Consider the following 72,089-nt stretch of genomic DNA (forward strand, 5'->3'; position numbering starts at 1 on the left):
AATATGTGAAAACGCGATTCTGTGTGAAATAATGCTTCGCAATATCTTTCTTTTGAAAAAAAAACATGATAAAAAATTGCACAGGTCTGTTGATATGTGGGATGAGTATACCTGAATGAACACAATTTTATGCAATTATATATAATTATGTACATTGTACATGCAACTGACCTGTACTTTTCCTTATAATTCATAAAACATAAAACTATCTAATTCCTTTGAAGCCGCCCCCCCCCCCCCCGGTCTTGATTAATATTTGGAGATGTTAGTGCAGCTAGGCATTTGAATTATATAATCGTTTTAGATTTAAATCTGGAACATGTGGTTATAAATACATTTACATGTATACAGAATTTCATATTCTATAATGGTAGATTTGTCATTATGATACTGAAATGTTCAATTTACATGTCTGAGAGAGAGAGAGGAAGAGAGAGAGAGAGAGAGAGAGAGAGAGAGAGAGAGAGATTCCCTCTTAATCCCGATCCTCCTTTCCATTTACATAGACCAAAAATTAGTTCTATATCAGTGACACCCATTCTTTATTAAATGTTTTTTGATTTCATAGTCAGTCATGGTCACATCCTGTATATTTTTCTGCTTAAAAAATATTACACGAAGTGCACGTGTGTTGACCTGTCCATCAAAATAACCTGACGCTGTATGCACTGCAAAAAAGTAGCCTGAGTTCGAAATGATCTTGAAGTATGATCTTTAAGTACATCTGATGCAACAAACTTGTGAAAAAATAAAATAAAATAAAATATCGCGGTATAATAAACTTCGATTGTGGGACGCGGAGACCGGTCCTTTGGATGAGATCGTATAAATCGAGGTCCCTTGTCGCAGAAGGTGCTGGCACAAAAAAGATTATTCACTGCTCAATGGTGATAATAGCCAAAGTATAAGTATACTCCGGCGAGCGGTGGCGTCTCCATGTGAGTGAAAACTTCTCGACAGGGACGTAAACAACATATAATAAATCAATCAATTAATCGATTGCTTAATAATTACTGTTATTGAATAATCTTTCTTATAGGTATGCTGTCAAATCTTGATAGCTGATAGTACGGTGTTCGTTCGTCTGTTTGTCTTAGAAATGATTGCAAACAATTTTTTTAAATTGCTAATCATCCTTGCTCTATGATATACGTATATCTCTCATAGGTGCCAAATGCATTATACAAGATTGATCATGAAAATCAAAGTACCATAAGTACTGAAAGGACTTTTTTCCAGTTATTTTTTCTTTCACAGTTAATATGATATGTATGTTTTTGACACAGAAAAAAGCAAATTCTTACAGATTTAGAAGAACGGAAGACTTTTTTGTTGCCATGGCAACAAGAGTCTAGTTATTATTATTATTATTATTCCTCCCAAATTTTGTGAGCGCGATTACTCAGATTTGGTTGGATAGATTTTCACAATTTTTCACATGATAGTAGGCTGATATATGAAGTTTATATAAAATTCCGTTTTTTGAAAAATTCACTTCCGGTCCGAAGTTACGGCCGAATTTCCAATTTTTAAATGGACTTTTGTCCGGAATTTTTCTCGGAAACGGTTTGAGGTAAAGATGTGAAATTTACAGGGATATTAGATCATGACATTCTCTTTGTTTCGAAGTTGTTTTCGTGTGTTTCCGGTACTTCCTGTCCGAACCGGAAGTGAACTTGTGTTTGGTCAATTTTCAACTTTTTTGTTTTTTAATATTTTTTCAAGATATTATTATGTTTAACAGAGGTTATTCTACAAATACCAAATATATAATTTGTTTTGAAATCAGATTCCACATTTTGCAGATTTTCGGTACCCTCATTTTCCCTATTTACCTAGTGTGTAGACAATGGGCAAAGAAAGATAACTCTGACTTGTAAGTGAGAATAGAACTTTCGAGATAAAGGCGGAAATAGTATCGATGACGTCAGAGACATATACACTCTCCATATCGAAATATTTAGACGTTCTATATTCACTCTTCAAAATTTAAGAGTACGTTGGTTACCGCTTCCAGTGCATGTAAAGTTTGAAGTTGCCAGTGTAGTGTAAGTCTGTATTGACAGTTAATTGATTTACACATGAATATATCTAAAAAAATTAATATATATGCTAGGTAGCTAATTCAAGTAAATATATTATAAGCACTGAATATACATTTATAGTGATGGACAGGCATGCAATTTTATCTATCTCGTATATTAAGTTCAGAATACGATAGTTATAAGCCTTCTATAATGTAGACTATTTATTATTCTCTATGATTTGAATGCGAAATTATCCCGATATCCGAGTTTTAATTTCGATATTAAAAAATATTACATACACTCAAAAAGGAATTGGGCGACAGGAAATTGTAATATGATCTATACTCTATATACCCAAGAAATTATAAAAGATGTGAAAAGACGATTCTTGGATTCTTGTGAAATACTCAAAGAGTTAAAAAAAATATGTGAAAACGCGATTCTGTGTGAAATAATGCTACGCTATATGTTTCTTTTGAAAAAAAACCATGATAAAAAAAATTGCACAGGTCTCTTGATATGTGGGATAAGTATACCTGAATGAACACAATTTTATGTAATGATATATAATTATGTACATGCAACTGACGTCCGTACTTTTCCTTATAATTCATAAAACATAAAACTATCTAATTCCTTTGAAGCCTCCTCCCCCCCCCCCCCCGTCTTGATTAATATTTGGAGACGTTCGTACAGCTAGGCATTTGAATTATATATTCGGTTTAGATTTAAATCTGGAACATGTGAACATAATTACCATTTACATGTATACAGAATTTCATATTCTATAATGGTAGATTTGTCATTATGAAATGTTCAATTAGCGTCTGAGAGAGAGAGAGAGAGAGAGGAGAGAGAGAGAGATTCTCTCTTAATCCCGATCCTCCTATCCATTTACATAGACCAAAAATTAGTTCTATATCGGTCACACCCATTCTTTATTAAATGTTTTCTGATTTCATAGTCATGGTCACATTCTGTATATTTTTCAGCTTAAAAAGTATCACACGAAGTGCACCTGTGTTGACCTGTCAATCAAAATCACTTGACGCTGTATGCACTGCAATTAAGTAGCCTGAGTTTGAAATGATCTTGAAGTATGATCTTTAAGTAAATCTGCTGCAACAAACTTGTGAAAAAAATAGAATAAAATAAAAAATAAAATATCTCGGTATTATGAACTTCGATTGTGGGACGTGGAGACCAGTCCTTTGGATGAGATCGTATAAATCGAGGTCCCTTGTCGCAGAAGGTGCTGGCATAAAAAAAGATTCCCCTCTGCTCAATTGCGATAAGTGCCAAAGTATAGGACAAAAATTTGCAGTCTCCACCGCAGAGTGGTGTCGTCTCCATGTAAGTGAAAAATTCTGGAGAGGGACGTTAAACAACATACGTATAATCAATCAATCGATTGCTGAAGAATTACTGTAATTGAATAATCTGTCTTATAGGTATGCTGTCAAATCTTGATATTATAACTTTACAAAACTCAGTGACTTTACGTTTAATGTGATACTAACTTAATTCAATATATTTTTTTATAACACCATACACAATTATGCCAAAACATACATGATGGTACGGTGTTCGTTCGTCTGTTTGTTTGTCTTAGAAATGATTGCAAACAATTTTTTTTTAAATTGCTAATGATATACGTATATCTCTTATAGGTGCCAAATGTATTATACAAGATTGATAATGAAAATCAAAGTACCTTAAGTACTGAAAGGACTTTTTTTCCAGTTATTTTTTTCTTTCACAGTAAATATGATATGTATGTTTTTTACACAGAAAAAAAGCAAATTCTTACAGATTTAGAAGAATGGAAGACTTTTTTGTTGCCATGGCAACAAGAGTCTAGTTATTATTATTATTATTATTATTATTCCTCCCAAATTTTGTGAGCGCGATTACTCAGAGATGGTTGGATAGATTTTCACACTTTTTCACATGATAGTAGGCTGATATATGAAGTTTATATAAAATTCCGTTTTTTGAAAAATTCACTTCCGGTCCGAAGTTACGGCCGAATTTCCAATTTTTAAATAGACTTTTGTCCGAAATTTTTCTCGGAAACGGTTTGAGGTAAAGATGTGAAATTTACAGGAGCATTAGATCATGACATTCTCTTTGTTTCGAAGTTGTTTTCGTGTGTTTCCGGTATTTCCTGTCCGAACCGGAAGTGAACTTGTGTTAGGTCAATTTTCAACTTTTTTGTTTTTTAATATTTTTTCAAGATTTTATTATGTATAACAGAGGTTATTCTACAAATACTAAATATATAATTTGTTTTGAAATCAGATTCCACATTTTGCAGATTTTCGGTACCGTCATTTTCCCTTTTTACCTAGTTTGTAAACAATGGGCAAAGAAAGATAACTCTGACTTGTAAGTGAGAATAGAACTTTCGAGATAAAGGCGGAAATAGTATCGATGACGTCAGAGACATATACACTCTCCATATCAAAATATTTAGACGTTCTATATTCACTCTTCAAAATTTAAGAGGACGTTGGTTACCGCTTCCAGTGCATGTAAAGTTTGAGGTTGCCAGTGTAGTGTAAGTCTGTATTGACAGTTAGTTAATTTACACATGAATTTATCTAAAAAAATTAATATATATATATGCTAGGTAGCTAATTCAAGTAAATATATTATAAGCACTGAATATACATTTATAGTGATGGACAGGCATGCAGTTTTATCTATTTCGTATATTAAGTTCAGAATACGATAGTTATAAGCCTTCTATAATGCAGACGATTTATTATTCTCTATGATCTGAATGCGAAATTATCCCGATTTCCGAGTTTTACTTTCGATATTAAAAAATATTACATACACTCAAAAAGGAATTAAGCGATAGAAAATTGTAATACAGTACTGTTTTAAAGCCTTTATAAATAAATTGATATCTGCCACTGAAAAGAAAGAAAATCAATCTATAGATTAGATTTGGTTATTACATATATATTTGATAAAAGGTTAAATTATTTATGACACATGATCTATACTCTATATACCCAAGGAATTATAAAAGATGTGAAAAGGCGATTCTTGGATTCTTGTGAAATACTCAAAGAGTTAAAGAGTGTGTGAAATAATGGTACGCTATATGTTTCTTTTGAAAAAAAAAAAAAAAACATGATAAAAAATTGTACAAGTCTGTTGATATGTGGGATAAGTATATCTGAATGAACACAATTTTATGCAATGATATATAATCATGTACATGCAACTGACGTCCGTACTTTTCCTTGTAATTCATAAAATTATCTAATTCCTTTGAAGCCCCCCCCCCCCGTCTTGAATTTGAATTATATATTCGTTTTAGATTTAAATCTGGAACATGTGAATAACATTACCATTTACATGCATACAGAATTTCATATTTTATAATTATGAAATGTTCAATTTACATGTCTGAGAGAGAGGAGAGATTCCCTCTTAATCCCGATCCAGACCAAAAATTAGTTCTTTATCGGTCACACCCATTCTTTATTAGATGTTTTCTGATTTCATAGTCAGTCATGGGCACATCCTGTATATTCTTCAGCTTAAAAAGTATCACACGAAGTGCACGTGTGTTGACCTGTCAATCAAAATCACTTGACGCTGTATGCACTGCAATTAAGTAGCCTGAGTTCGAAATGATCTTGAAGTATGATCTTTAAGTAAATCTGCTGCAACAAACTTGTGAAAAAAATAGAATAAAATAAAAAATAAAATATCTCGGTATTATGAACTTCGACTGTGGGACGTGGAGACCGGTCCTTTGGATGAGATCGTATAAATCGAGGTCCCTTGTCGCAGAAGATGCTTGCATAAAAAAGATTCCCCACTGCTTAATTGCGATAAATGCCAAAGTATAGGACAAAAATTTACAGTCTCCACCGGCGAGTGGTGGCGTCTCCATGTGAGTGAAAAATTCTGGAGAGGGACGTTAAACAACATACGTATAATCAATCAATCAATCAATCAATCGATTGCTGAAGAATTACTGTAATTGAATAATTTGTCTTATAGGTATGTTGTCAAATCTTGATATTATAACTTTACAAAACTCAGTGACTTTACGTTTAATGTGATACTAAATTAATTCATTATATTTTTTTATAACACCATCACAATTATGCCAAAACATACACACAGTGAAGTTTATGATAGTACGGTGTTCGTTCGTCTGTTTGTTTGTCTTAGAAATGATTGCAAACATTTTTTTTTTAAAATTGCTAATGATATACGTATATCTCTTATAGGTGCCAAATGTATTATACAAGATTGATAATGAAAATCAAAGTACCTTAAGTACTGAAAGGACTTTTTTCCAGTTATTTTTTTCTTTCACAGTAAATATGATATGTATGTTTTTTACACAGAAAAAAGCAAATTCTTACAGATTTAGAAGAACGGAAGACTTTTTTGTTGCCATGGCAACAAGAGTCTAGTTATTATTATTTTTCTTCCTGGGTACTTTTTTGTCCGTGAGTGATCTCCGAAACTACACATCCGATTGAGGTGAAACCTTTTTAGGGTTACTAGGCATGTTATGTAGATTTGCGGAACGAAGGTCATTTTGCGCGCACGCGCATGCACGTGCGTGCGCGTGCAATGCGTAAAATGACCAATATACTTGATATAGCTGTAACTTTTATATTTTTTGATAAAATGCTTTGATACTCAGAATATAAGGATATATTAAAAGTATGAACAAGATGACATGGTCAACATGCACATGCATGCACGTGCGCGCACGCGCAAAGCGTAAAATGACCAATTTACTTGATATAGTCGTAACTTTGAAATTTTTTGATGAAATGCTTTGATACTCAAAATATTTATATGTATTTAAAGTGTAGACAAGACGACATGATCATCATGCACATGCATGCACGTACGCGCGCGTGCAATGTGTTTAATGACCAATATACTTAATATAGCCGTAACTTTTATATTTTTTGATGAAAAGCTTTGATATTAAGAATATACAGATATATTAAAAGTGTAGACAGGATGATGTGGCCATCATGCACATGCATGCACATGCGCGCGCGTGCAATGTGTTTAATGACCAATATACTTAATATAGCCGTAACTTTTATATTTTTTGATGAAAAGCTTTGATACTAAGAATAAACAGACATATTATAAGTGTAGACAAAATGGCATGGTCATTATGAACATGCATACAGGTGCGCGTGCGCGCAATGCTAAGATGACCAATATACTTGATATAGCCGGAACTTATATATTTTTTGATGAAATGTTTTGATACTGAGAATATAAAGATGCATTTATAGTATAGACGGAATGACATGGTCAACCTGCACATGCATGCACGTGCGCGCGCGTGAAATGCGTTAAATGACCAATATACTTAATTGCCTTATTTAATGAAGCTTACAGGAAATAAGACACCAAAAGGGAGTTGGGGAGCGTTTGGGGAACATCTGTAACGGTCCCCGTTACAATTAATACTAGTTTTATTTTCTGTTCCACGTTGTCTCTTCAATTAACGTTATCATTATAATATATATATATATAAGATATAAAGAAAGAAGTGTAATGCTACTTAAATTAGTTAAAGCCAAAAACATCGTATACTTTTCTCCTAATTTTGTTGAAATACAATCAATTTCAGTATGCTCTGTTGAATATTTTTCTTATTGCTTTACATCTTTTTTCTTTTCTTTTAGAGTCACCTTTCTATGTTTATTTTTTACTGCTTTATTTCATTACTTATTGAGTGCACAACAGGATTCGTAGGTAGGTTTTGTAATTTAACATGTCCTTCAGACTATTACGGTCAGAAATGTTAAAAAAAATGTGATTGTAAGAGTGAGAATGATTACTGCCATCATGTGTTGGGCTGTGTACCCAAGTCAAATATCTCTCGCAACGAAACAGAAGAGTACAGTGGCACTACAGTTTTGGATATGCAGACATTCTTAACAGAAAAACACACATCTTCAGCTGGAAATATGGAGAAATGTAGTGTTACAGGGTTAGGTAAGCAAAAATCAATATATTGATAATAATCATTATTAATAATAATCAATTGAAATGTGGTCTAATTTTACATGCAAAATCGATCAAAGTTTGGTTATACGTATACCTAAAATGTCTTCTTTGGTATGCTTTTAAATGCATTGCATGCTCACATCATAATCAGAATAAAGCTACTTTAAAAAGCGTTCCATCTTATCATTTATTCCAAAAATGTAAAAACGGAATTTTCACCGAATCGATTATCTAACCCATATGACTTTAAAAGGTATTTCTTTTAAAAATGCTGAATCTTTTTTGTTTTATTGTTATTTTTTATTAATAATTTCAAGTACAGGTATATAAATTATAGTTACAAATATACCTTATGCTTTAATTTTGATATCTTATTATCTCTAGGTAATGGAGATTTTTTCAATGGCATACCTTTCATACTTTTGGCTGGGATTCCAAGCTTTGTGTTACTTTCCACAGTGTCTTTCTTTGTCTTTTCCTCTACTGGTCCGTTTTGATCAAGATAAAAAAAGAACTTTGAACTTTATCTAAGATAAAAGTTCCATACACATTCCATTCTGTATAATTGTAAAACAATTCTGTATATATTTTAGCAAGAGGAGGAGAACAAGAAGAATGAGATCAAATGTTAAAAGATTTAGGCTTCTTTAAAAAAATGTTCCAAACTAAAAAAAAAAGCAAACTCAAAAGTCTTACAATTAATTTAACCCAGAGAACTCTTAGTCAGTAAACATTAATTTTCCTCATTGTTCCTCATTGCTTTTCTTGGCCGTGAAAAAAAAAACTTGCTTATATATCTATGTGCTGTTGTTTTTTTTTTAATTTCGTTCGTAGGTTTACTTTGTATTATTATGTTAACTTAATTGATTTCTTTGTTCTACTTAACTGATTTTCGACTATTAAAAGTAATTGATTAATAATTCTTTGAATGCACATAAAACCTTTCCTTCCCGAAATGCATATATTATTTTCTTGGTTCAAAGTCCATCTTTGAAAAATTTTTCTTTTAATTAACATTTAAAGCTAGTATTGGAAAAAGCATTCTGTATCTAGGTTTAAGTGTGTACTGAGTATATATGTCTGTTTCTCAAAATGTGTTTATAAATGTATTACTTATAGCAAAAATCAAAACTAAGAACGAAGTGTTTCTTTCTTTGTTAACATTTTTTTCATAGCGAAAAATTGTCCTCACATTTTGGAAAATATAATTACAGCGATACATTAGAATAAGAAAGCATAAAAAGAAAGAAATTATTTTGTTCCTCCGCCTTCTTCTGACCTTGCTACTCACTGCATTTTAATTTTTTTCAAGTTTGCTCTTCTATCACATTGCCTTTTTACTTACAGTTGTCTATTCTTGCGTTGTCAGGTCAACATAACCAAAATCCTATTTATGGTGTGGATGAAGAAAATGTTGCTGATCACTCAGAGGCTGGACCTAATGAGACACTGAATGACATAGGAAATTCGGATTACAGCACTCTCAGCTTAATTGTGAACAGAGAAAATGTTAATATTTGGCGTTCATCTCAAAGGACGACATTTGGTGATAACCCTTATGGCTTCCAAATCAATGGAAGAATATTTGAAGAAGAGCCTGTGTTGTCAAATATGTCAGATGAAGTATTATCTACAGAGGAACTCTACAATGACTTACACAGAGGCGTGCTCGTATAGTAAAAATATGCCATTTAGACAATATTCGGAAAAAAAAAACAATTTGACTTAATGACCATAACTGAACAGGAGAAATTACATGCTGAAAACGACGATAGGCCGTACTCATTGGCATGCCCTAGATAAAGAACATAGATTAAGAGTGTAGTCTCAATAGAAACAAAATGATTTTTTTAGCTAATTGGAGCATACATTCACGTCACAGAGTTCTAAAAGCTTCACTTGTGTTGGCACAAGACTGAATGTTGAAAGCTACTCACTGTCGTTGTTCTGTATCCGTTAAAACTTTGTTTGAGTGGATGCAATGGAAATGTTTCCTTGGACTTATCGATATCATGAATTTACTTTCATGCACTTCATTTCAAAGTTGTTTTCTAACTATTTCGCATAAGAGCATGTCTACTATTTTTCCGCAATATACAGAATTACTCATATTAAACATAATTAAGACTTAGACAAGTATTACAATAAATGTAAATGTACATTTTATAAAACTATACTCCAGTTTACAAAATACTTAGAAGTTGAATTGACCGAGTCATGAAATGTTTACTATTGCAAAGTGTCAACTTTAATAGATACATAAAATGTTCAATCATTTAATTAGAAAAATGTTAGGAGTGTAAGGAAATATCAGTAATAAGGAAGAAAGAAAAACCAATTATATGTCAATTATTCCACTTCCCTATTTACGATTAAAGCTGATAAAAGTGTGTCTGGTGGCGGTTAAATTTTGTAATACGATTTATTACATATCGAATATAGTCAAGTATCACGTTCAACGTTTTTCATTAAGATTGCATTTAGAAATATGAATTGTCTAATTAAGTAATTGAACTACATAAAAAAAATAATAAAATATGACATACACGTATTATTGTTATCACGTGATACCCCATGTTTACAACAAAAAGCCCATGGGCCACATCGCTCACCTGAGCACTGTGGCTAGGAAAAAAGCAGAAATTAGTTCAGTATAAAAAGTATAAATGCATAGGTGGTCCCGACCTACCCCTAAAAAGGGGGGGGGGGGGTATGATTTGAACAAACTTGAATCTACACTAAGGATGCTTACACATTTTTTTTTTGCCGAATTGTAGCTTTTTTCCTATAAGTTTGAACTTTCATTGTGGCCCCACCCTATCCCCAAGGTCATGATTTGAACAAATCTGAATCTACACTACCTACCTGAAGATGCTTCCATATAACTAATCGTGGCTTTGCTGTTCTTGAGAAGAAGATTTTCAAAAAGATTTTCTTTGTATTCCTATGTATAACCTAGCTCGTCCATTGTGGCCCCACCCTACCTTTTTGAAGTGGGGATTATGATTTGAACAAACTGGAATCTACACTACCTAGGATGCTTCCAAATAGATAAAGACCTCCCCTGGGGCAGATTTGAACAAACTGGAATTTACACTACCTGAGGATGCTTCCATAAAAGTATGACAAATCATGACTTTGCTGTTCTTGAGAAGAAGACTTTTAAAGATTTTTCCTATATATTCCTATGTAAAGCTTTGCTCGTCCATTGTGGCCCCACCCTACCCCCTGGGGGTGTCATGATTTGAACAAACTTGAATCAACACTACCTGAGGATGACTTCACATAAGTTTCATCTTTCCTGGCCTAGTGGTTCATGAGGGTAACGACATGGTGTTTAAACTGGAATAAACACTTCAAAAACTGACCAATTACCCCAAGATCTCAATTAGTAGAGCCATAATTACCCCTCAATCAGCTTAAATTACATAAATTATTTTCGACTAACCGATTACAAAGTTTCTAACCGATTGTATTGACTTTCATATAAAGGTGTATTTCCGAGAAAAAAAAAAGATGTTTTCTCTACATAGAAATATAAGAAAAGTTGTCCATGTACATTTTATAGGATTTAATAAGGGAGAAGTAACAAGAAGTGACCAAAAAATATTAAATATAAGATAATAGGACGAGTAAATTCTGGCATTTTCAATCTTTAAGTCGTTTATATCTCCTCGATGAGGAGGAACAGGAACAGCAACATATCACCAGTAAACACAGGAGCAAACAAGATGCAGTACTAGTAAACATTCCCACAATTATTCCAAATTTTGCAGATGTGCTGAAGTCCGTCCATTTTGCAAGCAGTCCTGAAAAATATGTATTTTTCAACAGTATATATTAAAATAATTCATTTGAAATTAGGAAATTTTACTTAAATCAATAACATCAAAAACGTAGGACTTTTCAATACTTTATACAACCATTCCCCACCATAAATTTAAGTCCAGGCTTTTTAATAATATAGACAGCTGCTTTTTTAATAAAAATGGAACTCATAAATTTACTTGTCGTTGGTCGTTTGCAAAAATGTTGTTAAGAACATTTTGATCGACACACAAGTACTCTGAAGTAGATATTAAAAAAAGTGATTGAGTTTCTGATTGACAATATCTATGTATTTTTGGAGATCTGGTCTTCCAACAATCTGTCGAAATTCCAATGGTTAAATTGCCCCCCGTTATTAAAAGACCTATTTTTGTACTTATATGAAACAGAATTTATTCAAAATCTTAAACATGAAAAGAAGAAAACACTTGCTGTGGCCTTAAAAGCTTCAACTTGACATTTAGATATATCGACCACGTATTATCAATAAAGAATAGTTACTTCCATTCATATATCGACTCGATATATCCCAGTGAACTTTAAATAAAAGATACCACAGAGTCTGACACATCTGTTTTATATTTGGATATTTTACTTAAAAAAGACGTTTATGGTAACCTAACAACAAAACTTTAAGATAAACGTGATTTCAACTTTTCTATCATCAACTTTCCTTACTTATGTAGCAATATACCCTGATCACCAGTTGATTCAATTCGCTAGAGCATGCTCCATTTACGAAAAATTTATAAAACGAAGCAAACTATTGTCAAACAAGGGTATCAATAGTCTCGTTTAAAGCACCATTTCGCAAGTTCTATGGTCGATACAATGACCTTGTCAGCAAATACAATCTCTCATTAAGTCGAATGCTGACTGACGTTTTTCATACTTATTGTTAGGCCATTATTTAAACAATTGTCTACGGATTTTTCCGCTTACCCAATCATGACAATGAGTACACAGCGGGTGTAACCGGTCGACATGGTGTGCTTACTCCTCCATGGCTCCTGATCCCACCTCTGCTGTTTTTGGAGGTCCGTGTTTGCTCTGATACCAATTTATATTGTTTCAAGAGACGTTGAGCTTGATTATTGTTCGTTATTTCCATATTTCATACATGGTTTCTTATTCATAATAATTAGGAATTATATATTTTGAATTAATATTAGTAAAAATCAGAAGCAATTTTTTAATCGTTATATTCTAACATTTCTGGTATATGATCTTCGTACTTTCGATAATTAGCACTTCATCATTATATACGTTGTTGTAATTGCTATCACATGTGAGCGACTTTATAAAAAGTACATAATGTTCTGGCATGTTGCAACTTCCGCAGTGTATCGAAATAATTTTCAGGATAAACATAGAGCATCGATATTGACTGAAAAATATCACTGTAAATCCATTATGTCACTCCTATGTACCGTCTTGCAAAATTAGTAATGAAAATTAATGGATTTATGTATTGTTTCTTCGTTTTGCTTTATTCAATTGGTTCATCAGACGCATTGACTGGGGACAACGTATGTTTATATACAACTGACAGGTAATTAATCTGAACAATCACTCATTACATAAAAAAACCCCATCCTTTTTATGATGATACATTTCTGTTTTCTTGTTTTGTAGAGGTAATGAAACTACATGTTGTCTTAACTTTGAAGAAAGAGATAACATGTGTGTTGGTATGTTAGAGATATGTTTAAATATTCTTCATCGGATATAGTGTTTAAAAAATGTTTAACGCTATAATGTAAATTTTTGAATACAACAATTCCTTTTTTCTGAATGGGTTCTTAAATATGACTACTTTATTTCTGTTCAAAATGGTGCTTATTTTATTTTACAAATTTATTTTTCTAATTACTAAAACGTTAAATAAGTGTTGCCTTATACAGTTTAAAGATAAGTTCTATGATTATCTATATTCTTTTTGTTATCTATATAATTAAATTACACGCACAATAGTAGCTGTGCACTAATTGTGATCCTTTATTAGACGACCTGTTTTTGTATTCCAATGAAGCAGAATTTATTCAAAAACTTTTACATGAGAAGTAGGAAAGACTTTCTGTGGCCTTCAACTCGACATTTAGATATATCGACGACGTATTATCAATTACCAATTATTATAGTCACTTCCATTCAGATATCGACTCCATATATCCTAGTGAACATGAAATAAAAGACAATACGGAGTCTGCCACATCTGTTTGGATGTTTTACTATGTTTATGTTTTTAGACAATAAAGGCCAACTAACAACAAAATTTTATAACAAACAAGAAACTTTTCCATCGTCAACTTTCCTTATTTATGTAGTAATATTCCGATGTCAACTGCATATGGTGTATACGTCTCCCAACTTATTCGATTCTCAAGAGAATGCTCCAACTACGATCAATTTTTGAACCGAGGCAGGCTACTGACAGATAAAATGATGTTACAGGGATTTCAACAATCTCGTGTATAGTCAACATTTCATAACTTCTATGGTCGTTATAATGACCTCTCTAGCAAGTATTTCCTATCATTGGGTCGTATTTTGGCTGACGTGTATCATAACAATTCTTATGTGTTTGTTTTTATACTGAATTTTGTTACGGAACCTGATCAATACAAAGGGCTCACGGCGGGTGTGACCGGTCAACAGGAGATACCTACTCCTCTTAGGCACCTGATCCCACCTCTGGAATTTGCAGAGGTCCGTGTTTTTTGCTCACATACATGTATTGTTTATATATTTTTTGAGATCGGTTTTGTTCGTTATCTTCACCTTTTTCATTTATATTTCATGTTATACTTATGTCATATTATCGCAAATTATTAGTTATTTCCGTTGAGTATTAATTAATTTTTCTTTATTAAAACCAATTGTATAATTTGGAAATGTCTTATATGTGAAAGAATTTTAAAGACGCTATCTATATCTTTTTGATTGTGTATGTTGTTGGTATATAGTTTTTCAACATTGTATTGTCAAAGATAACTTTGTAAGCATGTTTAATTGTTTCATGGTTGGGGAATGTGGACAATATGTATTTAGGAAATGAATAATGGGTTGAATAGAAATTAACAAAAGATACATGCGCAATGAAATAAATAGCCTCAATTAAAACATCAAAGAGCCATTGTTCTCTATTATCAATTAGATCAAGACTTGAACCATTATGACCAAGTATATGACAACTTGAGAGGTGTACTCATTGTCATTGTGCCATTTGTGATTTTTGCCTGTTCACTCTTCTTTTTTGGAATTATCTACAGGTAAAAACTATTTTTATTTTGTTTTCACGAGAATCTAAAATATAAATTTAACCAAATGAAAATATACATTCTTTCTTGTTACAGCAAATGTTGTTTCAAAAAAGAAGAAGTGAAAGGTAAACTTATGGCTATTTTTTTCATTCTATTTTCATGGCAATTTGATTTAAACTGACCAGATCCCAGCTGTTGATATGAAATACAAATTTCAAAGTACTTATGCCTCTCTTAAAGGCTTTAAAAGACTTTGTTGAAAATGCCTATTGTTTTCGTTATGTTTATTTTTTATTTTTTTTTCTTTATCAAATATCAAACCGGTCTCCATAGCATAGAAAAGGGGCCCTCGTTTCGTGATCGGGAGAATTTTGTTTCCGACACCGAGTCAAACTTTAGACGTATAACATAGGTAGTGGTTGTTCCTTCGCCAAGCACCCGTCACTAGAAGTGAAAATCACAGTCTTTCGAAAATGATCTTAAAAATAATGTAGGTCCCGTATTATGGTAGGCGTTTGCACAATAAATATTCATCACTGCTCAATGGACCTGAGTGTCGAGTATAGGTCTAAATTTGAAGTTCTTCACCTGTATTTCGTGAGTCTCATGGGATGTTACACAACAATTATTAATTAAATCATTCAATCTGCTTTCAAGAATGAAATATTCTGCTTGTATTATGGATTGAAATAATTTAAAATTAATCTTCAGATTCCATATTGCTAAGGTTTCAGGATTTACCATTATAGGCTTCTGGGGCTTTTAGTAATGTCACTTCCGGTTATTAAATTAAAATCACTATAAATTAATGAAATCCAAATATATTGCTTTCGCAATACGGAAAAGGTGAAGATAGCGATTAATTGGTCTAGAAAAAACTACAATTAATACAAGTCTGTGAACAGGGCATACTGACATGGATCAACGGAAATTCAAGAGGAGGGATCAGGTGCCTTGGATGAGTAAGCATCCCTTAGGTGTTTGTTATTTGTAAATGAAATCTCAGTTATCTGACTCTCTTAACAGTTCTGATCGAAACTAAAAATGTGTCCAGTGAGTTAATTATATTTTTCAAGTATTTTCAAGAGAGACTGGACAACTCAAACTACCAACTTTCATTAACTCTCTAACAGTATACATACCTCCGGTTTTATAAAATTTAAATATAAACCACTATCTTCAATATTGAAACTTTGGATAAGTGTGCTGATTTTCTCTTCATGAATAAGAGTAGAAAGTTTTTCAAAGAACAAGGTTCACTTAGGGTCTTTTTCGGCCCTGTGAATTTCTAAAAAATCAGAACTGCTCAGTTTTAGTTGAAAATATGTTAAATTTCACTTGAACCCTTGGTGACTGCATATCAATTAAAAATGACGTATTTTTCTCTCTAGTCCATGTATTATGATGTCATGAATTTCGTCATTTTCCTCAAATCTTGAAAATGTCTTTAAAAGTGGCCAAAAATGTAAGCTGTTTTTGAATATTTTGTATAGCCCCCAACCTCTGATCTAAAATGTTTAATCATATAATGAAAGAACTGTTTCAGAAAATTCTAATCCATGAAAAAATATTTGGATCGCAGGGTGGGCTCGTATTTTAATTATTAGTTGAAGATGCTCAAATTCACTCATTTTCTTTAAATTTCAAGAACATTGAAGTTTCACAAAGTTAGTTTTTCAATACTTGGACTCTCGGGGAAAATATTTTTATTGGAAATGAAAGCACTAAGTCTCTGCGTTATATTGATGTTCGAAATGGGACATTAGGACTTGGTCAGTTAATTGGTATATGGACAGGGCTATTTTATGGAGTTGGTGAACCTACCTCTTTCTTCAAAGCATGAGGCATATAAAGACTCGAAAAAAAAATTGAAAAGAACTAAAATCTTGCAATTGATTTTAATAGTTCAGTAAGGTCCTTTCAGGATATTTCATTTCTAGAGCAGACCGTGGCAGTGCCTCACATAAAAAGTCTGAAAATCTTAAAGACCAAAAAAAGAAAAGAAAAAAAGTAGAAACGTTGCATTCAATATGAGAAATAAGTAAAAGGAAGGTTGGGAATTTTCTTTGTTAATCTGATCTATGTGTCATAGATGAAGTAAATCATATCGTGTTATATTCGGGGATTTCTGCTTGTTCATTTGGAAAAAAGGTTATTAAGCATATAACTTACATAATTTTAAAAGTGAAATTTCAAAGAGTCACCTGTTTTAATTTATTTCTGACAAAAAAATTCAATATGCTTCGATTTTGAGTCGGAAGCATAAGGGGAATTTGCTTGAAACTGATATTTGAAAATAATATCGTTTTTTTTTTTCAAAGTTGGTGTTCATAATGCTTTAGACATTACCGAGGAAGGTAACAGAGATAACAGTTCTCAAAATAATGAAGATACGTCTGTGGATCCACTCTACGGCACCTATGAAGATCCTTGTTACAGTACATTAACACTGAGGGTAAACTATTCCAGTTATCGAGAGGGATCATCTGAAGAGTTTTATCCTTACGACTTTATGTATGAAGGAGAGAGAAATGTGGCCAGAGTACAAGAAAAGAGCGAAAATAATTTTTATTTGGAGAAAGAAAGTGTACAAACACGTATGAGCTCAACTCAAAGACTGTATGAAAACCCCTGGGAAAAGGATTATAATAACTCGCTTTTGCGTCACTCTTCACAAAGGCGGCTTGACCTCATGCCAGTTGATGAATCTCACAGTGCTTTACAGGGAAAAGAATATGGACCGTACGAGCTTGCATCTAGCAACTAAATGGAAAAGTTTGATTGACTATATAAGAAATAAATGTAAATAATGGAAATTTTATCTTCATTGACCATCTCCATTTAAACCTAACATAATAAACAGATGCATCAAGAAGCATTTAAGGAATACATTTGTTATCACTTGACTCATAATAGAACATTGTACATTTGTTTCAAATAATTTTTTTGATAAAAATCTAAAACAGAAGGGAACTCTCTTGAGTTCTAACTCTCTCATTGGACTCTCTTGACTTAAGTTGATATGAAGTATACGAAAAATTTCAGCTTACTCAAATGATAATACTGTGTCGAACCCACCGCACCCAACCTCACTCCATGAAAAAATCTCAGGTCGTTGGTCTTTTTGTGTATGGGCACTTCCCTTTATTTCTTTTTCTTACTGATTGTAAAATTGTTTTTTAGTTGATAGATCTTTTAAGGGTAATGTGAACTCTACCAAGAAAAATCCTGTATCCGCCAAGGTAAATCTTATATGGATATGCTGATTTTCAGAGAGATGTTAGGAAAGTTTATTATGAAAATAATAGACGTTAAGGACGTTAATTTGATATAGAAATTAAAAAGAAACTATGTATTTAATATCCTTCAAAACACTGAAAAGGCGGGTTTGCGCCTCGGGGAATAGTCGCTGTCTTGGGGGACGATAAACTTGCTATTGTCCTCATAGCCAGTAAATAGCTGTATACTATATACTTATACTATAAATTTTAATGCCGAGGACACTGCATGTGCATAGTGCTAAATTAATATGGACTGTCATCAAATAGGCTTTAACTGACTATACACACAGTACAAAGTAATCAGTAAAACGTCATTTGTGAAATATTTTAAAAATGATATTTTATTACTACTTTTCACCCAGAAAGTTTATTGGTGAGTGGGAGGAAATTATCGAATCTCTCCTCTTTGAAAAAAGTAAATAACAGAAGAAGGAGGGATCATTGGATCACGAAGCTTCAGATAAAGTTAAAATTGAGGAGAAAAAAAACATTAAGGCAAATTTGTTTTAATTTCGTTGATTCTAAAATGCAGTGTATTGTGTAACTGACATATAATCATAAAATGTACATGTACTATTTACTGATTCCTTTGAATACAAAAAGTTCTACTTAAAAGCATATACGTGTAACCATTTATACTTTTTTATGACTGAAAACGAAATATTTCATTTATAGAATTTATAAACATTCGCTGAATATATGGACACTTCGAAGTCTGTCACTTAAGTACGATCGGAACCATTGTAAAGTTATTGCATCAAAATTATAACATTGTAGCTTTTTAAGAAGAATTTCATGATTTACTAGGTCAAATGCCTTACTGAAGTCGAGAAAGACAGTGCCAACAAGTATGCCTTGGTCCATTTCATATAACCATTTATCTGTAATTTTTGTTAGGGCTGTTTGACATGAGTGCAGTTCTCTGAAACCTGATTGAGATTCTATTAAAAGATCATAGTCTGAATATAGAGATCGTATATATTTTGCCACGTGTTTTTCTATAATTTTTGATAATGTCGGTAAAATAGAAATGGGTCTGTAGTTATTTGGATCTAGTTTGTTTCCCTTTATAAAGACTGGTGTAACTTTGGCAAGTTTAAAACTTTTCGGAAAAATACCAGGGGCTCGTTTCTCAAAAAGGCCTACGACCGGGCGTAAGCTTAGTCCGGACTAAGTCAGTGACTAAACCCAAAAATCAGACTAAGCAGCGTTTCACAAAAAGGCGCAGACTTAGTCGAGACTAAAGTTAAGCTTAAATCTACGCCTGCTCATGAGTAGGCGTAAGTTCTTAGTCTGTACACAACTTGAAAAAAGTGGCAAGTGTTTTGATCATAAAGAGATAAAAGAATAATTATTTTGTACGTATACGATATAATACCCAATATACCTATTCATGTACATATATGATATGCGAAAAATATGTGAAATTTTCAATATTACGTAAATATTAGGTAAATAGAAATAAGTAAAAATCCAGCAAGGATGCAGACTTTTTTCCATAAAAAAGGTTTGATGACCTGGAAATTTGTAAGTAAGAATTTTGAATTGTGAAACTGGGTAAGATATTTAAGAAGTGCCCGAGTTTTAACAAAAAAAAAAAAAAAAAAAAAAAAAAAAAAAAAAAAAAAAAAAAAAAAAGGCACGCGTAGTTTAGGGGTGGGGGCTGCAACCCTCCCGGTTTTTCAGTAATGGTGTTTTCTGTTAAAAATTAAGTTGTAATTTAGGCTGACCTACACTTTCAGTATTTGTTTTCTCATACTGTCAAAGTTTGCTGAATATTTTGGCTAATCAATTACCTACCCCCTTCCCCATCTCCCCCACACACTAATAATTTTTAATTTTTGAAATGGATAATGTTTTTGAAAAAAAAATCCTGAAACAATATACATTTAATATATTTTCGATAATAAGAAATATTCGGTAATTATGCCATCAATTAAGTTAATGCACCTTTTACCTTGATTTCCCCATTAAATAAATATAAAATTTATAGAACAGAAAAATATGAATTTGTAAAATGTTCCAGTAATTAATTATCTTGCCCGTAATACTGTTTTTCCCCCTATTTCAAAGTATGAACTGTCATGGCGTTTAAGAAGTGCAGATGGGTCTATTTTTTTAAAATAGGTACTTGTTTTTAATTAATTTACAATCTATCGTACTTTTCTCAGAGGAATTTTTTTGAGAGTGTCTTTTAATCGATTTTTGAACAGATAAACACTTTATATTACTTGCATTTGAAAAGAAAGTGGTCAATAACGTGTTAAAAATGTTTTTATATTGTAAATGAGAAACAGAGTTTCAAATTTGCTGTCATTTACTGCATTTTATAAATCCTCTTTTCCCATAAATCGCATATATACTCATAAAAAATATCAAGAAGAATAAATTTTGCTTATCTAAAATATTTATGAATATGAAAACCATGACTTGTTAATATCTTTAAATCTAGATAAATCTTCAGCCAGAATAATCAATTCAAACTGAATTAGATTTCTTGGCATTCAAGCTGCAACATGTATTAAATATATGCATTACACTTTGGACATACATGTACAGTATAACATTGATATCGATATGATAATTTACACAGTCCATGTAAAAATACGCATATACAACATTTCCATTAGCACATGCATTCTCAATAAAATTTTGCAAAAGCTTAATTAGTTTTTAATCAATTTATTGTAATCAATATTACAAGCAAGCAATCTAATATTTTTATAAATTTCTGAAATATTTTCATTTATTTCCAGTCGGGATCAGATTTATTTAGATCGGGAAAGGTACAAATTTCAACATCACCATCTTTTTCTTTTAAGAGATTAATTCAATAATTAATCAACATTTTACAGGTGATTGAAAATTTGACTTATAAGTCTAAGTAGTTTGTTTCATGATCCTGGGGCCCGTTACGAAATTATAAATTCAATACAACTGATAAATTTTCAAAAATCTCTTATTATCCATGTTTTGATAATATATGATTTCATAATTGTTAAATTTTCCACAGATCCGTAGAACGCGGTGGGGCCAGGGGGCCCCGGCCTTCCACTTTTTCTGAGTGTAGTATTTTGCTATATTTAATTTTCCTTCAGATGCTGGTTGCCCCCCCCCCCCCCCTCCTCCCCACACACTGTAAGGTCGAGCACTGGCAAATTCCATAATTCTATGACTTGGACAGTTGATTACATGTAGCTTTTGACTTGGCAAATTCCATGACGTGGAGAGTTAATTGGGTTTTTTGACTTGGACAGTTAATGAAGTTTTTTTGCCACATTAATTTGGGAGATCCCCCTACACCCGCAACCCCCCACCTTTTGGTAGTTTGGGATTTTTGGTGGGCTTGTCAGATTTTTTGGGGAGGGGGTTCTCCCCCCACTTTTGAAACCGTTGCTACGAACCTGTTCCAGGCCTTTCCCACTATATTTATTTTAATGTAAACATAAGTGAAAAGACAATATGACTTATTTCAAAGGAAAATTACTTCAGTGAAATTCTTCATGCTTATTGAATTCCAATTTTTTGCAAGTGCATGTGCTATGTACATCGTTTGGGTTTTAATGTACGATTGTATATCGAAATATCACAATCGAGTACATGCACGTTTATGTTTTTCTATTGTAATTTGTACGTATATAGATTTTTTGAAATTTATCTGAGCATACAAAGATATTTATTTAATTTTAATGCTTTGACCTTGAAAATACGGATAGGTTTGCGTAATATATCTGTTTGAAAGATGTTGAAAAGCGAAAAACATGCACGCGTGCTCATGCTTTCCGTGTCCCGTGCCTTACTTCTGTATTTAGATTTAAGTTTGATATTAATTTGATCCGCCACTTGTAGTCTCTAAACCAAATAAAATACGATCTGCGCATGCTTAGTACTTAACGGAGAGGTCTTAGTCTTAGGCCTAGTCTTACGCCGCTTTCTGAAACGCGATTTAGGCCCGTCTAAATTTTGGCGTAACTTACTTAGTCGGACTAACTTAGGCCCAAATCTACGTCTTTTTGAGAAACGAGCCCCAGATGTAATACTAGCATTTATTATATGGGTCAAGGGTTTATTATTTGTGCAGTAAGTTTTAATAGACGTGGACCAATGGTATCTACACCTGATGATTTACTAACATCTAGCTTATTAAGTAAGGAAAGCACTTCAACGGGACTTATAAGCCGGATACCAAACATTTCTTTACCCAATTTAGACTGTACAAAATTCAAAAGCCACACTCCTCTTTATTTACTCCTTCAAGGAGTTTAGCAGAGACATTTGAAAAATGAGAATTAAACATCTCTACAATTTTCTGTGTATCCTCTTTAACCTTATTATTTTGTGCCAGTGTGGTCGGAATATAATTTTGAAGTCCAGGCTTTCTGAAATTATAGACAGCTGCTTTTTCAATAATAATGGAAGTCGTAAATATACTTACCTTGCCATTGGTCATTCTGATTGTACACACAAGTACTCTGGAGTTGATATTAAAAAAAGATCCTTGAGTTTCTGATTGACAAAGTTTTTAGAGATCAGGTCTTCCAACAATATTTTGGAATTCCCATGGGTACCAATTGCACCCCGTTATTAGCAGACCTATTTTTGTATTCATATGATACAGACTTTATTCAAAAACTTCTACATGAGAAGAAAAAAACACTTGCTGTGGCCTTCAACTTTACATTTCGATATATCGACGACGTATTATCAATTAACAATAGTTACTTCCATTCATATGTCGACTCGATATATCCCAGTGAGCTTGAAATAAAAGATACTACAGAGTCTGACGCATCTGTTTCATATTTAGATATTTTACTAGAACAAGAGGCCGAAGGGCCTTAATGGTACATAACTAAGTACAATACAACAATTTAGAGGATCCATAAACTGATAAATGAAGCTTTGTTGCCCAAAAGCAAGAAAAATAGTATGATTAGCATCAACAAAATAATTGGTCTAGTATCTATCTGTCCCCGATTTATCACTCTTCCCATGCAGACTATTAACAAAATGTCTATTTTTTAACCCCATATTATTACTTCTCACATTAGCCTCTCTTGGCCTTTGAAGAACATTTAAAAAGATAAGTTATTTTTGTCTCATTTTTATTCATCTATTATTTCCAAGTCTACCTGATTATTAAAATATTGAAAGTACTTTTGTATTATACAAAAATATTCTTGCATAATGCTCGTATTCTATTGACTTTTCAAATACATTGTTTACAGTGATTAATTATCAAAGGTGAATGGCAGAGGGGAATAACTTTGCTCAGCAGAATACAAGTTAATATAGCCCTGGCCAGGATCAGAACACTTGACTAAATGGTCCAGGTGTTCGAAATTCTTGAAAATACCTTTGCATATTAGAACTTTTACTCTGTTTGCCTACAATATGCCCAGAAGCATAGAAGATTTTCAAAGAACTGCATTTTCACTATATTATTAAATAAATAAAGCCCCATCCTTATACCAGAAGATCTGACCCAGGAGCCATGAACTCACAATTCTGGAAGAAGAACCCTTGCTCATCATAACTATACACTTGTTTCTTTGCTTAATAACCAGAAGTAGAAAAATATTTTGAAAAAAATTATGCATTTTTACTATATTATCAATAGTCATCCCCCCTCTTCACCAGAACCCCTGACCCAGGGGCCATGAATTTTAGAATTTTGGGAGAGACATTCTTCATTGTCATAACCATGCACTTCCTTTGTTTGAATAATAACCAAGAGTAGAGAAGAAGAATTTGAAAGAATTTATGCATTTTCCCTATATAATCAATAGAGCCCCGCCCTAACACCAGAACCCTTGACCCTGGGGCCATGAAATTCACAATTTTGGAAGAGGCAACCATGCTCATCATAACTATATGCATGTTCTTAGTTTATTTAATCTCCAGGAGCAGAGAAGAAGATTTTCAAAGAATATATGCATTATCACTATACATGTATAATCAATAGAGCCCCGCCCTAACACCAGAGTCCTTGACCCTGGGGCCATGAAATTCATGATTTTGGAAGAAGCACTCTTGCTTATCATAACTTTGTACTTCGTTACTGTATTTGATACCCAGGAACAGAGAAGAAGATTTTCAATGAATTAATGCATTTTCACTATATAATCAATAGAGCCCTACCCTAACATTAGAACTCCTGACCCTGGGGCCATGAAATTCATGATTTTGGAAAATGCACTCTTGCTCATCATAACTTTGTACTTAGTTACTTTATTTAATACCCAGGAGCAGAGAAGAAGATTTTCAAAGATATAATTCATTTTCACTATATAATCAATAAAGGCCTGCCCTAACACCAGAACCCTTGACCCTGGGGCCATGAAATTAAAAATGTCGGAATAGGCACTCTTGCTCATCATAATTATGTACTTAGTTTCTTTATTTAATACCCAGGAGCAGAGAAGAAGATTTTCAATGAATTAATGCATTTTCACTATATAATTGTAATCAATAGAGCCCCGCCCTAACACCAGAACCCTTGACCCTGGGGCCATGAAATTCACAATTTTGGAAGAGGCGCTCTTGCTCATCATAACTATGTACTTAGTTACTTTATTTAATACCCAGGGTATCGTTTCACAAAAGCATCATAAATTACGTACTACTTAGCGAGTTACGACGAACTTAAGTAGTAACTACGTACTACGTTAAGACCGGTTCACGAAAGGTACTTAGAACTGTCGTAAATATGCGCAACTTACGAAGTACGTAAATATACCGGAAGTAAAAAAAAAATGGCAGACGAAACTATTTCTAAAATAAAGAAAGAGAGAAAGAAGAATTTTACGGCGCAGGAAGTAGAGACCCTGGTAGAAGAGGTGGAGAAACAAAAGGACATTCTGTTCGCACCACATTAGGACGTGAATACCAACCAGAGGAAGAACCAATGTTGGAAAAACATTTGTTCCTTGTGTGTATAACATTTATCTAACATTTTATGCTTTGTTTACTAATTCATAATATTAATGTAAAATTTATCCACAAATTTAAATATTTCATTACATAGGTCAATATTTACACGAAGTTGAAAAACATTATCCCTGATGCCCCCCTCATATTAGGTATTTATGTTCGAGTTTCCTCGAAACGTCAAAAAAGGTTACAAGTCAGCATCTCTGACAATAACAATACTTCCAAAACTGTAAATTATCATGCCACAGTTTGTGATTTATCTTTCAAGAATTCATCGGAATGAATAGATTTTGGGTATGTGAAACAGTTTATAGCATTTTTCAAATCGATGATTATTCTATCTAGATCTACACTGCGGTGTAATGAGAAAGTAATAAAACATCAGAATGAAGAGCTCAAATTGAAGTAATTGAATATCATATAAATTAGCAATCATGTCCATTATATGATAAAGGGACTCACGAAAGAGAAGAAAACGATTACTTACTCGAACCAATGATAAATGAAATCGTCTGCATGTTTACCTTTTGAGCTTGACCTTGACACTGTGAGAATCCCTTATGAATATATAAAAAATGACAATATATTTGGGTTTTTAGTCCTAATTATTTGCCTTTCAGGCACAGCACACTTTGACACCTTACATAAGGTACAAGGAGTCAGAATGATTTTATTTTTAATTTTCATAAAATCCAGACCCATATGATCTTTTTCTCAATGACTCTTCAACTGATAATGCAGTGGTGGATCAAATTTTTGCTTACAATGACTGGATTTGAAAAGGAAACACTTCTTTTTTAAATTGAATGCAAAGTAAAAGTTATATCATAAGTTGCTATTAATATTTTTGTCCAACTTTACCATGACATGAAGTATGAGAGAGAGAGAAAGAGAGAGAGAGTCGTGATTTAAAATTTATTTCCTAGTCTGTACTAAGATTCTTTAAATGTTATTGGTATCAGTTGGAATGTAATTTAATAAATCGCAAGTAGCATCGTTTTGGAAAAGTTGAGACAGAGTTATAAATGGTAGGCTAAAAAGAAAAGAAATGATTTTGACAAGCCGAAAAAAGGGGGGGGGGGCACTATCATATTTGCAACAAAAAGCTGTGGATGGGGTGTCCACTTCCATACTTAATTAACAGCTAAAGGCTATTGTTAATTTAAAGTTTTAGAATTCAATCCATTCCTGACTACATGTATGAACTTCGGGTCTGAATTAGTGAAAATGATATTGAAATGTCAATATTTCTTTTAAGAGACTTTTGACAAGGAGCATCCCCGAATTGAAAAGTGTTGAATATCAGTGTTTATATGTGGATTAGCATATTATATTCAATTTCCATTTATTTTGATAAATCACGAAATTATGTTTCTTCGGTAAGGTACATGTAATTAAGGTCCGTTAGGAACCGGAAGGGCACGGGGCCATGTCTCTTCCCAATAATTTTACCAGTGAATACTGCACCGAAGAAAATCTATGATAATGTAAATTTAACTTTCTAATTTGAAATTCATTTTCAATCCACCTTTGCTACTCTGAAACGCAGAGTGTAAGTGATTGATCCAGAGGACAAATAATGACAATTTCGGAATATACGGTAAAACACGGTTAAAGCGAATGGGGGGGGGGGGCTAGATCTTACAAAGAAAAGCTGGGAAGTTTTTGAGTTTGGACAAAACCTCCCCCTTCTCGTTTTTCCTTGTAAACCATTTTTCAGTGAAGAAGGAAAAAAAAATTCTTGGCATCCTAGAAATAAATAATACAACGCATTATATTTTGTGAACGCATGAATGGAAATAATTTATAAGTTAAAAAAAAACATCAAGTATTTTGCTAGGTTTCCCAATAATAATTTTTTTTTATATTAGAAGTTTCTTTGGCTCTGACTTAAATTTCTTAAACCTATTGTTGACCTATTGACTTTTTTCATAAATCAGAATAAACAGCATCGGTATCCAGGAGAGGACATCCGCTGAGATTATTAAAAAGTGGAGAGATATTTCATCTCAAACTAAAAAGAAGGAGGCCCAGTACAGAAGGGAACTTGCGAGAACCGGCAGTGGACCTGCTCCTGCTCCGATCAACTCCTCAGACATCAGTCAGAAGGTATAGCATATGAATTTATGTACACCGAATAATTGTAATCTTAACCACTACAATGTAGCTTAAATGTACTGCACAATTGATCTCTAATTATTAATTTCAGGTTGTTGCAATAATAGGCAAAACATCAGTAGAAGGTGTAGAAGGCGGGTTTGATACGGATGATGTTAATGGCGAGTTCACATTTATATTGATTTCATGCACTTAAAATCTTACTACCGTTAACCTTGTTAATGAAAAAAGTCATGTAAATTATAAATATTTAATTTGTATTTCAGAGGTCGATCTCTTTAAAGTGGAGGATGTATATGGCTCTCCCCTCCGATGGAATCTACATCCGAGCGAGCTGCCGTCCCAACACCATTTCAATCCCCAGGTCCATCTTCTGGTGAGCAAGCCGCCACCCCAACACTTCCAGAGGCTCCAGATCACGAGAAGCAGCTTCAACCAACCAAAACGTATGGGTATTTCTGGAGGGGAAATTGAAACTGATATGAATTTAAATAGCCTTTGTATTCATGTAAAGGTCTGTGAACTAAAACTTTATAGGAAAAAAAGCAATTTAAAGCGGAAGAGGTCGGTGGAGGACGTTTATGACCTTCAATGCCAGGTTCTGGAACAGGAGCTGGAGAAGAACAAGCTGGAGATAGAGAAAGCTCGACTCCAGATTAATATCTTAAAGTCATTACAGGAAAGGGTTGCAGCTGGGGGAAAGTGATCCTTTGATGGAGTTGTTCTCCACCTTGAGTCGCTGACTGAGAGAGCAAGAGAGAGAGAATGTGTTTTAATATTTAATATTACTGAGAGAGAGAGAGAGAGAGAGAGTTTATTGTTGTTTGCCATATTAAATTATTAGTATTTATTAATTAATGTTACGCTGAATTATTCAAATACTTTACCAAAAGTAATTATACATGCATTTAATTACTTTTTTGTCTTTCTCATTTCTAATTAAGTAAAATATGAATAGTACAAACACATCTATGTGAATTATTTTATTGATGTATATAGGACGTTACCTTTGTAAATTGTTGTCTTATCAATTGTTCTCTGGTTGTTTTGCCGTCATTGATAGGTCCCTGGTAAGTTACCTCGTCTTAAGCTTCAACTAGTTCTTCTTCAGGTTCCTCAAAAACTGGAATTCGCTTGTCAATACAGATGTTACGGAGTTGACAGCACACGTATATAATCTTGCAGCATTTTGCTCGTGTGTACTCAAGAGCTCCGCCTGTTTTGTGGAGACACCTGTAAACAATTATATGCGTATCTCTCTTGTATTTTTTCTGGTGTGCACAAAGATCAACGTACATTTGAAATTAGCTGCAGATCTGTAGCTCGCTGGTCTGAAAAAATTGGGATAGATGACCAGAGAGCTACAGTGCCACCACCCATAGAAAAAAAATATATATATTTATTGCGCACAAAAAGTTGCGCTCGGTTCTGGATTAATTTTTCCGAATTCTTATTTCGACTGCACAAAAACTTAATTTCAAAAAGTTCCTTAGACCTCTATTAAATAATTACGTAGTTGACATCTGCACGAAGTGCGTTAGACCGAATTATTTTGCCACCAAAAATGGCAGTATAAATAGACGAAATTTTCTATGGTCTCAATTTTATGCCCAGGAATTCTTTAATAACGGTTACCAGGAATGTTTTGTTGTGGAAACAGTAAAAAAAATATGTAAAGAAGATTAGTAATATTTTGGGATGGAGGTTTGAAAAACACGAAGAAATAAATCGAGAAATAGCGCTCATTTTTGTGCGCAATAAATATACTTTTTTCAGTGGGTGGCACTTTAGCTCTCTTGTCTGTCATTTTTTTTTCCGGAGAGCTACAGTTCTGCAGCTAATTTGAACTGGGTTACCTGAAGTGGGATTTTAGCACTCCAAAGGCCTGTTCAACCACCACACGAGTTCTCCTGTGAGACCCATTATACCGATCTTCTCCTCTGGAATTTGGATTACTAACTGGTGTCATGATCCATGGCCTTAGAGGGTACCCAGAATCTCCTAAGATCCTTCCATTCATTTGTCCATTTTCAAATTTCTGCGCAATCGAACAATTGGCCCATCATGAGTTGATCCTGGCCATTTACTAACAATGCTCAAAAATCTATTAGAGAAGAAACCAAAGTTGCATATTGTTCGTCGCTTTATAATTAAAAATAATACTGCTAAGCTGCACCAGTTTTTTAAGGAGGGAGGGAAAGGGGATAATTCAGTACTTTAAAATATGTTGTCGCAAGTCTTTGTGCAAATCGTTTATTTCTTTGTTGTTATATTTATCATTAGAATAATATGAAGTATATTTGTACAAAAATGAAACTTATTCAAATAGTTCAATTAATTTCCGCGTAGAGCAAGCTGTGTTTAAGGTGAAGTCGCAGCCCTCTTGTACTTTAAAAAAAATTGCTGATTTTAAAACAAAAGACCTCGTATTCACGTTGTGAAGCTAGAATTTGTTTAATAAATTTTCGACAAAAATAGTTTATAAAACCACTCGCTAAAATGTATTCATTTATTCATTGCCACACACACAATAAATTAAGGGATATACATGTACGTATTAATTTATTAACTAATTTTAGAAAAAAAAATGATTTAAACATATCGGCGAGGGGTGGGGGGGTGGGGTGGGGGGTGGGGGTCGGAAAAGGGGCTACGGTATTCATTGAAAACATTCACCAATTCTGAAAGTAAAATTAAATATTTACCACCCCCCTCCAAAAAAAAGAGATAAATAGAGAATGTAAACACATGAATCGAATCATTTCTTCTAGATACTTAAGTCGCCACTGCCTGCTGCTGTCATCCAACAGTACTTATTCAAAACTTAACGTGAATTCACTTAATTGCATCAAAGTTTTATTTATCTTTTACTATTTTAAGATTAAAGGTATTTATACCACTTTATCTTTTAAAAATTGAATTAAAAAATAAATTTAAGAAACTCTTTTTCAATGGAATATGCCAAAATGACAACATATGTTGTTTCTTTCCAAACCTTTCCGTTTTGTTTGTTAAAAAATACATGTTTAACATATTTACTTCATGTCATAATCAGCTATTGCCTGGACGCTGATCGAGTGATATCCTTTTCTGCAGACGTACAAATGCTCATCTGTTACAGGTATGTGAGTCCCGTCGATGGCGCCAAGGACATTAGGGAAACCAGCGATTGCATGGAAACCAACCTTCGTCCTGGTTGTCTCGGCATCACCAGTCGGAAACTTTATGATGTTCAGTGTCCGACACAAGACATTGATAACCTCGTCGATAGACCTAATCAAAATTTTATATAATATAAATTTATTTTAAGGGCATATTAAAAGTTTGCCCTCTCTCGATCGATCGAAAAAATGGACCGACTTAAAATTTTTTAAACCTTCCCAGGAAACGATTGTTTTTTATTCATTACAAAATATAATCATCCCGTCAACACTTTTATTTTAGCTTTATCTTCGTAAGTTTTTCCTACCTTTATCCTTACCTTAACCTTTATCTATCTTTTTTTTTATCCTGAGTTGGAGAGGGCAAGTAAACATTTTTTAAGAAGATCTAATGAAATTTGGATTACTAGTAACACATCATGAAAATAAATTTTATCATCCTTGTATTTAACAACCTGCAAACAGATGGCTTGGATATCCCCAGAGTGTCTCCAATCATTCTATACTGGGAGCCAGAAGCAAGAAATCTTAATGCAGCAAACACTTGCAAAGAATCTGGAAGACTTCGAGATCTTTTGGTTGGTCTCTCTAAACGTTCTTGGACTATATCAATAATACTAATGATGGTCCTTCTGTCCAACCGGTAACGATGGATAATATCCATATCGTCGTATGCGTCTAGGGGATTCTGCCTGTCCCTGAACACGCGCTGTCTGCGTAAATTTCGACGCACCTGTTCGTCCGCAACTCTCATGAACGCCGCCATCTTTGGATACTAACGTAACGACGTAATTTTACGTCACCTCCAAGGTGACGTAAAGTTACGTCGTAACGTACGACGCAACGTGAATTAAGAAGCTTTCGTGAAACGCCGAAATTTAGCTACGTACTACTTACGTCGCACTTACGTACTACGTACAATTTACGATGCTTTTGTGAAACGATACCCAGGAGCAGAGAAGAAGATTTTCAATGAATTAATGCATTTTCACTATATAATCAATAGAGCCCCACCCTAACATCAGAACTCCTGATCCTGGGGCCATGAAATTCATAATTTTGGAAGAGGCGCTCTTGCCCATCATAACTTTGTACTTAGTTACTTTATTTAATACCCAGGAGCAGAGAAGAAGATTTTCAAAGAATTAATGCATTTTCACTATATACATGTAATCAATAGAGCCCCGCCCTAACACCAGAATCCTTGACCCTGGGGCCATTAAATTCACAATTTTGGAAGAAGCAACCATGCTCATCTTAACTATGTACTTAGTTATTTTATTTAATCTCCAGGAGCAGAGAAGATTTTCAAAGAATATATGCATTATCACTATATAATCAATAGAGCCCCGCCCTAACACCTGAACCCCTAACCCAGGGGCCATGAAATTCATAATTTTGGAAGAGGCACTCTTGCTCATCATAATTATGTACTTAGTTACTTTATTTAATACCCAGGAGCAGAGAAGAAGATTTTCAATGAATTAATGCATTTTCACTATATAATCAATAGAGCCCTACCCTAACATCAGAACTCCTGACGCTGGGGCCATGAAATTCATGATTTTGGAAGAGGCACTCTTGAGTGCCGGGTAAAGATCTAAATGTGAAGTCCTTCTAGATGAAGTCCCGATATATTCTGTCAGTGCATCGCATTACATCGAAAAAGATTGGCGAAGCATGTCTGCTCAAACAACGAATTCCTTTTAAAAGTATTCCTGAAGGAAAGTAAGTCTAAAGCAAACTGATAAGCCCTATATAAATTGTTACATCGGTCAAGATATTTGCTTTTGAAATTAAATACAATTTCGTGGTGCATATGCTTTATCACTATGTTCAGATCTGTTGGAAAAAAATGAATTAAGGAAATTACTCTTTGACCTTTAAAACGTAAAAACGTATACTAGCAAAACAGTGTTCATAGTGTTTATGCGCTGCTGAAGAAAACAAAACAAGGAGAAAACGGAAAGCACTAAAACAGAGTTGAGATGTAAGAAAATGCACTGATTATACTTGTCAGTGCATTGTCATTAAGTACAAAACTACGCTCCTTTTCATTTTTATAACGAGAAAAATATCTGAAGTCTGTAGATTACAACCCCTGTGGATTTCTTTATTGAAAAAAAGAAAGTTGGCTAGAATGCAAAAAATTATATATTTCCTATGCATGATCTGTAGAAGTTAACGTAAAGATGGACATAAAACTCAAGATCTACATATACAAAATATGTGAGAATAGACTATAACCACTGTAAAAAGAAAGCAATATGAGGTCAATTTCCTGACTTTCTGATAAAACAGACTAACATTCAAGCCAGGAAATTAAGAAGGAGGAAATCTAGCTCTAATACAGTTTTGAAGTAATAACCTCCTCGAATCAAGGAAAAGACATGCTGTGCACAGAGTTTAGGAGAAAATCTGAGGTCGAATTCCAAAAACTAAATAAAAACGTGAAAAGAAAGGGTTGAAGCTTCATCACTGATAAAATATAGTTCTTCACAGTATCCTTTTACATCATATAAAATCACACTGACAAAACAGAAATGCAAAACATACATGTATTTAAACATGATAGGTCGGGTTTCTATATCGAGTGCAAATTCAGTGTTTATTTTTCGTGTATTGGACCAAGAAACTCAAAGGTTAGTACGGGTATAAAGAAAATTATTTAAAATAAAAATACTGGTGAAAAACTGATAGTAAAAACAAGGCTATCAACAGTGCAATGAATTAATTTGCTAGAGTTACCAAGTATTCCAGACTTGACTTCTATTTAAATCAAATTTTTACAAAGAAATATATGATTTTCTTTTAAAGTTTTCTTCTTAAAAGCAGCAAGGATGAAATTTATTAAATATAACGTTGATTCACCTAGTTCTGAAACATTGGAAAAATATTTGAAGCTCTACCGTTAAATACCAGTGAGATGTGACGGCAGAGATTACAGAAGTAGACGACATTGACTGTATTTACACCGACTTGTGGACGTTCGAATGAAATACGGGAATTAGGCATCATTTGACAATGAGGAGATTTCTCTTAAATGAGTTTTTTAAAAGAGATATATTCGGTGAAAAAAACACATTAACATTAGTTTTGAAATGTGACTTCTTCGGGGAAATTGTCCTCTCCCATACTTCAATTTTTTCGAAGTTACGAATTTATCCTTTTTTTTTAATGAACCCGCTCACTTCAACTTTTCTACAATTCTTTTAATGTAACAACCTAGTATTATCACTTATATAAGGTGTCCCAGCTGATTCTATACTTAAAGGCATGTTCTGCGTGCGATCAGTTTGATACAAAACTAAACAGGGTACTGACATATAAGTAAGCTTTATAAGGGTATCAACTTGTTTTATAGTCAACATTTCGCGAATTCCATGGTCATTGCGATAATGTTGACTTCAAATAGAACCTGTCGTTAAAGGCTGTTTTAAATGCTATCACGTGTTTCATGTAAAGTACAAACTGTACTGGTATTAACTTCCGCCGTGTATCGGAATAGTTTCATGTTAAAACATGGAGTGTCAATGTTGATTAAGACATCGCTGTGTTTATCCATTCTATCTTCATGATGCACCATTGTGTAAATCTGATACTTACAATTAGTGGATTTCTTAACTTAATGGATCTTTTCCCAATTCTGTTTTATTCAACTTATGCAAAGGCATTAATTGGAGAAAATATATGTAGATCTGAGAGGTAATTGATTTCAACAATTAGTCCTTGCAACCAAAGTGTTCATTTTTAGTATTATTCATATTTTTGTCTTTCTTTATAGTGAGAATATTACAATAACTTTTTGTTGTCCGACCTATGAAGAAAGAGATAACATGTGTGTTGGTAAGTTAGATTCCGTCAACAAAAATGTTTACAAAGCTTTCGTAAACTCTTTTCAGAGGTTTAAATAAAATGCGTTGCCTGAATGGCTTCTTTAGTATGGATACTTATATTTTGCATATGTATTTAAATTGTTATTTATTTTACCTTCATACTTCTACCTAATTCTTTTCAATATATCCACGGTAATAAAAAGAGTGCAGACCTGGATTCAGGGGCTATAATTGCAGTTTGATTTGTCCTGAAAACTATTATGGTCCTCGATGTCAGAGGAAATGCCAGTGTCACAACTCTGAGTACTGTCACCACGTATGTGGGTGTGTGTCAAATCTGTTGGAAAGTTTTGGTAACGCAACGATGGTCCATAATGTCACCGAAAATGAAATTGATACGAGTGTCACTAACCAGACCCTTTTCACAGAACAATGTTTATCTTCAACAGAAAAAACCACCAAAATAGCAGTCACCATCGCTGGAATCGACATTGGTAATATATCTTGATTTTACAATGAACGAATTATTGAAAAAAAAAATTATGTTACCAAAATGTCTGTTTGATGTTGGGGTAAGGTTCATTTTGTATTAAAGCTGAAAAGTTGATTATTTAACGATTTTGTTTGTTTTACCGAAGACAGTATAGCGTTTTCGCGTGAAGAAATCTCTTAATTTTTAACTATATAGATCGAAGCTTTGAGCTGAAATGCTAGTGTAACAAATTTGAGTATTGCCACCATGTCTTTTGCTTTATGCCAAATTTGTCAGACTGTTTTGGCAACGCAGTATAATGGAACAAGATAACTTAATTCCGTAAGATTACATTTAGTTATAAGTTACTGCTTATTATAGCGCATACAGCAGCATCTTCATAAAGCATCATCACCTGACATAGATCCAGTATATCAGCACATGGCTTAGTATGCAGCCGATTTGATGTTTTGAATTAATAAATTATTAAGACTAAAATTTTTGTCATTTTTATTGAAGATAATATATTATCCAAGTGAGAGTATCCAAGTGAGGAAAATGTTCTTTCTTCAAAATCAAAGATTCTAGGAACAAAATAAATAGCCTACAGAGAAATTTTAATCCTGGACAAAATAACGTTACAAAACTTAGGGGGTAGGGTAAATGATTTTTTTAAAACCCAAATCAAATAACACACAGCTAGCAACTTTTATCTAGATCTGCTAACAAATTCTTTTAAAAAAATTACGGGAATAAAATAACATAACACTGCTTGTTGGTTGCACTACAGCATTAAATTTTGCTATATATTCTTACTAAGGATGCACAACTTTGAACTCGAATTTGTCTTTATTAAACTTTTGAGATGTTTCTTTTTTAGATCTTGTAAAGCAGTTCTTTATAAACATCTTAGTACAAAAAAAAAACACATAGCCATCCAGCAAGGCACGCAAGTTTGTTTCAGTCGAAGTCAAGCAAGTGCTTGAAAATTAAGTGTAGGGCCTAATCATTCCCCACTCAAATACATTATACAAAAAGTAAAGCACGCCCTAAATTTTGACGAATCTGGTTAATACAGGAAGTTTCTCATTTCATAAAAAATCACCTCCAGTCTCATACAAAAATGCCCAAATCGGGAGGATAATTCAGGAAATGTTTTGCATCTGCAATGTTTTGATATGAGCCTCAACCGAAGTACTTTTATGACACCTGTATTGTACAATTTGCGCTTAATTCTGGGGTATATGTGGTCTTTAAAATCTTTAATATAGTCCGCGATATTTTTGTACATTTGTACATATAAACTTGATCAACTTGAGAAAATATATGAAATATAGATTTCCCAATTACTTAAATTAAGCATTACGCTCCACATTTTTTATTTTTTTAAAATGAATATGAGGTATAACTTTTCTTTTTATACGGAAGTACATTAACATGTACATTTAAAAGTTCTTAAGGTATAGGAGGCAGATCTTGGAGAGCAAAATTAATTTTGCATGTCAACTTGAATTGACATTTTGACAACTTGAAGACCAACAAAGTAAAACATTAAGTTTGTTCATGATCTTTTTCCAAATTTTGTTTAGACTTATTTTGATGAATTCATTTTTTGAGTAACTATAGCTATTTTTAAAAATAACACAGCGTTGTTTGATACTGTTTTTGCTTTGACTTCTCTTATCATCGTTCATTAAAATTGATTTATCCCCCCATCCCCCGAAATTTTTTTTTTTTCTACAAAACAGCTGTTTATACATGTACCTAGGCCGAAATCGCCACTCCAAATAGAAAAAAAGCACAGTATTGTGCCATGAGATCCGTTTACATGTATTTTATTGCTCGTGTCATCAAATCACTTAATGATCGAATTATTAATTATATCGAATAAATGAAACACATATTTAATAACTTTTTTTCATGTTATATATATTGTATGTTATTTGAAGTGTTTAAAGTGTATTTAGAAGCTTTTTTAGAAGTGTATTAAATGTATTATTTAGAAGTGATTTGTTGATATAAACGCCTATATAATAAGCTTTTTTGAATATATGTGTATTCGTGGTACACACGCACGTGTTTGTTCAATACTGTAAAGGAAAAGATAATCTTGCACCTTTAAAACATTTCATTGGTGTAAGAAAGGAACATAAAGGAATTTGGAAACTGTATGATTGAATGCATAGCTGTCAGTTGTCTACATTCGCATGAATATTCATTAAAGAACAATGTGTTATTTAAACATCGAGAAGTCTTCGTTCTCTTTTATCAAGAAGATTCCACCACTAAGTACGATGAAGAGTATGAAATCCTGAGAACTGTATTCCTTGAGGTGCTGCCTTTTGTGATATTTGTCTGCTTACTACTCTGTTTTGGAATAATTTACAGGTAAAATGGATTCTTTTTGTTTTTCTAAAAGTCTAGCTCAGAGTAAACGAAGAAGAACATACTGTACTAATTGTGTTTTTGATAAATGCCTTGTAGAAAATGTTATTCCAAAAAGAAACAAGAAATGAAAGGTAAGCTAATAATTTAAAACAATTATCACATATTCCAGGCAAGAAAAACTAACTACAGTGTAGCTCCTAACTTTCGAATTAGTACTTCCAGTTTAGTGCATTTTGAACTTCTTCCACTTTTGGGGTCTGGATTTTCTCATCAGAGTTAAGGATAAATGCCTTAAGATTAGGCTATAGCATATCAGAGATAATATTCCTACAGGAAAATGTTTTGAAAATAGGAAAGATAATCTTTTTTGGGATTTAAGGGCCGATTCAGGAAAGCAGTCCCGCCTTGAGAGCTATAATTTTATTTCATAACCAAATACCAATTTCATTTCACTTTTGCCGGTCCTTTAAACCGCAATCTCTACCCAGAGTTATCGATCCCGCTACGCTCCAGCGAAGCGTAATACGCCCTCTGGTGAGAGATTGTATAAACCGAGGTCCCATGTCACAGTAGGTGCTGGCACGAAAAAGATCCATCACTGCTCAATGGCCCTTAGTGTCGAGTATAGGTTAAACTTTGCAGCTCTCCTCCGGCAAGTGGTTGCGTCTCCATATGAGTGAAAAATTCTCGAGAGGGAACAACAAACAAACAAACAAACATTTCACATTTTGGTTAAAATGGTACATGTACTAATAGACAAAAGAAATTAATATTTTCAGACAAATAAATAATACAAAACATTATGCAATATGCTTTAATTTCAAGTTATGCAACCACATGTACAGCTTCCCGGTTTTGCAGATCTTCATAGAAATTTAATAATGACTACAATGTTTAGGATTGACAATCATGGTGATAGATGGACTTTAAAGTACATAAAACAAAGGAATAAAAGAAATCAAGCATGACATGGGATAAATATTTTTAGATCAGTAACTGAAAAATGCCATTGTGTCATAATTTCTGTGTTGAATAAATCTGAATTAAGAATAAAAATCACAATTTAAATATTGTACACATATAAGCGTAATGACATATTTTCCATCTCAAATTACTTTTAGTAAGTTTAGTAATAATGACGTGATCACGAATTTAGCATTATTATGTGTGATTGATCGACTGATTGCATGTTCTTTTACGTCCCATTCGAGAATTGTTCACTGTTTAGATACATCACCATATACAGTTGAAGGGTTTCAAATTTAGTTTTTGTGTGTGAAGTTTTAGACTGAAATAATTTCCTTTATTGAATCTCTAAAATCTTATATAGACATAGATCAATATTTAGCTAAAGAAGACCATGTCGGTTACTCACAAAAGATTGCGTCTATTCTCTTTAAATTCAAGAAACAGTTTTTTGATTCAGAAATCAATAAAAGTAAGTTAAAAAAATTTGTTGTATTTTTATGCCGTCATATGATTTAATTATAAATATGTAAAGTGTACTATTAAGAAGTGAAAATATTCATCTGAAATGAAATTAACATAATATACAAATTTATTTCACATTAATTTTGTTGTAGTGAATAATTATTCTCTCATAAGATAATTCAGAAAATAACCTAATGTAAATTTAAAAGTGAGGCATTGCAAAGCTCTCCTTTTTTTTTTTTAATTTGTTATTGACAAAAAGGTCTCGTTCAATTTGATTTAATTTTGAGTAGGAAACAGATAGGTGAAAAAGATGAATTTGCTCGCTACTTAATCTTTGAAAATAATATTTCATTTCTTTTATTTAAAAGACAGTGTTCATAATGCTTTGTATATTACGGAAGAAGGAAACCGAGAAAATAGTGTTCAGAGTAATGAAGATACGACTGGAGATCCACTCTACGGCACCTGTGAAGATCCTTGTTATAGTACATTAACACTGAGGGTAAACTACGGTCCTGTCCATGCCAGTTATGAAGATGGGTCTTTAGAAGATTTTAATCCCTATGACTTTATGTATGAAGGAGAGGGAAATATGGCTAGAGTACAAGAAACTCACGATAGTAATTTCTATTTAAATAATGAGAGTGTACAAATGCATATAAACTCAACTCAAAGACTGTATGAAGATCCATGGAGTAATAATTTTAATAACTCCCTTTTGCGTCACTCAACACAACGTCGGTTTGACCTCATGCCAGTTGATGAATGTTGCAGTGCTTTACAGGGAAAAGAATACGGGCCATACGAGCTGGCATCTAGCAACTAAATAGGACAGTTTGTGAATAATTGAATTTTTATTTTCTGTTTGCAATTCATAATATGCAGGTGTATCAAGAAACGCTTTTTAGCATACAACTGTTTTTACTTAAGTACAGATGAAATAAAATGAAAATCCAACAGACCTAAAATGATCTTTGTTTCCATAGAAACACGGTTTTCTTGTCATATGAAGGAGAAGCTGAGAAAACGCTGTGTCAAACCCCCTCACGAAAAAGGTTTTTCGTAGACATGTATATGCACGCCGTTTTTCATTTTTGTATTTTGAATAAGTTTAAAACCACCACTACTCCCCCCCCCCCCAAAAAAAAAAAAAATAAAAAAATTCTGGACCCCAATGGTAAATCTTGCATGTAATTAAAAATGTTGATCTTCAGAAAGTTGTTAAGGAAACTGTATTGTGAGGTTATGAAATACATATTCATTTGGTGCTTGTTTACTTGTTAAATATAGAATAAAATTACTTTACATGTGATATTTTTCAAATACACTGAAAAGGTGGGATTAAATAAAAGTGTCTTTTTATTTTGATTTTAAAAAATCGCATGCATACAGTCCTGTATTAAGTTCTGATTGGTTTACTTTCTTTGATTTTAATTATTTTTTGTAACAATTTAAACTCTCATGAAAGGGAATCATCTTAAGAACCATCTATTAGGATATATCAAATTTAAAGCAGACGACCTTCCATGTGCATAGTGCTAGAATATGGACTGTTACTGTACATCCAAAGTATGTTTTACCCAACATCAAATCGCACTAAAACACTATCAAATATACTATAATTGACTATACTTTTTATCCAAGGAAATATTTAGGTGAGTAGGAGGAAAACATCGAGTCATTCCTCTATGAAACAAGGAAACCATAGGAGTAAGACGGCAGAGGGGAGGGGGAATCAAAAGATCTAAAGGCTTCAGATAAGGTACAAATTAAGGAGAAAGTATCACAGTTAATTTGCAATAAATTTAGAGACTGTATTGCGACTAATAAATATAATGACAAAATGTGCATGTTTACCTTATATTCTCTACCCCGTTGTGAAGAATGGGTCCCTGGCACCCCTTGCATGTAGAAAGAGGCGACTAAATGGGGCAACCTGGTTGCCGTGAGTTGTGAACCGTGTTGGTGGAGGAGGGGATCCTGGTGGCTGAGGACTGCAGGTGCTGGGTTCAATGCACCTCATATGACCGACACTCCATTTCGGTCCCATGTTCATCTAGACGGGAGGTCAGGTTTGGCTTGACTTGATCAATTAGCTAGTCATGCTAAGCTGATAATATTTACATGCCTTAGTTTTGATGTTAACAATGTCTTTTTATTACCTCTTTACATTTTTTATGCAAATTACCAATACGTCGAGGTTTTCATGTTGATATATATATATATATATATATATATATATATATATATATATATATATATATATATATATATATATATATATATATATATATATATATATATATATATATATTCAGGTTTATGTTAAACGGTTTACAAATATGAAAACACTGAACCGACAAATATATACATTCTGAGTTTTGCCATACCAACACTACCAACAAATATTAAAGTTAAGCTACATCAAATAAAAATTGAAATATTTGTCCTAAAGCCGCTGCGTTGTTTTAAAAGTCAGCGATTTGGGATGGAAAAACCTATTGTAAAACCTCTGAAACATGTTTCAAGTGTGGTGAACAGAGAGATGGTGGCAAAGGTTGTCTGAAAGACCCCAAAGGCAAAAACTGCAAGGGTGAGCATATAGCTTCCTCTTAATACTCAACATGGAAAAAGAGAAAGAAATGCCAAAAAAAAAAAAAAATTAAAGATTGAAAGAAAAAAATCCTATCCAGAAGCCAAAAACTGTTTACGTGTTCAGATAAGTGTTCCTAAACCAAATTTGACATTATATGCAACTGTTGTAACATCTCTTTGAAAGAATGTCTAGACAGGTATCTGAAAAAAAGATTTCCTTCAGCAGACCTCATTACTCATTATCTGAATTACATTTGTTATCTAATGACAAAATTAATAAATCTACTTCAACACCTACTTCTGCAGGCCCTACAGCCATGCCTGCACCAAAAGCTGCTGCCTTAAATTCAGTAGCTGCAGGTATATCATAATCATCCAGGAGACAAAAAAGATCTCCCTAAAAATACTCAGAAGCAGGGATGGGGAAATCGTAATCAGTAATGGTTATAAGCTGTAATCGATGACAGTTTGCGGTGTAATCATGAGTAATCAGTAATCATCCATTTTTATGATTACATGCAATCGTAATTTAATTGATTACTCTGAAAAAAGTCTTGTAATCATGATCACTTTTTGATTACGTTATGATTACACGATTTAAAAAAGTGCATAGAATCATCGTCTTCTATGACATTCAGTGAATATTTTTCAGCGTGCAAATGTATTTATAATCGAAATTATAGCCTACATATAGCTATATCTTCTTTTATTGCCTTCATAAATGTTCATAATAAGCTCCATTGACCAGGCAGTGAGTGAATCCGCTCATATTATCTATATTCAATGGTCATTAATTTTAAAATACTAAAAGCAGCTTAGCAAATCACCTTGTGTGGCTATATATATATACAGACCCTGAAACGTGCTACTACCCCACACGCACGCTGCACGAACGGTACACGCTCGCTACACGGTTTGCACGAAACGCTGCACGGTTTACACGAAACGCTACACGGTTTGCACGAAACGCTACACGGTTTACACGAAACGCTTTGCACGAAAGGCTGCACGGTTTACACGAAAGCCTGCACGAAACGCTTTGTACACGTTTCTCACACGCTTTGTACACGATTCTCGCACGCTTTGGCCTCGATCTGGATTATCTATTCGGAATCTCTCGGACTTTATTTAAATTATTACGGATTAATCAAAGATTAGTTAAGAATTGCAATCATTCAGTTTAAGATTAAAACTCGCTACACCAGTACTATATTAACAGGTAAAATACTCAATCTTCGGTTGTAATTAATTAATACAGATGTAGTTATCATTGAGTATGTGCCCGCTCGGTGAAATGCTTATCATCGTCTATGTACAAACCTTTTTAAATAGACTCTAAATTACGCACTGAAAAAAATTATTATATTTGTAATTCATAATCTTTTATAGCATCCAATGTTTTTACAATTAGCCTATAGTTTGATATTAAAAAGTCGTTTCATTACTGATAAATAAACTCAGTTATTGATTTGAAGAAAAAAATGATTAAATTGCGTATGGTTTTTGAAAGCGAATCGATTTTCTTTTCTTTCTTTTTCAATTTTTGATTGATTTATTCATTTTTTGATTTATAAAAAAAAATATATATTCATTGGATTAGTTTAGGGTCTGTTTATAATTTGAAAAAGTGACATGTACACTACATTGTGCAGGAAGGGGGGGGGGGGTAGATTACCGAGATCTTGCTGTTGTATCTTCGAATCTGTACACGGCTAAATATAACGGGCACTTGTTTCAGTTAGTATAACATTGGGGGAAATATTATTATAGAAACAGGTGCCCATTCTAAGAAAATAAAAGGATATCCAGAGGGACCAGATACATGTAATTCATTAAATGCACTTTATTCAGAATGATAAATAATCGTTCTCGTTTGAGGCATTGTGTTTATCAAATAAAAACAATATATCCACCACCTTGTAAAATCCTTGATTTCAAACCCCGTCTAGACAATTAAAAAAAAGTAATCAAAAGTCACGGCTTTTAGCAATACATTCAATATACATGTATGTACATGTCCTATGTCCTAAAAACTAAAAATTATGCTCTGTAATTGCGTGATTAATAAAACAACTAATAATTACACTGTACTCAAGATTTATTTCTATATATTTTTTTATTCGCTAATACACTGGCAAATTAATTCACTGTTTACAGACAATCGGATAAATTTAAGAAATAAAATCCACGGACCGTATTTATTTGTACCCATTAAATACTAATAAAACGATTTAATTTCACTAATCAAAATCAATCGTTATTGTCCCGTGTCATCTTAGCTATGATTGACAAGAGATAATAACAGAACAAGTTTTCAGTTCCCGGCACGAGGTGCCCGTGATCGCTGTTGTGAATGACCTTGATCACTGTCGTAAGAAGAGTGTTGTAATGTGTAAAGAAGATTCTAGTATATTTTTAAGGGGTGCATAGGGCGCACCCCGAAAAAAAGCAATAGATTTCTTTAAGAACAAAATTATATATAACACACTTCACAACAAAAGCTCAGTCCCCCCCCCCCCCCCCCGGAAATAATTTACCCTGTATTTGCCGAAGCACGTGAATTATAATTCATTTATGTGACAATTATTAACCAATTGTATGCATAAAAAGACTATAAATGATTCTTCGTTTCAACATTATTTGTAACACAATCTTGTGATATAAGAAAATTATGTTCGTTTATAAAGAAAATGAATTAACTGTGCTCCCCGGCCTAGAATTCCCATACTTCACATTTATAGCAACGCACTAAATTTTGTATTTTATTTTTCACGCCTGCCTTATCTATCTATTATTTTGTATTAATCACCCATATGTTCCTGTAATCTTTATATACCATAATTGTAAAATGGTGAAGAGATTCAAATGAATGAATGAAAAGGACAAGACCGGGTTCTTGGTGAATTTTCTTTTTTAAAAAATGTTTAGTATTGCCCCCTTTAAAAAATGTATTGAATCAAATACCTCTAAATTGATGTACATATAATTAATTACTTTGAACATATTTTATGTCCATCTTTATTTTTTTAAAAAAGGAAGAAAAACAAACAAATATGTAATACATTACCGAGTAATTTTATTTAATTTGTTGTTTCCGTATTTTTATTTTATACCACCGGTAATATATGCGAATAATATTACTTACAAACAACACAGAATGACATGTTGATCCATCAATATCCATATTTAAAATAAAATGACTTCCGAATGAATCCTACACGTTTTTCACACGATTCTTGCACGAAAGTCGCACGTTTCTCACAGGGTTCTTACACGAAAGTCGCACGTTTCTCACACGCTTCTCGCACGCTCGCTACACGGTTTGCACGAAACGCTTTGGAGCTTACACGAAACGCTGCACGGTTTACACGAAACGCTACACGGTTTGCACGAAACGCTGCACGGTTTACACGAAACGCTACACGGTTTGCACGAAACGAAAAGCGCACGAAAGTCACACGCTTTTTTGGGGTAGTAGCACGTTTCAGGGTCTGTATATATATATATATATATATATATATATATATATATATATATATATATATATATATATATATATATATATATATATATATATATATATATATACAAAACAAGTCAATTCACTAGTAATAAAACACAGGTGTGCTTAAGTTGGGTCAGCTTGGGTAATAACAAAAGAGATCTAACAATGCTTGTCCAATCAAAGTGTTAGTTCTAGAAAAACCATCTAATAATTGACAGTTTACTTGAAAGGTTCATCGCTTATATCAGTATGGTCAATGATATATATCGGTTTTCTATTGAATCCCTCTAACTATAATTATGTCTAGTTGGATTGATAAATTGGTTAAATTTGTTTGTTTTTTTCTCAGCAATGACACAGATATTTACTTGCATATAAGAGAGAAACCAGATGATCAGATAAACTATCTCAATCATCTATATAAGGACATGCAACCAAATTTTGTCTGAACTCCTCCTTTTAAATGTAAATAATGATTAAATGTGGTTAAGAAGTGTGTAAAATGAGCATTGATTTTAATATAATTATGATGTTCCGTGAAAAATACAAACCAAATAATTCTTTCCCGAACATTAACAAAGAATTAACAAAAAATTAATGTAATCTAGAGTAATAAGTAATCTTGATTACATGATGGAAAAGTAATCAGATGTAATTGATCACTTTAAAAATGGCTCTAATCAGCTTGTAATCGATTACTTTTAAAATCAAAAGAAATTGTGTTTTTAATCGATTACTTTTGAAAGTAATCGACCCCATCCCTGCGCAGAAGCAGTCGAGCTATCGGTTGCCCAGAGGCCAAAAGAAAGCTATCATTCTACACAATAAATTTGGGGTCTTCGAGGAAATGGACATTACACCATGTTATTCTTCCTTGACAGTCCGTAGTATGTTCCTTCATAAAACTGGAGGGAGGATCATCCTACATTTGTTCAATGGAATTGCCGAGGTTTTAAAGCTAACTTTAACGAATTGTCATTACTTATCGAGGACCATTGTCAGCTACCATATGTGTTTACAAGAAACACAATTAAAAGAAACCGATAATATAAATATTAAAGACTGTTATATATAACCATTATGCTCAGACTGATAAAGCTTTTGATGGTTTTTCTATGGCAAAAATGAGATATATCTATCTTAATTTATGACCTAAGAAAAATCTAATGAAATCAAATGTTGTGGATCCCAAATAAACAAAAGTTCATGATGTAAACAACTCAGTAGACAAAGTACACTATAGTGTCTGTATAGTAATTTTACAAAATTAATCTTTTTTGTTGAGGAATTCTGTATATAACATTTTTCAAGTCAGAAACCCCCTGTAAGCCAATTGATCTTTTCGTGACTGCCTTTCTAAAAAAAGAAATATTTATAATTTTTACTTTCTATTTTCGGCCATTAGTTTTGTTCCAAAAAGTGCCTTAAATCATATGAAAGTTTTGCAAACTCTCTCTCAGACTGAGACCTTTTGATTTTGTTCTCTTTTTTGAAATTCATAAACAAAATTGATCTGAAATAATTTGTGTTATTTTGATAATGATAATAATGCTACATTGTGAAAAACTTATTAGAAAGAAATAGATATTTTTATTACAATTTGACTAATTTTAATCCTGTAGATGTTGTATTAATATTGTATTACATAAACAAGTTTTAAACAGATTCTATAAATTAACAAAGAACGTGTTGAAAACTGTTTTTTTTATGTAATATAATCTAATTTGTCTAACCACAATTCAAGCTTTACCCAGGGTATGACGTCTTCAAAATTTAGTCAATTTTCTCGTGATTTGCATTTTTAAAATGATGGTTTCCGGGGGGAATTTTCCTAAAAAACAAACCAAAAAACAGCCATTAACATTTAATCGATATGTTTTGAATAATAGGATTTTTGTTTTGCTTTTCCGATGATTGCAAGTTGTTAGTGTATTTCAAAAGACCAGATCATCTAAAGAAGCAGCCAAATATATTATGGATGTGCAAAATCAAAGAAGGACAATCAAAAAACAATGGCATGCACACGTTGATAAAAAAGAGTTCAATTGTGAAGTCTGAAGCAAGCTCATATATTAATTTAAAAATTATTATCAATTATTACAGATATATGCTAACGATGTCAATATCATCATCGAAAGATATCGATTTGAGTGATTATTAAAATTGGGAAACTCTTATCACAGATGTCAATTTAAAAAAAAAAAATAACATACATGTACATGTAGACAGAAATAATAATTTTTGTACACCCTTATGTAAGCGTTTAAATGCTGCTAAATATTGAACATTTCTTCATTCGTACATGTTTTCATTTGTTGGTGCGTTATTATATCACGTTGAAGATACAGATTGTACATTTAATGACATTTAATGAATTAAATATATTGATTGTATAGTGACACTAATGATTAACACTACGTTACAACATATTATTGTGTGATTATGTACACTGAACTTTACAATCCCCAAATTTATTCCAGATTAGCTGTTTCCTTTTTCCTTAGTTTGAACTTTACTGAAGAATCTGTATTTTCTGATCCCCCTTCTCCTATCGTACTCCTGACGTTTTCGATGATTTCCTCCCACTCCTTTATACATGCATTATATATATAAACAATTAAAACTGGTTTTAGATTAAAATAAATGTACATTACTAACCGTTGACAATAGCCATGTTTTATATTACAAATGCACATCCTTAAAGTGTTTATTACCGTTTGTGATTTATTGGTTTAAAACAAGTGAACTTTAACATTTTTTCTGAGGGTTAATGCTCTTGATGTTAATTGTCAATCCAATTAAGTAGTGCTGGTCTTAAAATCCAGGGGTTCAGGGGGAGGGTCCGGACTGCCCCCCCCCCGAAGTTTGCAGAGTTATTAAAAGGATATACAAATAACAAATGACTTTGGACACCCCCCCCCCCCTAGAAAACGTGGACCCCACCATCACCACCACAAAATAGGTGTTTTTCACGCTTTGGAAATAGATTTTACGATTTTAATTTTTTTTTCCTGTCAAGAAATTTCTGTGTTTAATACGTATGGGAAGGGAATTAAGTTTGTTTGTTTGTGAGTTTGTTTGTTTGGACGTAAAAGAACAGACAATCCAATCCGTCAATCTATAAATATTTTTCATGATAAGGACAAGGATAACAGCATATTCTATCAGGCATAGAGACAAATAAGGAAACGTTCCCACGATTTTTCTTTAATTTGCAGCTGTGTTCGTGACAGTCCATTATGCATCCATTTTCGAAAAAAAAAACAACTTACATTGGCATTTAGGGATATGATAAAATTTTAATTTGCATGCTTTGGTTCATTATACAAAAAATATACATAAAGGACAATGATATCTGAAATCAAATCAAATTTTGTGAAAGAGAAGTTCACTAAGTGGATTCTCATTGGATGTCAAATACATGTAAAATCTAGAACCTTTAGAGAATTTATTACTCATACTCTAGTGTGTTCCACTATACCAACACCATCACTTCTTCATTATATCTAAAATACCTTAATATCTAGGCTTTCAAACTGGGTTCTACATTATAGATAATTTTTTCCAAACTTTTTGTTTTTATAGGAACCCTTGAGTTCATGTATATAAACACTGCAGCAAATTCAAAGTCTAAGAAAATTTGACCAAGACATAAGAAAGGGATCCAACTGTATCTGTATTTTTCCGTCGATTGCCGCCAATAACCTTATGGTGTAACAAGTTCGGAATCAAATTGTACGGTACACTCGGATAATCTCATAAAAAAAAAATAACGACAATCCCTCTTGCACTTGATAGCAATGACGGAATTAAATTCATATAGTAAATTTGTATGGATTTTGAAACACTGTGTCTTCCATGTTTGTCGCAAGTGGAATAACGTATATCCAAACTGGTTTGAAAATAATAACATGTTAATATTTTTTGCCATTTTCTTTGAAAATAAGAAAAATTGATTGATATTTTCAAAAATGTGGTTGAAGTGGTCATGTGGGACAAACTATAGCCATGGATATTTTGAAATATTCTATTTCTTAGCATGTCGTGACATCTTTACACCTCGAGTTCATAGAGGTTAGTTTTTTTTCCTTCAAATAAATGGAAATTGGCACAATCTTTTTTGTTACACCTGCATGTATCTCTTTTTTCTAACAAGCTAAATATGTTATCAAAAAAAAAACAAAAAACAAAAACAAAACAAAAAAAAAAAAAAAAAAACAAAACAAAACAAACCCCCCCTCCCCCCCAAAAAAAACCAAAAGAAAAAAAAAACAACAACAAAACCTGTTTAACACCTTAGGTTTTTGAGGGGGTTCTCGTATTATAAATGTATACCTTAAATGTATTATTCATCTAACATTGTTTATATTTATTATGAACTTTTTTTTAATAAAAAATATAGTGATTCAAAGCCCTATTCTTAATCAAAGTTATCTTTTTCGTGAATAAAGTTGGATTGTTGGGTTGGGCTATATGAGAAATTGTAGATGTTGATAATTATAGCTGGTATATGATATTTAATTCAACATTGCTAGACAGTGTTAGGCAATGATTTTTATGCCTATTTTGACTACGGACTACTCCCTTTACCTAATTAGTAAAAAAGGCTCATGGCTGATGTAACCGCTCGACAGGGGATGCTTACTTGTTCACAATTTGTTGTTTTTAGGATTTATGAGATTAATCGCTGTTCGTTATCTTCACTATTTTCACTTCAACCGATGATATGAAAAGGTCCATCAAATAAAAATGCATCTTTTGAAGAAAAAAAAAAGAAAAAGAAAAAAGACATTAAACAGTGATAAATGAAAACTATCTTGCTGCTTATGAGCTTTAGTTTAATTGCTGGCTTGTGTTCATTCCAACATTTTTGTTATTTTATTTTCGAATCTTCACAGTAGAACATAGTTCATAATATAAGGATGTATTCTTAGGGTTAAAAGCGCTTATTATTCGAATGACTAAATTTTTATTGCAAAGAAGTTGAATTAATTCTTCTAAACATTTTATGTTTTAGAGGTCCGTGTCTTCTCTGCTTTTGATTTGTATTGTTTGAATAGTCTTGTGAGCTTGAATACTGTTCGTTATCTCCATATTTCATTCTACTGTCATTTATGCATTTTTTTTAGAATCAGAATTCAATAATACAAACATGACAACTTATTAGAGTGATATTATAATGTATATACCCGGTTAGAAGTTTACATCCAGGGTATCTTTTATTTGCCTGATGGACTGAATATTTTTTATTGAACTAATACATATTTAATTTGTTTGCAGATGATATGTAAAAAAAAATGCATGTGTTTTTACTGGAAACATTCATGCTTAGAATGATACACACAAATATAAATATTTACATTCCACACGAGACTACAAGGAGTGATCAACAGTTCGCGAACTAAGTGTATTACTGCAATAAAAGAAATAAAATTAGATTTCAGTGTTTACTGTAAACCAAGTATTATTCGCGTCAACTTTTATTCGAGATTTGTTCGTTTGAAATCAATCCGCGACGATTAATTTTCGCGACAGAGGAAACCTTCTCTACAAAAACAAAGCAAAATAAATGGTTGGCGGCGATTAATATTCGCGAGTTAAAGTAGGTCGCGAAACTCGCGAATATTTCTCGCACGTGAATAAAAGATGGTTTACAGTATAATGTTTTAAAGTAGTCCTCTCCGATTTTAATACACATCTGCCGCCTTTCTGCCCACGCGCGAATCACGTGATCCAGGCAGTCATGTGACATGTTCCGTAGCGTTCTGTTCACAAAACTTAAGGAAGCTCTAAATACTGCACACTAAAGAGTTTTACTTATAGGATAATTTTATGCAGTTAGAGTGATCTGCCCTTAGAAGTAAGATTAGAAAAATGGTTATTTACACTTAATCACACAATTTGTTATAGATTAAAATATTCTTAGCATTATAATAGCCCAAGAATAAATAAGTGAATTCATTATTTCCATTAATTTTCCCGATGTAAGTAAACAACAGTGATTCTTTTCACGAATAATCTATTGTCTTTGAACATTTTTCCTGCAGAAATAAGGCAGGTACCCTATGATGAAATTGAACTAAACAGTCTCAATATGCATATCTTTATATGACGTATTTTTCTCCAAGTCCAAAAAGCATTTTTTGTTAGTCTTTAGAGCTTCCTTAAAAGATTTTTCTGAGTCTTATATTTCTTACCATGCAGGTATTTTTTATAACACGAATAGTATATTTGTCACAAATGGCCAAAATATCAGCAATAGGATGGGTGGATAAGGATACATGTATCTTTTCCTAGAATGAGCATGGTGACCATCATAACCCGACTCCTTTGTCTTGGGTGCGTCGTTTATCCATTGTGAGCGCTTTTTTTTAATCTGATATGTTCAAAGTCTAAAGTAAACGAGGTTTTAATAATTATATTATTGTTAAGATATTCAACTATTTTTCCAACTGTAACTTGGCCATCTTTCACAACAAACTGCTCAACTAAGGCCACATCTCTTCCCCAGCTTACTTTCACTGGGCACCAGAACAAACATCAATTTTAACCATCTCCCTTTCTTCACTACAACAATCAATCCAATTAATGATTGAACTTCAGGCAATTCTTTTGTCTTCAGAAACCTTATACAAATTATTAAATGCTGCTGCAAAGGAATTTCTAAGATATACGTTAAACTTTACAGCCGTTCATTGCTCGAGTACGACTGAGTCAACCATTGTTTGTCACAAGTCATCTACATATTGACGCCATCTTTACATTGTGACGTCACAAACATGGAGAAAACATAACGTATCATATGCTATTTATAGAACATGTTTATGACTATATGTGTGCCAAATTTCATTTAATCTGAATTGTGTTTTAGTAAATATAGATCGAGATTGTTGGCGAACTTTTTGATCACCCCTCGTACATCTTTCAAAAAAAATAATTCAATGCTTAAATAAATTCATCCCATTTGAATCGGAAAGCACTATTCAGTAGCTAGCCAACACAAGAAAACAGATTGTCTTATTTTTATTGCTATATTTCTCAGATAGCATCGTTTGAAAATCCATTTTAATCCTGTTATTTATATGATGTTTCTAATCGTTATGTGTGAGGCAGTTTTCAATTAAGTAAAGAAAAGCTATTAACAATGCATCAAGATTCGATTAGAAACAGCATTTCTATGATAAAAAAATGAAATCAAAAACATACTTATCATAGGCTTAGATTTAATGGCATGACATGTGCTCCTTCAGACATTTCCTGATTGTTCTAGTGCTTTGGTCGTTCTGTGTGTATCAAACAAATATGATAAATGAAATTAAAGGTTATATGCGCTGATGTATAAAACGAAAGATATTTTTTTAAATTGGTTCATGGATTTTAAAATTTTAAAATCCGTTTGGACGAGGAAAAAATAGAAAAAAATTCAAAAAAATTAAGTTATAGAAATGAAGAACTTCATATCAGTTCTGTGTTTTATTATCAATTTATTAGACAATTATTTTCGTTTGCCCCCACTTTCAATGCATTCCTGCATGCTGGATGCTTCCCAGCAGTGTAGCAACCTCTAATGATAAAACGCCGCTTAATGATACAAATAGCATTAAGCGTTGCAATTGCAACGCTTAATGCCATAAATTATTGCATTAATAGCTGACATTCTCAACCGCTAATGCTAAATCGCCGCTTAGTGATAGAATTATATCATTAAGCATCACAAATGCAGAGTAACACTGACGCTTAATGAAACAAGCAAATATCGACATAGTCGACGACTAATGATACACACTAGTGTATCATTAAGCGTTGCAGTTTCAACCTTAAATGATATAAAATTTAGAAATGGTTTGTCATATCTAAAAGAAACACACATCCACCTTTCCTGAACCATGAGATATCACTTGCCAAAACATTTATATATGCCCTTGCGCTATATAAATGGTAAATATTGGAGTTTTACTATGTTTTCTACCTAGTCAAGGGAACTTCTTTAAGCTCCGGATGTTTAAAAGACAGACAGTCAGATAGCTGAGAGAAAGAGATACAGACAAAGAGATCAATAAAATGATATTCAAATCTTTTTAAAAGAACCAATTTTTTTTACTGAAAATACAGAAACAAGCAAATTCCTTTTAAATTGATACAACGATTTGAATAGTCAACCTAAAATATATATAATATATTTGAATATTTTTTTATCGAAACTTTGTATTTTAGATTTGATACAGCTTAACACATGTCACTGTTAACGTTTCAGATATACATATCGAGAAATAAATTTATAATTTTCACTATTGTATTTCAAATCTGCTCCATTTCCTGTTTGTATACAGGGTTAAAACGTAACAATGAGATAATGTTGTGCAAGAGGAAATATTTGCGAAACAAGTATTGAAGAATACAGTGTATAAATTCCACTTTTTCTGGGACTGAAAAGAATGGACCCGAAGCGAAATTAATAATCCTAATCCTATAAAATAAATGTATTCTTTGTCCACTTCATACTTCGTGTGTGTGGTACGCATTGTAATCTTTTATTGTGTGTCATACCAATCCATTCTTATGCTAACTGTTACATGGTACTTTTAAATGTTTCATCATTATCATCAGTGGTGGATCTAAGAATGGACTAATAAATAATAAAGATGATTATAAAGATTTCAGTTTGCTTTACTTTAAGTCTTGGTTACAACTATTAAGAGATTTACATGATTTATAGCCAGTGTTTGCAGGCTGGGTGAAAATATTTCTTTTAGTCATAAATCAATGACATCAACAGAGTTAAAATGGTCGGTTTTTAAACCAGATATCTTCTAGTTCAGACCAATAATTATCAGTCGCCTGTAGACATATCCATGCATGATGCCAATCCGAGGAAGCAATTATTCTTTTGATCTCTAAAACCAGTCCAATAGACGAACCCGCAAGTCTCATGAGTCTTCTAACACTTATGGTTGATGGTATATTTGTTAAAAGACTTGGTGAAATATATACTCTTGGGCCTGGTTTAGCATCAATGATTGAACGAAACAATCCATTAACGTTCCTGATACGAAACCTAGAATTGGGATCCATTTCCAAAACGAATAGGAATATTTTACTCCAAATTTCCCGAGGTAGGCACAATGACTTATCTCTTTCAAGACTATTGCAATAAGGAGGCGTGTTTTTTTGCAACTTCTTGACAGGACTGCTACAGTTGTTAAGAGTGTCCTCGTTTAGCTTGTCATCAGGATAAGTACAGGTGGGAGGTGTTTTTTCGCCAAGATTGTCGACTAGACCGCCGCTGTTTAGAGGTAAGTCTTCTGCTGACAAGTCGACAGGAATGTTACAGTTGGGATGCTTGTCTTCGTTCAAGTTGTCGACTTGAATACTACAGGTTGGAGACATATCCTCGTCGAAGTCGTCGATAGATATGCTACAGTTAAAAACCGTGTCTTCTTCCAACACGTCCACAGGAATTCTACAGTGTAATGGTGTGTCTTCTTGCAACTCATAAACAGGACTGTTACGGCTGGGAGGCGAATCTTCCTCCAAGTTGTTGACAGGTGAAAAGTCTCGAGATGCCTCATCAAAAGATTCAATATTTTGCAAAATATAAGAGACTTTGTCATGATGTACCCTAATGCTTACGTAATGCTCTCCCCGTCCCTCGGGGAAATATTCCAGACAGAGCAATGTTGGGTTTGAATCATATTTTCCGTCATTGGATATTATTCTACAATGACTCAAACCGTCTGATGAAACAATTAAGAACTGTAAATTGAGCTCTCGAGCCAATGCTTGCAAAGTTAGGTTATCTCCATACTCCCCATCGTTTGACATATTTCTAATATATTCTGAAAAGCTATGGCAAACGTAAGATTTATAGAATTCTTCGTTTTTCTTTAAATGATTCACAGCCTTTTTTCTAATGATAGAAGCTGTGGTGTAAATGCCAGTCATGGATAACTGGTGAACAACTGCTTCAAACTGGCAGTTACCATCACCAGGAGAGTCAAACAAAACGTTGACAAACTTATTTTTAATCAAATCAAGAGCTTTCAGTCTGTCTCTATGTGACAAAGGAATGAGATATTTCTTCTTGTGTTTCTTGTTTCTTGTATTCATTTCACAGGTACTTGTAGACAGGACCCCACCCCCCACCCCCGAATATACGCGCTGGGTCAAAAAATATGTTTGTATTAAAAATAAGTTTGTCAACGTTTTGTTTGACCCTCCTGGTGATGGTAACTGCCAGTTTGAAGCAGTTGTTCACCAGTTATCCATGACTGGCATTTACACCACAGCTTCTATCATTAGAAAAAAAGCTGTGAATCATTTAAAGAAAAACGAAGAATTCTATAAATCTTACGTTTGCCATAGCTTTTCAGAATATATTAGAAATATGTCAAACGATGGGGAGTATGGAGATAACCTAACTTTGCAAGCATTGGCTCGAGAGCTCAATTTACAGTTCTTAATTGTTTCATCAGACGGTTTGAGTCATTGTAGAATAATATCCAATGACGGAAAATATGATTCAAACCTAACATTGCTCTGTCTGGAATATTTCCCCGAGGGACGGGGAGAGCATTACGTAAGCATTAGGGTACATCATGACAAAGTCTCTTATATTTTGCAAAATATTGAATCTTTTGATGAGGCATCTCGAGACTTTTCACCTGTCAACAATTTGGAGGAAGATTCGCCTCCCAGCCGTAACAATCCTGTTTATGAGTTGCAAGAAGACACACCATTACATTGTAGAATTCCTGTGGACGTGTTGGAAGAAGACACGGTTTTTAACTGTAGCATATCTATCGACGACTTCGACGAGGATATGTCTCCAACCTGTAGTATTCAAGTCGACAACTTGAACGAAGACAAGCATCCCAACTGTAACATTCCTGTCGACTTGTCAGCAGAAGACTTACCTCTAAACAGCGGCGGTCTAGTCGACAATCTTGGCGAAAAAACACCTCCCACCTGTACTTATCCTGATGACAAGCTAAACGAGGACACTCTTAACAACTGTAGCAGTCCTGTCAAGAAGTTGCAAAAAAACACGCCTCCTTATTGCAATAGTCTTGAAAGAGATAAGTCATTGTGCCTACCTCGGGAAATTTGGAGTAAAATATTCCTATTCGTTTTGGAAATGGATCCCAATTCTAGGTTTCGTATCAGGAACGTTAATGGATTGTTTCGTTCAATCATTGATGCTAAACCAGGCCCAAGAGTATATATTTCACCAAGTCTTTTAACAAATATACCATCAACCATAAGTGTTAGAAGACTCATGAGACTTGCGGGTTCGTCTATTGGACTGGTTTTAGAGATCAAAAGAATAATTGCTTCCTCGGATTGGCATCATGCATGGATATGTCTACAGGCGACTGATAATTATTGGTCTGAACTAGAAGATATCTGGTTTAAAAACCGACCATTTTAACTCTGTTGATGTCATTGATTTATGACTAAAAGAAATATTTTCACCCAGCCTGCAAACACTGGCTATAAATCATGTAAATCTCTTAATAGTTGTAACCAAGACTTAAAGTAAAGCAAACTGAAATCTTTATAATCATCTTTATTATTTATTAGTCCATTCTTAGATCCACCACTGATGATAATGATGAAACATTTAAAAGTACCATGTAACAGTTAGCATAAGAATGGATTGGTATGACACACAATAAAAGATTACAATGCGTACCACACACACGAAGTATGAAGTGGACAAAGAATACATTTATTTTATAGGATTAGGATTATTAATTTCGCTTCGGGTCCATTCTTTTCAGTCCCAGAAAAAGTGGAATTTATACACTGTATTCTTCAATATTTGTTTCGCAAATATTTCCTCTTGCACAACATTATTGTTACGTTTTAACCCTGTATACAAACAGGTTTCCCACATGACCACAAGTTCATTGTTGAATTATAAATGATCGACGTGATTCACAATGACGTCATAAGTAGTTCAACAACAAGTTCAACAAATTCCAAAATAAACCACCGAGGTCTGACAATTTAATCGTTTCATGAGCTAAAAACTATACTTTGCAAATATTTGCTAAAAATCAGTCACAAGTATTCCTATAAGTACCGTTTGTACTCGACTATAAATCGTCTATGGGGGGGGGGGGTAAATTTTAGTCCAAAACTCCATATCCGACCAGTAATAAGGCACATGTATTATTTTTAAACATCAAAAGGGATAAAAATACGATTGGTACATGATTATATTTCAACAAGAAGCTCCTCGGCCCAGGCTTTATGAGATTTGATGACATGAAAAACCCATATTTATATTTTGATATAAATTCAAAAACTACTAAATATAAATACTGATAAATACTGATACTAAAATAATCATGCAACAGTAATGTATTCAAGTAACTCTGATCACGAATAAAGGATAAATGAACCTTTTTTTCTCAAAACAATGTATATTATTCAATGTATTACATTGTATTTTTTGTGTTATGTATCCTTAAACATAAGTTGTCAATATTGATGTCTCTCTTTTTCGAAATTTGGAGAAATGGAGCAGATTAGAAATAAAATAGTGAAAATTATAAATTTATTTCTCGATATGTATATCTGAAACGTTAACAGTGACATGTGTTAAGCTGTATCAAATCTAAAATACAAAGTTTCGATAAAAAATATTCAAATATATTATATATATTTTAGGTTGACTATTCAAATCGTTGTATCAATTTAAAAGGAATTTGCTTGTTTCTATATTTTCAGTAAAAAAATTGGTTCTTTTAAAAGGATTTAAATATCATTTTATTGATCTCTTTGTCTGTATCTCTTTCTCTCAGCTATCTGACTGTCTGTCTTTTAAACATCCGGAGCTTAAAGAAGTTCCCTTGACTAGGTAGAAAACAGTAAAGCTCCAATAATTACCATTTATATAGCGCAAGGGCATATATAAATGTTTTGGCAAGTGATATCTCATAGTTCAGGAAAGGTGGATGTGTGTTTCTCTTAGATATGGCAAACCATTTCTAAATTTTATATCATTTAAGATTGCAACTGCAACGCTTGATGATACACTAGTGTGTATCATTAGTCGTCGATTATGTCGATATTTGCTTGTTTCATTAAGCGTCAGTGTTACTCTGCATTTGTGACGCTTAATGATGTAATTCTATCATTAAGCGGCGATTTAGCATTAGCGGTTGAGAATGTCAGCTATTAATGCAATAATTTATGGCATTAAGCGTTGCAATTGCAACGCTTAATGCTATTTGTATCATTAAGCGGCGTTTTATCATTAGAGGTTGCTACACAGCAGTAATGCATGTATTGCAAACTGGCCAGCCAGAGAATTGGAAACTTTTGCTTTTTCTCCAGCACAGAGGGGTAATCGTCGTCGAGTTCAGAGTGGTTTTACATGTATTTAATAATAATAATTTTTAAAAAATCAAACAAATAAGCAATATACTCTCTTACAACTAATGTCTTGCAAAATAGCTTCAAAAAGGTGGTGAGCTACGAGTGTAAACTAGTTCATAATATCTATTGTCACACAGGTATTTAATCAAATCATGTAAAATTTCATTGAAATACATGAGTCTTGGCAAGTGGCTATACGAGGCGGACGACCTAATGAGGACATCAAAAACATTGTGAATCGACACAACTAGCTCAATATCAACCTGAATAAATTTAGTGTTAAAACAAGCCAACACTTCAACAGGTGTGTCTGGTTTTCTTTGCAGTTTTCAATGTTGATGCAAATATTTTTTTTTTTTTACAACAACGGCATCATACTTTCGATATGTTCTTTGGTAATATCTCCGATTTTCTATTTATGCGTCGATTTAACGATTGCAGTGCATGATTTCGATGGAACGATATGTTGAAAATGAATTTATAATCTCATTCCTCCATCATTCCATGTGTGTTTTTAACAAAGGTGCGCTAAAATTATTATGTTTACGATGCAGAAAGAAACGTTCTGTGACTTCGGTGTTTAAGAATTAAATGGAATAGCATTGCTCCGTCTTATCATTTCATGTTAAAAGGTTTCCATCATGAGAAATTGAAAGCAAATCAAAAATCTTCAGAGACTGCTTACGCTTTTTTAAATAATTTGATTGTGGATTTCTTTTTTATAAAACCAGGAAATGGGGTCCAATTTTCCGTCATTATTTTCGTCCTATTAAAGACGTACAACACACTGGGGGAGATAACTCTTGCGATTTCAATAAAACGTTTAACATAACGTTAAATTTGACGTTAATTACGAAGCGTCAAAATGACGAGCTATACGTTCCCGATGTAATTAATGTAAAAAAAAAAAATAGAAAAGAGGTTTTTATTGTGGTTTCTTTAGGAATACCAAATCCTATCCTTGATTATTTGCGCAATTGCAATTTAGATAATTAATTCTTTAATATTGTATTTATGATATACACAAAGGCATTTTTTAAATCTAAAAATGTTAATGCTACTCTACATTGCTTTTTCCCGTTACAATCGGCCGCATAACATTGAGAATAAATATTACCGGTATGTCTAAATATTATCATATTACGAAAATAAACATTTTCTTGCTTTTCTTTTCTTTGAAAAAAAAAACATTAAAAAGAGTAACCGTTTTCAGAAGGCCACTGATCAAAGAAAAACAACTCTAAAAATGTAGCAGGTGTATGTCTTTCCTCCCCTTAGCTGTGTTATTTCTCCTGTTTTATTATGTTTTTTCCCCTCACAAATACGCAGATACATTTACAGTGTGTTCCAAGGAACACAAGAACTGAAAGTCAAAGTTTATACAAATTAAAGTAAGTATCAAAAGTGAAAAATTATTTACTGAAATTAATACAACGGTTGCACCCCACTGAGAAAATCTTTTACTGTAAACATGCAGTTTCAGTTCGCATTTCCTCGAATAAAAACAAAACGATTGATACCAATGTTAAGGATACCATTGTAGATGATTCAGGCACATGAATAATTTTAATATTGATAAATAATTTACAATTGGTACAATTGAAGTTAATATGGACGACTAAATCATTTCCATTTTATTTATTGAAACAACAGAAGGATACAATATCCGGGGGGGGGGGGGGGGGAGTGGCACCCCTCTCGTTTGAAAACAGAAATAATTCAAAACCTATATGTACATATATTTCATTTTCATCACAAGAGAGTTGTACATACACCACTGTTGGTTCACTTAAAAAATAATATTCAATGCAAGTAGAAGTCATATAAAGGTTTGAAACTGCACCTGTGTGCATGAACTCCAAACCGGACACGTGGTCATAAAATCCTTAGAAAAATAGTTTTACTACATATAAATAAATACATTACTTTAGGAGTTCAATATGCCAATTATATAAATTATGCAGACGTAACCGATGTTTTTTTCCTTCAAATCTAATGTCCTGCATTGCAGATAAGAATGGAGGAGGGGTGTCTTAAAATTTCAGAAATTGCTTATTCATCTTCATTTAAATGCAGATGTAAAGTTTTATATTTGTGATAAATATAATGTACATTACATTTTTTAAGTAAAAGATATTTTCCAGCTAGGAATTTTTAGTTGTATTTGTAGAATCATAGCATTGCTTTCGTCCCAAGTCTGAAAGACGCTGTGAGAAAAGTAACTTACGGAGAGAGGGGGAGGGGAGATTTTACGCTATAAATCCAAAACGCGTCGTTTAAAAAATTTTCAAAAAATTATTAAGAACATTTTGATCACCAGTTACAAGAAGTAATTATTTTTTCAAAATTAAACAACAGATTTTTTCATAAAAAAATATATCATTTGAAAATCACGCATTTTTCAATGCAAAAATGAACCATAGTTTTTCAGTATAAATTCTTCAAAATCGTTTTTCTCGAAGTGTACCTGTACAAAATTACTTTGTTTGTGTGTTTAATAGTTAAACGAACGATTCAGAAAATTTTGACACCTAGGCTAACCTTTAATATTTTAAAATAAGGGAGTTTATAGTTACAAGTTGGTTGAAATTTTTTTGTACTCGTGATCAGCCAAAGGGGGGTAACTTTAGGATCTTCCTGTCCAAATTCGGCTCGAACGATTTTGACCAAAATGTACATACACATAGTAGATATTGTCATGTAGAAATCATTTACAAAAGATTTGATATTCGTTCATGTATTACACTTTTGACTTAGAAGATGGGTGAACATGACGAGCGAAAAGCCTATAGTGTGACAAACATGAAGGTGAAAAATTAAATCTCAATTATATCAAAATTTTCCTTGATATTTCATTTAACATTAAAATAAACTTTATGTAAAATCTCTACAATTTGCAAAAATCCCACAAAGATTGAGATCATTTGCTTATGAAATATTGTACACACACTAAAGAGGGCAAAAAGAGTCATTTTCTCATACTATAACACTATTTTTCGATATGAGTGGGTCTTCGCTCCATTATTTTGAAAGTAAATCCTCGAAATTTGCATGAAAATATACATTTTTTGGTTTCCAAAAATATGGAGCAAAGACCCACTATACCTTAAAAATACACTTTTATGACATATCGTTCGCATCTTTTCGAGAAATACTTGAAGTTCATTTAGTCAAGGGTCATATCACAGACATGATTTAAATGCCACTATTCATCAAGACTTGTGTAGTCTAGTGGTTAGCGTGCTCGTCTCGAAAGAAAATGATACTCAGAATTTTTATTGCTAGGGTTCAAACCCCACGAATACAACATTATTTTTTTAATAAAAGAATAAATTTTGCGGTGAAAATTTTCCTCAGAAAAGTTTTGTTTATCATAATTTCATAAATTTCAATAATGAGAACTTTACTCTAAATACTGAATTCACAAACTGAACATGATTTTTATATATCTGAAGCTATAGGCTTTCTGCACGCTATGTTCGCCCATCTCCTTTAATCCTGAAGACGTAGTATATATATTGTATTATATAAATAAAATCAAGTTTTAAACAGATTCTATAAATCAACAAAAATTATTTTTAAAAAATAATACAGATAGACAATCACAAAACGATGACATGCACACATTGATAAAAATTGATAAAGTTGTAGGTCAAAACAAGTTCATGTATCAATTCAAAAATTCAATTATTACAAATATGTGCTATCAATAATATCATCGAAAGATATCGATTTCATTGATTATTATCATTGGAAAACTCTTTTCCCTGGCGTTAATTTCTAAAATTACATAAACAGGAAATAATGAATTTTTTTACATCCTGAAGTAAAGTTTGAAATGCTGCAGACATTAAACATTTTATATTTTTTTTATATGTTTTCCTTTGCTAGTGTGTTAAAACATAACTTATTGAGGATAATGACTGATTGATTGTATTTTGTTTAACGTCCCTCTCGAGAATTTTTCACTCATATGGAGACGCCACCACTTGCCGGTGGAAAGCTGCAAATTTTGTCCTATACTCGGCACTTACGGCCATTGAGTAGTGAGGGATCTTTTTCGTTTCAGCACCCACTGCGACACGGGACCTCGGTTTATACGGTCTCATCCGAAGGATCGGTCTTCACGTCCCACAGTGGGATTCAAACCCGCGACGTAAGGATCAACTCCTTACTTCGCGACTCTGGAGCAGACGCTCTAACCACTGCGCCACGCGGGCGACTATTGAGGATAAAGATCGTATACTAAAAAATAGCTATTTTGATTGTGCAGTGCCAGTTAGATTTGATGCCATTTGTGAACAATACATGTATCACTTTTTATGGACACTGCAAGTAGAATAGCTCCTTCTTGACAGAACATTGACGCTGATAAATAGATATATGTAAATTTACTTTAAGCTAGGCATTTGTTCGAGCACATTATCCTTAGGTAACAACTATGTTGAAAATACCAAATTAGAATCAATTGTGCATCCTCATATTAATTAATTTTTTTTGTCATATTATTAGCAGTTCTTAATATATCTTCATTTAAATTCAATAACGTATTGTCTGAAAACAATAGACATTTATTTATTAGGACATACACACATGTACATATAATATTGTATGATCTTTTCTCAACAGGTAATTTAATATGATGTATTATATCACTAAAAGGAGGAATTTTCTTTCATCAACTATATTAATTTAGTTGAAACCTTTTAACTACAGGGTAACTACATTTTCCCATATAGTAGCCAGAGTTATCTGTTTTCATGTATACGCAGGTGAGTTAAGGCTAAGTATAGGTATTTCTATGCAAATAATCTGATTAAAATGCATAAGGACTATATCTATTCTACAGAGAAAGTTAAAACTTATCGTCTAATACATACTTGGTACCCACGACTTGAGATAGCCAGTACACATTATGACGTCATATTATGACGTCATTGTTCTTTACTACACAAGATTATAATGGATATCAACAAAAATGCTTCGGCGCAAGGGCATGCTCTCTTTGATTTAACCGAAACAAAGTATAATTAGAAGCAAAATATTTCAAAGTTTGCTAGTATTGCTGCACAAATATCAACAGCTCAGTTGTATAATTTCTTTTTGTCAAGTTTCAAGTTGTATGAGGGTAAAAATGTAAAGTCCGATATAAGTTTCCTCAAATTCTAATCAAATGAGGAAACGCCTAGGATTTGTGCAGCAGTTTTATTAATCTATAGAATATTCTTCTTAACATTATACATTTTTTATGTAAAAATAAATAGGGCAATCCCTTGCGCCGAAGCTGTTTTGTTGATGTGTTTTATTACCTCTAGTAGGTAAGATCAGTGACGTCATAATATGACGTCATAATGTGTACTGGCTATAACATATCGTGGGTACTAAGTATGCATAAGAAAATAAATCAACACTTTCTCTGAATAATAAATATACCTCTTATGCGTTTTTATTAGCTCATTTGCATAGAAACGCCTATACCTAGCCTTAACTCACATGCGTAATGTAGCATATAAATGTGTGCTGCATTTGCGGTCCTTTCGATGAAAGCAATATGTTTATTTCTTAAGCACTGGCCTGAAAGCTATTTTTTTTAAGTAGTAAAATAATTTTGAGGGTGTTTTAATTTAAAAGTTTACTTTATTTCCAAAGTCACAGGGAAGTTATGAAAATTCTCTATTGACTTCCTCAGTGGTGTTAGCAAACAAGGCCGTACATGTAAAGAACATTTTATTAAGGTAATTCTCACGCCATTCTTTTGAACAAATTAAGATTCAAATATAAAAATATTAAGGGAAATCGTCGTTGGGCTATATGTTAATTATATGCTCTTTAAAACAGAAGCAAAGTCGTTATACCAAGTAGGTAATGAGGAAAGCCTCCCTACAACCCGAACTTATCCTGAGTTATTCACGAATTGACCCACCAAATTAAAGTCGATATGTAAGAATATGGTTATAATTTTGATTTAATTAACTAGTGTGATTTAAAATTAAAGAAAAAACAAGATGTGTTTGTGAAACACTGATGCCCCCGTATGGCAACTTATATCGAAGGTTAAACTTTCTCAAATGCAAATCAAATGTGTTGGTACCCAAAGTAAGGTCTTGTCTTGAGGAATATACCTGTGAAATATGAAAGCCCCAGTAGCAAGTGGAAAAGGTTAATGTTTTTCAAAAGTATGTCAAACATCAAGGTCAAATGGTAAAATTAATGGTGCCCAAGGAAAGGCCTTCTCCCAAGAAATACACAGGTGAAATATGAAAGCCCTAGCACAAACCATTCAAAAGTTATGGCCAAGGTTAAAGTTTTTCAGAAAAAGGTCAAACTCCAAGGTCAAGGTCAAAGGATCAAAGTGTTGGTATTCAAAGGTCTTGGCACAAGGATTACACATGCGAAATATGAAAGCCCTAGCACCAACCGTTCAAAAGTTATGGCCAAGGTTAAAGTTTTTTCAAAAGTAGGTCAAACTTCTAGGTCAAGGTCAAAGAATCAAAGCTGTTGAAATCCAAAGGAAGGTCTTGCCACAAGGATTACACATGTGAAGGATGAAAGCCTTAGCTCTAACAGTTCAAAAGTTATGGCCAAGTTAAAGTTTGGTAAAATTTTGCAAAACTGGGTCAAACTCCAAGGTCAAAAGGTCAAATATGGTGGTACACAAAGAATGATCTTGTCACAAGAAATACACATGTGAAATATGAAAGCCATAGCTCCAACCAATCAAAAATTATGGGCAAGGTTAAAGTTTTTGCAGACAAACAGACAGCTAGACAGACAGACAGACGGACGGTAAGGACAAAAACTATATACCCCCGAATCAACGATACGGGGGCATAAAAATGTTAAAACCCAAATTTATTTTTTCATTCGCATTCTTTCCATGGAATAGACTTTAGCTAGGTCTATGTATATCAATGAAATTTGACATGTTTCACTGAAAGCATTATTTGTTGGAAAAAATTGTAGGCATTCAATTTAAAAAAAAAATCACTTTCACCGTCGATAATTCCTGTCTTCGAAAGCTAGCACTTAATTGACATGCACTTGTTTCATTTTTTCCTCCTGTATAATAAGTTGGTTTTTATTCGGAAATATGAAAAATTGTTCTGTTCTTCATTTAACTAGTCAAACATATTTTTGTGTCACCTGCAGAGCAGAGCGACACTTAGAGATAACTTCACCTGGCGTCTGTCTGCCTGTCCGTCCTTCCATCTGTCACTATATCTCGAGAACTGTAAGACGCAAGGATTTGAAATTCTGCACATATATTGCTTGTCCTTATAAATTTTGTAAAACACCATGGTTACACACTTCTTGACCTTTGAACTTGACTTTTGACCTACTTTTCATAATAGTATATAGAACATATATACAGCTTATTTTTTACATTCAAGAGGTAAGTCTGTACTGTTTAGCATGTGTACTGTTTGTCAAAATATATTATTAAAAATACCAGCGTGACAGTCTACCTTGCCTTGACCTTTGACCTCTTTTGCAAAAGTTCTGCGAACAGTTAATTTAAAAAACTGTCTTTTGAACTTTGAGAGGCAGTCTCGATACATGTACCAAGAAAAACCCAGGTGATGATCATGATGGTCTGCATGGTGAGTGAATCTAAACGCAACCTGAATGATTGTCTTGGCCAACAAGCATCTTGTGCCAAACTTCTGAACAGGTTCAACACATTTATCATTAGAATCGTAGCTAACATTTGTGTTTTCGGGAGATAGGAACATATAAATTTAGTCGGCTCTTGGATAAGATAGATCGTGGATAATGTGAAACTTACCAGGCTCAGATTTCGGAACAACCCCAAGTGGGAAGGATTTAATACTGAAAAAGGTGTTACATGTATTCTGAAGTGACCATGTAACCTACCTTTTTGTAAGCCTTCTTGAATGAAAGAGTATGATATCTGGATGCTTGGCACAGCTCGTGCTTTTAAGAGATTTTACTAGAAGAACCTTGAAACCTAAATGACAACCCTCTGAAAAAACCCTTGTACTAACTTTGAGCGGACATGTGTGTCAAAGCCGGACAGGAGGGAATTAAGGTGTTTTTTTTTTTTAGATATATTGCTGCAGATGTGGTGTTAGTTGATGTAAGTAAGCGCCTTGCAAGTGAACTTTGGGTGGGATCCTCTGCATTGTTAGCAGATTGTGGATATTGACAAGTAAAAGCTTTACAATCATTATTAACATTAAATCGAATGCTCACTGTCGTTTCTTCATACTAATTGTTTAATTCAGTATTTATACACTAAATTGTCGACGGATTTTTCAGTATGCCCGATCATGACAAGGAGCACATGGCACCTGACCCCACCTCTGATGCTTTCAGAGATCCGTTTTTTCTCTGCTCCCGTTTTGTATTGTTTCAATGGACTACTGAGCTTGACTACTGTTCGTTATCTCCATATATCTCTAGATATATTGAATATCTTGAATAATAAAGCTGCTCCAAATATGAAAACATAGGAACAAATTAATGGTTTTAAATGAATTGAAACCAAACTTTATGTTGGCCTTAATTAACGTCAATGCACAATCACTGGATTCATAATACTTCTCCAATATTTCCGCAGGGGCAAAGGGGATCTCTGTGCTTTAAATACTTCAGATGGGGGTTATCAACGTGGGCACCGTCCCTTGCTAGTATTGGGATCCACCCCTGCCATGCTCTGTAATAAGGCCTCTCGGTTTTCCAAGCACATGTACGTTAAAAACTTGCTTGGCTTGAATATCACTACTTCAGAGACGTAAGTCGGTGAATGGAACCGGTTGAACAAAGAAAGTGGTGTTATTTCAAGGAGACTATTTGGTTCACAACGATAAATTTGTTTTTAATTTTTACCGCACTAAACAGGCGTTGGAAAAAATGGCGCAACAAAAACAAAGATTTTGATTAGTTTAAAAATCCCTAATTATCCGACGGTGTAAACTTTAACATATTTCTCATAGCGGCAAAAACTGTATTATTTTGGATAACATCTTTCCTTTTGCTGCGCTGGTTAGCAAACGCATTGATGCATTGATATACATTGGTATTTCTTAAAGAAACCACTTTTAAAATCTGAATTTTTTATTTGGGATTTCCAGTGGCTCAGAAGTTTTTCCATGTTTACGAATAGAATTATTGATACGATTTTAGAAATTATCCACACCTTCATTCATCATTTAAAAGATTTTTCTGCATTATTTTAAAGTTTCCAAGATCCTCCATGTTCATGTATTTACATGATATCACAAGGCACAGGAAGTGAGGAATAGGAAGTGTCTACAACTGAATAAAAAAGACTGAAAGTAGATTACTGAATTCTTGTTTATGTAATGTCATGGACTTTCCGTGTTTTTAAGAAAGAGGGGAAAATGAACAACATTTTGACTATAAAATTTACAAAGTGCAAGTATGCTCCAGAACAATATTAACATATTTCTTTAATATTATAATTTTGCACATTATATCAAAAGATTGAGTTGGAGCAGACCTGCGCTCTATGACTCTTAATCACACATTTTGACAAAATACATTTTTTCTCCCAATATCATTGAAATGTAGAATTTATACGTTATCTTTTTGACGTCATATCTAACATATGACGTCATGACTAATGAAAATAGGTAATGCTTTGACATATGCAGGTATTCTGCTGGTTAAGAACAAAATTATAGGCTTCAAAGTTTGACTTTCGGGTCATTACAGAGTATAAGTCCTTTTTTGTTTATCATGTTCGTTGATCTGGCGAAAGTTAAAGGTAAGGGATTCAAAAAACGAAGAATGTGAAATTTATTGTCGTTTTGAATTATTTATTTGCCTTCTATTAGTGATAAGTTGATTTGGACAACATACAAATATGAAAATATGAATTGATAAAATAAAGGTTATCAAATCAAGTTAAAACGTGATTTTTGTCAACCTTATTATAAAAAAATCGTTGAGTTAACCTAACAAAAAGTTTTTAAAGCGGACTGAAGTAAACTATTATGCTTTGTTTTACTATGGAACTTTTTCTAGACCATTTTCGAGAGTTAATGCCCTTATATCTCGAAATCTCTATTCCAATGATGTAAATTTTAGAAATGATATGTTTTGTAATATCAAACATTTGCAAGTATGAATTGAAGAATATGAAATATTATGCAGTTATATAATGCCTAATCACAGATCACTGGCGCGGATCCTGGAATTTCTTGACAGGCAAAAAAAAAAAAAAATTTAAGTTCTTTCCCAAACGCATCAAACCCAGAAAATTTCTTGACAAGTATAAAATAGTAGATAAATAAATACATATAAATTTAAAAAAAAATCCATTCCAAAAGGTGAAAAAATCCTATTTCGCGGTGCTGGTAGTAGGGTCGATGTTTTCTAAAAGGGGGGGGGGGGCCAGAGTAATTTTTTATTTGCTTCAGTATATACTTTTAATAACTCTGCAAATTCCAGGGGAGGCCTACCCCCACCCCCTTTAGATCTGCGCATTAAAAAGTAATGTTTATATTAATATTGACCAAAATCACATCAGTATATAATAATATAATACATGTACCTGGATACACTGTGATATTTACAATATGTAAGTCCGACACGTCAAAGTCCGGACTTTCATCTACCCTTTCTGTAAGATATAATTTAAACATTTTTTCTGGATATTGATAGGATTTTTTTTATTATGGTCACATCATGTCAACCTTAACTTGCACAGTATAGTAGTGTATTTCGAAAGAACGGTGATATGTATATTATTAAAAATAATGTGGTACTCGTGGGGTTCGAAACCTAGCAATAAAAATTCTGAGTATCATTTTCCTTTAAGCTTAATACACTAACCACTGCGCTACACAACTCTTGATGAATAGTGACATTTAAATTATATTATGATGAATATATTATAATGATATGACCTTTGACTAAATGGACTTAAAGTATTTCTTGGAAATATGCGAATGTTGTGTCATAAAAGTGTATTTTTAAGGGTCTTTGCTCCATGATTTTGTTAACGAAGAAATGTGTATTTTTAAGCAAACTTTGAGGATAAACTTTGAAAAAAATGGAGCGAAGACCCACCCATATAGATAAAATGTGTTATAGTATGAGAAAATGATCCCTTTGCCCACTTTATAGTGAAATGCAAGTGTAATAAATCTGAATACTGTCACTATGTTTGTGGTTGCTTGTCAAATCCATCGAGAAGATTTGGTAACGCAACGATGGTCCATAATGTCACCGAAATCATGGAGCCTGATAATAAGGTCCGAATGGCTGAGCAGAAACTGTTAACAGAATCGTGCTTACCTTCTCCAGAAAATACGACGGAAATAAACAGAGGTAATACATCATTACATAAATGATAATAAATGATTTAAAAATCAATGTTACCATAGTTCTTTCTTTGATTCCAAATAAGGTTTCAATTTTTCTTTAAGTCGAAAATTTGATTTTCTCATGAATTTGTTGATTTATTGAATACAATATTCCCATGAAAAAAAAATCAATAATATTTACATAAATGAGTTAATTTTAAACTTGAGTACTCTCGCAATATAAATTCTTAGGACAAGTATGTCAGAAAGGTTTGGCAACACAGTGAGTGTCATTTCTTTTTAGCAAAAATATCCACCGAAGAAATCAGCACTGCTGGAATAGACTTTGGTAATGGACTTTAAAGTAACATTCTATAATGATCAAATGGTTATTGAAATCACAAATTTTTATTAAAGGGTACGCGTCTTTATTCCCAGAAGAAATGTTCAAAGATAACTAAGTATTTATGAAAAAAATACTGCTGCTTACTTAAATAGGATAAAATACATGAAATAGGATAAAATACATGGAAATAATGTGTTTATAATCAGTACTTTATCATGACTTGATAATGATAAAGATGCTAAAATTGATTTTAAATTTTGCAATACACAGATTATTTCAATTAATTTTATTTTTGATCTAAAGTCAGATCACTCTATGCATATAATATTCCAGATTTAGAAATCCAAGGATACATACAGTGTAGCATAGAGGATCATTTTAGTTATACTGTTTCACCATACTAAGGTCCGTAGGAAGCAATTTCAGTTGGGGGGGGGGGGCACAGCCATACATTTTTCAGTTGACAAAGATTTCCTGACAACCAAAAAAAAGAAGAAGGACATCAACTAATCAACTACCAAAAATTCCTTGACAAGCCCCCCCCCCCCAAAAAAAAAGGTCATCAGACGTTTTTATTGAGAGGGCACAAGCATATATTATCTATGTTTATTATTGTAATCTATATATCAGCAAAATTATTGAGGGGGCGGGGGGAGCACGGCCCCCCGTGCCCCCACAGGTTCCTACGGCCATGATACTAATAGATTGTCGTTTAATAATGGTAAAAGTTGACTTCAATGATTTTTTTACGATTTCTTCGTTTAAGATTTTCATTGCTTATTTGATTTGATTTGTTTGTGAATGTAGCTACATTAATACCTCTCCATATGAATGACATTAGGGTCATTTTTGTGCTTGTCATTAATTCTCTTTTTGATCGAATTGTTAATTATCGTAAATAAATCAATTTTACACATCATGTTTTTCTAATGTCTAAAAATAATTTGGAGTGCGATGCTTATGTAAGAGATTTAGAACTTCAACGTGCCTTTTAAACCTCTAAACTACATGTGAAGCTTCTTTAAATACTAGTATGATGACTTATTGTTCTTCAACACTGTTCAACCAAGAATAAACTATGAAAGCTTGTATAAAAAATGGTTCATGGATTCAAAATGTTGTGAATCTATTTAAGAATAAGATACATTTAAACCATCGAGCAACCTTATGTTCCTTGTCATCCACTAGATGAAGTCTCCATCACTCGTGACCAGAAATTGTATAAAAAGTTGAGAATTGTACTACTTATCGTGTCGCCATTTTTGATTGTTGTCTGCTTACTCTGTATTTCCGGAATAATTTACAGGTAACATTTTTGTTTGTTTGCTGAAAGTTTTTGAAAAATTAAGAAACAAGATTTTAACCAAGTAAAACACACTTTACTGATCGTGCTTGTTTTAAATATCTTATTGCAGCAAAGGTTGTTCCAAAAACAAAGAAGTGCAAGGTAAACTAATAAGTAATACATGTATCTATCCCGTTTTGCTGAGTAAGGTAAGGAAGTCAACTAATAAGCTCTTAAATTTCTTGTCTAAGCAGCTAAATTAGAGCCGTGTCATAAAATACGAATTCTATAATGTATTAAGCTTTTAAAGGACTTTCTAACTCTACTGAAAACGCCCATTTTCTTTCATTATGTCTTTTTTTTTCAGAAATAAAAATGAAATCGATTAAACTGTTCATCACCATTCTCTTTTTAAAAATAATTTTTATTTAATAAATAATTTATTTTTAGATCGAATATTGCCAAGACTCTATTATCTTCTATTTTAGCACCTGGTTCAGTCATTTTCTATTTATTTATTTTCATGAAATCCTTATACATCTTATATATTTGAAATGTTAGAGATTAAAGCAAAGTTCCCACACAATTGTCTCCCTAACCGCTTCAAGGTTAAAAAGTATTTAACCAAACCATTTCTTCAAATATTTGCAAGAGATACATGTAACCCAGACTACCAATTTCATGACGTTCTCATTTGTACTTCCAATTTTTTTCCTTAAATTACTATCAATATTGAAATCTTGGAGACGTTTGCTTTATTTTCACATTTTGGTTTAGAGTAAATGTCTTGGAATCGCATGCTCCAAAGTACGATAAATTTTTTAACAGAGGCAGGCTACTGACAGATAAGTTGATGTTACAAGGATTTCAACAAGTTCGTTCAAAGTCTGCATTTCGTAAATTGTATGATCGTTAT

The 72,089-nt window shown here is 33.0% G+C and overlaps 2 protein-coding genes, 1 long non-coding RNA gene and 1 pseudogene across 3 annotated transcripts; 2 read left to right on the forward strand and 2 right to left on the reverse strand.

The window, feature by feature from the left end:
- The first annotated feature begins 24,903 nt into the window (after positions 1-24,903).
- On the forward strand, positions 24,904-28,177 carry LOC133196496 (nuclear apoptosis-inducing factor 1-like; annotated as a pseudogene).
- Positions 27,825-29,528, reverse strand: LOC133196497 (uncharacterized). The gene is made up of 3 exons (XR_009722364.1): positions 29,328-29,528; positions 28,479-28,704; positions 27,825-27,929 (listed from the first exon to the last, which is right to left on the reverse strand). It is a non-coding gene; the product is annotated as an uncharacterized LOC133196497 (long non-coding RNA).
- Positions 29,529-30,506: 978 nt separating this feature from the next.
- LOC133196907 (putative nuclease HARBI1) lies at positions 30,507-31,398 on the reverse strand. The gene is made up of 2 exons (XM_061332754.1): positions 31,088-31,398; positions 30,507-30,744 (listed from the first exon to the last, which is right to left on the reverse strand). The coding sequence occupies exons 1-2, from the start codon at positions 31,396-31,398 to the stop codon at positions 30,507-30,509; spliced, it is 549 nt and encodes a 182-aa protein (XP_061188738.1).
- A 2,763-nt stretch (positions 31,399-34,161) lies between these two features.
- On the forward strand, positions 34,162-39,688 carry LOC133196498 (uncharacterized). Its single transcript, XM_061332378.1, has 6 exons — positions 34,162-34,337; positions 34,417-34,478; positions 34,672-34,962; positions 37,217-37,328; positions 37,425-37,459; positions 39,131-39,688. Exons 1-6 carry the CDS (start codon positions 34,207-34,209, stop codon positions 39,586-39,588), a joined length of 1,089 nt encoding a protein of 362 aa, XP_061188362.1. The 5' UTR covers positions 34,162-34,206; the 3' UTR covers positions 39,589-39,688.
- The last annotated feature ends 32,401 nt before the right edge of the window (positions 39,689-72,089 follow it).

Source organism: Saccostrea echinata, unplaced genomic scaffold (assembly GCF_033153115.1).
Source record: "Saccostrea echinata isolate AGI-Se365-2 ecotype Australia unplaced genomic scaffold, CSIRO_AGI_Sech_v1 ptg000030l, whole genome shotgun sequence".
Lineage (NCBI taxonomy): Eukaryota > Metazoa > Mollusca > Bivalvia > Ostreida > Ostreidae > Saccostrea > Saccostrea echinata.

Coding starts and splice junctions, on each gene's coding strand:
- LOC133196498 (XM_061332378.1), top strand. CDS start 34,207: ATGATGCACCATTGTGTAAATCTGATACTTACAATTAGTGGATTTCTT. Junction 34,479..34,671: donor AAGAGATAACATGTGTGTTG/GTAAGTTAGATT, acceptor GGTAATAAAAAG/AGTGCAGACCTGGATTCAGG. Junction 37,460..39,130: donor AAAGAAACAAGAAATGAAAG/GTAAGCTAATAA, acceptor TTTATTTAAAAG/ACAGTGTTCATAATGCTTTG.
- LOC133196907 (XM_061332754.1), bottom strand. CDS start 31,398: ATGGCGGCGTTCATGAGAGTTGCGGACGAACAGGTGCGTCGAAATTTA. Junction 30,745..31,087: donor TCCAAGCCATCTGTTTGCAG/GTTGTTAAATAC, acceptor AATTTTGATTAG/GTCTATCGACGAGGTTATCA.